We start from the raw sequence: 70733 nt of genomic DNA on the forward strand, positions 1-70733 counted from the left end.
GTGGAGTGTGTAGGGCGTGGCATCACGTTGTGGAGTGTGTAGGGTGTGGCATCACGTTGTGGAGTGTGTAGGGTGTGGCATCACGTTGTGGAGTGTGTAGGGCGTGGCATCTCATTGTGGAGTGTGTGGGGCGTGGCATCTCATTGTGGAGTGTGTGGGGCGTGGCATCACATTGTGGAGTGTGTAGGGTGTGGCATCACGTTGTGGAGTGTGTAGGGTGTGGCATCGCATTGTGGAGTGTGTAGGACGTGGCATCGCATTGTGGAGTGTGTAGGGTGTGGCATCACATTGTGGAGTGTGTAGGGTGTGGCATCACATGGTGGAGTGTGTAGGGTGTGGCATCACATGGTGGAGTGTGTAGGGTGTGGCATCGCATTGTGGAGTGTGTAGGACGTGGCATCACGTTGTGGAGTGTGTAGGGTGTGGCATCACATTGTGGAGTGTGTAGGGTGTGGCATCACATGGTGGAGTGTGTAGGGTGTGGCATCACGTTGTGGAGTGTGTAGGGTGTGGCATCACGTTGTGGAGTCTGTAGGGTGTGGCATCACGTTGTGGAGTCTGTAGGGTGTGGCATCACATGGTGGAGTGTGTAGGGAGTGGCATCACATTGTGGAGTGTGTAGGGCGTGGCATCACGTTGTGGAGTGTGTAGGGAGTGGCATCACGTTGTGGAGTGTGTAATGTATGGCATCACATTGTGGAGTGTGTAGGGTGTGGCATCACGTTGTGGAGTGTGTAGGGTGTGGCATCACGTTGTGGAGTGTGTAGGGTGTGGCATCACGTTGTGGAGTGTGTAGGGCGTGGCATCACATTGTGGAGTGTGTAGGGTGTGGCAGAGCATGGTGGAGTGTGTAGGGTGTGGCATCACGTTGTGGAGTGTGGAGGGTATGGCATCACATTGTGGAGTGTGTAGGGTATGGCATCACGTTGTGGAGTGTGTCGGGTGTGGCATCACATTGTGGAGTGTGTAGGGCGTGGCATCACGTTGTGGAGTGTGTAGGGCGTGGCATCACATTGTGGAGTGTGTAGGGTGTGGCATCACGTTGTGGAGTGTGTAGGGCGTGGCATCACATTGTGGAGTGTGTAGGGCGTGGCAACACATTGTGGAGTGTGTAGGGTGTGGCAGAACATTGTGGAGTGTGTAGGGCGTGGCATCACATTGTGGAGTGTGTAGGGTGTGGCAGAGCATGGTGGAGTGTGTAGGGTGTGGCATCACGTCGTGGAGTGTGTAGGGCGTGGCATCACGTTGTGGAGTGTGTAGGGCGTGGCATCACGTTGTGGAGTGTGTAGGGTGTGGCATCACATTGTGGAGTGTGTAGGGTGTGGCATCACGTTGTGGAGTGTGTAGGGTGTGGCATCACGTTGTGTAGTGTGTAAGGTATGGCATCACATTGTGGAGTGTGTAGGGCGTGGCATCACGTTGTGGAGTGTGTAGGGTGTGGCATCACGTTGTGGAGTGTGTAGGGTGTGGCATCACATTGTGGAGTGTGTAGGGCGTGGCATCACGTTGTGGAGTGTGTAGGGTGTGGCATCACGTTGTGGAGTGTGTAAGGTATGGCATCACATTGTGGAGTGTGTAGGGCGTGGCATCACATGGTGGAGTGTGTAGGGCGTGGCATCACATTATGGAGTGTGTAGGGCGTGGCATCACGTTGTGGAGTGTGTAAGGTATGGCATCACATTGTGGAGTGTGTAGGGTGTGGCATCACATTATGGAGTGTGTAGGGTGTGGCATCACGTTGTGGAGTGTGTAAGGTATGGCATCACATTGTGGAGTGTGTAGGGTGTGGCATCACATTGTGGAGTGTGTAGGGTGTGGCATCACGTTGTGGAGTGTGTAGGGTGTGGCATCACATTGTGGAGTGTGTAGGGTGTGGCATCACATTATGGAGTGTGTAGGGTGTGGCATCACGTTGTGGAGTGTGTAGGGTGTGGCATCACGTTGTGGAGTGTGTAGGGTGTGGCAGAGCATGGTGGAGTGTGTAGGGTGTGGCATCACGTTGTGGAGTGTGTAGGGTATGGCATCACGTTGTGGAGTGTGTCGGGTGTGGCATCACATTGTGGAGTGTGTAGGGCGTGGCATCACGTTGTGGAGTGTGTAGGGCGTGGCATCACATTGTGGAGTGTGTAGGGCGTGGCATCACATTGTGGAGTGTGTAGGGTGTGGCATCACATTGTGGAGTGTGTAGGGCGTGGCATCACATTGTGGAGTGTGTAGGGCGTGGCAACACATTGTGGATTGTGTAGGGCGTGGCATCACATTGTGGAGTGTGTAGGGCGTGGCAACACATTGTGGAGTGTGTAGGGTGTGGCAGAACATTGTGGAGTGTGTAGGGCGTGGCATCACATTGTGGAGTGTGTAGGGTGTGGCAGAGCATGGTGGAGTGTGTAGGGTGTGGCATCACGTTGTGGAGTGTGTAGGGTATGGCATCACATTGTGGAGTGTGTAAGGTATGGCATCACATTGTGGAGTGTGTAGGGCGTGGCATCACGTTGTGGAGTGTGTAGGGTGTGGCATCACATTGTGGAGTGTGTAGGGTGTGGCATCACGTTGTGGAGTGTGTAGGGTGTGGCATCGCATTGTGGAGTGTGTAGGACGTGGCATCACGTTGTGGAGTGTGTAGGGTGTGGCATCACATTGTGGAGTGTGTAGGGTGTGGCATCACATGGTGGAGTGTGTAGGGTGTGGCATCACGTTGTGGAGTGTGTAGGGTGTGGCATCACGTTGTGGAGTGTGTAGGGTGTGGCATCACATGGTGGAGTGTGTAGGGCGTGGCATCACATTGTGGAGTGTGTAGGGTGTGGCATCACGTTGTGGAGTGTGTAGGGCGTGGCATCACGTTGTGGAGTGTGTAGGGTCTGGCATCACATTGTGGAGTGTGTAGGGCGTGGCATCACGTTGTGGAGTGTGTAGGGTGTGGCATCACGTTGTGGAGTGTGTAGGGTGTGGCATCACGTTGTGGAGTGTGTAGGGCGTGGCATCTCATTGTGGAGTGTGTGGGGCGTGGCATCACATTGTGGAGTGTGTAGGGTGTGGCATCACATTGTGGAGTGTGTAGGGTGTGGCATCACGTTGTGGAGTGTGTAGGGTGTGGCATCGCGTTGTGGAGTGTGTAGGACGTGGCATCACGTTGTGGAGTGTGTAGGGTGTGGCATCACATTGTGGAGTGTGTAGGGTGTGGCATCACATGGTGGAGTGTGTAGGGTGTGGCATCACGTTGTGGAGTGTGTAGGGTGTGGCATCGCATTGTGGAGTGTGTAGGACGTGGCATCACGTTGTGGAGTGTGTAGGGTGTGGCATCACATTGTGGAGTGTGTAGGGTGTGGCATCACATGGTGGAGTGTGTAGGGTGTGGCATCACGTTGTGGAGTGTGTAGGGTGTGGCATCACGTTGTGGAGTCTGTAGGGTGTGGCATCACATGGTGGAGTGTGTAGGGCGTGGCATCACATTGTGGAGTGTGTAGGGCGTGGCATCACGTTGTGGAGTGTGTAGGGAGTGGCATCACGTTGTGGAGTGTGTAATGTATGGCATCACATTGTGGAGTGTGTAGGGTGTGGCATCACGTTGTGGAGTGTGTAGGGTGCGGCATCACGTTGTGGAGTGTGTAGGGTGTGGCATCACGTTGTGGAGTGTGTAGGGTGTGGCATCACGTTGTGGAGTGCATAGGGTGTGGCATCACATTGTGGAGTGTGTAGGGCGTGGCATCACATTGTGGAGTGTGTAGGGTGTGGCAGAGCATGGTGGAGTGTGTAGGGTGTGGCATCACGTTGTGGAGTGTGGAGGGTATGGCATCACATTGTGGAGTGTGTAGGGTATGGCATCACGTTGTGGAGTGTGTCGGGTGTGGCATCACATTGTGGAGTGTGTAGGGCGTGGCATCACGTTGTGGAGTGTGTAGGGCGTGGCATCACATTGTGGAGTGTGTAGGGTGTGGCATCACATTGTGGAGTGTGTAGGGCGTGGCATCACATTGTGGAGTGTGTAGGGCGTGGCAACACATTGTGGAGTGTGTAGGGTGTGGCAGAACATTGTGGAGTGTGTAGGGCGTGGCATCACGTTGTGGAGTGTGTAGGGCGTGGCATCACGTTGTGGAGTGTGTAGGGTGTGGCATCACATTGTGGAGTGTGTAGGGTGTGGCATCACATTGTGGAGTGTGTAGGGCGTGGCATCACATTGTGGAGTGTGTAGGGCGTGGCAACACATTGTGGAGTGTGTAGGGCGTGGCAGAACATTGTGGAGTGTGTAGGGCGTGGCATCACGTTGTGGAGTGTGTAGGGTGTGGCATCACATTGTGGAGTGTGTAGGGTGTGGCATCACATTGTGGAGTGTGTAGGGCGTGGCATCACGTTGTGGAGTGTGTAGGGTGTGGCATCACGTTGTGGAGTGTGTAGGGCGTGGCATCACATTGTGGAGTGTGTAGGGCGTGGCATCACATTGTGGAGTGTGTAGGGTGTGGCATCACATTGTGGAGTGTGTAGGGTGTGGCATCACGTTGTGGAGTGTGTAGGGTGTGGCATCACATTGTGGAGTGTGTAGGGTGTGGCATCACATTATGGAGTGTGTAGGGTGTGGCATCACGTTGTGGAGTGTGTAGGGTGTGGCAGAGCATGGTGGAGTGTGTAGGGTGTGGCAGAGCATGGTGGAGTGTGTAGGGTGTGGCATCACATTGTGGAGTGTGGAGGGTATGGCATCACATTGTGGAGTGTGTAGGGTATGGCATCACGTTGTGGAGTGTGTCGGGTGTGGCTTCACATTGTGGAGTGCGTAGGGCGTGGCATCACGTTGTGGAGTGCGTAGGGCGTGGCATCACGTTGTGGAGTGTGTAGGGCGTGGCATCACGTCGTGGAGTGTGTAGGGTGTGGCATCACGTCGTGGAGTGTGTAGGGTGTGGCATCACGTTGTGGAGTGTGTAGGGTGTGGCATCACATTGTGGAGTGTGTAGGGTATGGCATAACATGGTGGAGTGTGTAGGGTATGGCATCACGTTGTGGAGTGTGTAGGGTATGGCATCACATTGTGGAGTGTGTAGGGCGTGGCATCACGTTGTGGAGTGTGTAGGGTATGGCATCACGTTGTGGAGTGTGTCGGGTGTGGCATCACATTGTGGAGTGTGTAGGGCGTGGCATCACGTTGTGGAGTGTGTACGGTGTGGCAGAACATTGTGGAGTGTGTAGGGTGTGGCAGAGCATGGTGGAGTGTGTAGGGTGTGGCATCACGTTGTGGAGTGTGTAAGGTATGGCATCACATTGTGGAGTGTGTAGGGCGTGGCATCACATTGTGGAGTGTGTAGGGTGTGGCATCACATTGTGGAGTGTGTAGGGTGTGGCATCACATTGTGGAGTGTGTAGGGCGCGGCATCACGTTGTGGAGTGTGTAGGGTATGGCATCACGTTGTGGAGTGTGTAGGGCGTGGCATCACGTTGTGGAGTGTGTAGGGTGTGGCATCACATTGTGGAGTGTGTAGGGCGTGGCATCACGTTGTGGAGTGTGTAGGGTGTGGCATCACGTTGTGGAGTGTGTAGGGCGCGGCATCACATTGTGGAGTGTGTAGGGTATGGCATCACATTGTGGAGTGTGTAGGGCGTGACATCACGTTGTGGAGTGTGTAGGGCGTGGCATCACGTTGTGGAGTGTGTAGGGCGTGGCATCACGTTGTGGAGTGTGTAGGGAGTGGCATCACGTTGTGGAGTGTGTAATGTATGGCATCACATTGTGGAGTGTGTAGGGTGTGGCATCACGTTGTGGAGTGTGTAGGGTGCGGCATCACGTTGTGGAGTGTGTAGGGTGCGGCATCACGTTGTGGAGTGTGTAGGGTGTGGCATCACGTTGTGGAGTGTGTAGGGTGTGGCATCACGTTGTGGAGTGCATAGGGTGTGGCATCACATTGTGGAGTGCATAGGGTGTGGCATCACATTGTGGAGTGTGTAGGGCGTGGCATCACATTGTGGATTGTGTAGGGTGTGGCAGAGCATGGTGGAGTGTGTAGGGTGTGGCATCACGTTGTGGAGTGTGTAGGGTATGGCATCACATTGTGGAGTGTGTAGGGTATGGCATCACGTTGTGGAGTGTGTCGGGTGTGGCATCACATTGTGGAGTGTGTAGGGCGTGGCATCACGTTGTGGAGTGTGTAGGGCGTGGCATCACATTGTGGAGTGTGTAGGGCGTGGCATCACATTGTGGAGTGTGTAGGGCGTGGCATCACATTGTGGAGTGTGTAGGGCGTGGCAACACATTGTGGAGTGTGTAGGGTGTGGCAGAACATTGTGGAGTGTGTAGGGCGTGGCATCACATTGTGGAGTGTGTAGGGTGTGGCAGAGCATGGTGGAGTGTGTAGGGTGTGGCATCACGTTGTGGAGTGTGTAGGGTATGGCATCACATTGTGGAGTGTGTAGGGCGTGGCATCACGTTGTGGAGTGTGTAGGGTGTGGCATCACATTGTGGAGTGTGTAGGGTGTGGCATCACGTTGTGGAGTGTGTAGGGTGTGGCATCGCATTGTGGAGTGTGTAGGACGTGGCATCACGTTGTGGAGTGTGTAGGGTGTGGCATCACATTGTGGAGTGTGTAGGGTGTGGCATCACATGGTGGAGTGTGTAGGGTGTGGCATCACGTTGTGGAGTGTGTAGGGTGTGGCATCACGTTGTGGAGTGTGTAGGGCGTGGCATCACATTGTGGTGTGTGTAGGGCGCGGCATCACGTTGTGGAGTGTGTAGGGTGTGGCATCACATTGTGGAGTGTGTAGGGCGCGGCATCACGTTGTGGAGTGTGTAGGGTGTGGCATCACATTGTGGAGTGTGTAGGGCGTGGCATCACGTTGTGGAGTGTGTAGGGTGTGGCATCACATTGTGGAGTGTGTAGGGCGTGGCATCACGTTGTGGAGTGTGTAGGGTGTGGCATCACGTTGTGGAGTGTGTAGGGTGTGGCATCACATTGTGGAGTGTGTAGGGTGTGGCATCACATGGTGGAGTGTGTAGGGTGTGGCATCACGTTGTGGAGTGTGTAGGGTGTGGCATCACGTTGTGGAGTGTGTAGGGTGTGGCATCACATGGTGGAGTGTGTAGGGCGTGGCATCACATTGTGGAGTGTGTAGGGTGTGGCATCACGTTGTGGAGTGTGTAGGGCGTGGCATCACGTTGTGGAGTGTGTAGGGTGTGGCATCACATTGTGGAGTGTGTAGGGCGTGGCATCACGTTGTGGAGTGTGTAGGGTGTGGCATCACGTTGTGGAGTGTGTAGGGTGTGGCATCACGTTGTGGAGTGTGTAGGGCGTGGCATCTCATTGTGGAGTGTGTGGGGCGTGGCATCACATTGTGGAGTGTGTAGGGCGTGGCATCACATTGTGGAGTATGTAGGGTGTGGCATCACGTTGTGTAGTGTGTAGGGTGTGGCATCACGTTGTGGAGTGTGTAGGGTGTGGCATCACGTTGTGTAGTGTGTAGGGTGTGGCATCACATTGTGGAGTGTGTAGGGCGTGGCATCACATTGTGGAGTGTGTAGGGTGTGGCATCACATTGTGGAGTGTGTACGGTGTGGCATCACGTTGTGGAGTGTGTAGGGCGTGGCATCACGTTGTGGAGTGTGTAGGGTGTGGTATCACATTGTGGAGTGTGTAGGGCGTGGCATCACGTTGTGGAGTGTGTAGGGTATGGCATCACGTTGTGGAGTGTGTCGGGTGTGGCATCACATTGTGGAGTGTGTAGGGCGTGGCATCACGTTGTGGAGTGTGTACGGTGTGGCAGAACATTGTGGAGTGTGTAGGGCGTGGCAGAGCATTGTGGAGTGTGTAGGGTGTGGCAGAGCATGGTGGAGTGTGTAGGGTGTGGCATAACATTGTGGAGTGTGTAGGGCGTGGCATCACGTTGTGGAGTGTGTACGGTGTGGCAGAACATTGTTGAGTGTGTAGGGCGCGGCATCACATTGTGGAGTGTGTAGGGCGCGGCATCACATTGTGGAGTGTGTAGGGCGTGGCATCACGTTGTGGAGTGTGTAGGGCGTGGCATCACGTTGTGGAGTGTGTAGGGAGTGGCATCACATTGTGGAGTGTGTAGGGAGTGGCATCACATTGTGGAGTGTGTAGGGCGCGGCATCACATTGTGGAGTGTGTAGGGCGTGGCATCACGTTGTGGAGTGTGTAGGGCGTGGCATCACGTTGTGGAGTGTGTAGGGAGTGGCATCACATTGTGGAGTGTGTAGGGTGTGGCATCACGTTGTGGAGTGTGTAGGGTGTGGCATCACATTGTGGAGTGTGTAGGGCGTGGCATCACATTGTGGAGTGTGTAGGGTGTGGCATCACGTTGTGGAGTGTGTAGGGTGTGGCATCACGTTGTGGAGTGTGTAGGGCGTGGCATCACGTTGTGGAGTGTGTAGGGTGTGGCATCACATTGTGGAGTGTGTAGGGTGTGGCATCACGTTGTGGAGTGTGTAGGGTGTGGCATCACGTTGTGGAGTGCATAGGGAGTGGCATCACACTGTGGAGTGTGTAGGGAGTGGCATCACGTTGTGGAGTGTGTAGGGCGTGGCATCACGTTGTGGAGTGTGTAGGGCGTGGCAGAGCATGGTGGAGTGTGTAGTGCGTGGCAGAGCATTGTGGAGTGTGTAGAGTGTGGCATCACATTGTGGAGTGTGTAGGGCGTGGCATCACATTGTGGAGTGTGTAGGGCGTGGCATCACATTGTGGAGTGTGTAGGGCGTGGCATCACGTTGTGGAGTGTGTACGGTGTGGCAGAAAATTGTGGAGTGTGTAGGGCGTGGCAGAGCATTGTGGAGTGTGTAGGGTGTGGCAGAGCATGGTGGAGTGTGTAGGGTGTGGCATCACATTGTGGAGTGTGTAGGGCGTGGCATCACGTTGTGGAGTGTGTACGGTGTGGCAGAACATTGTTGAGTGTGTAGGGAGTGGCATCACATTGTGGAGTGTTTAGGGCGCGGCATCACATTGTGGAGTGTGTAGGGCGTGGCATCACGTTGTGGAGTGTGTAGGGCGTGGCATCACGTTGTGGAGTGTGTAGGGAGTGGCATCACATTGTGGAGTGTGTAGGGAGTGGCATCACATTGTGGAGTGTGTAGGGCGCGGCATCACATTGTGGAGTGTGTAGGGCGTGGCATCACGTTGTGGAGTGTGTAGGGCGTGGCATCACGTTGTGGAGTGTGTAGGGAGTGGCATCACATTGTGGAGTGTGTAGGGTGTGGCATCACGTTGTGGAGTGTGTAGGGCGTGGCATCACATTGTGGAGTGTGTAGGGTGTGGCATCACGTTGTGGAGTGTGTAGGGTGTGGCATCACATTGTGGAGTGTGTAGGGTGTGGCATCACATTGTGGAGTGTGTAGGGTGTGGCATCACGTTGTGGAGTGTGTAGGGCGTGGCATCACGTTGTGGAGTGTGGAGGGTATGGCATCACATTGTGGAGTGTGTAGGGTATGGCATCACGTTGTGGAGTGTGTCGGGTGTGGCATCACATTGTGGAGTGTGTAGGGCGTGGCATCACGTTGTGGAGTGTGTAGGGCGTGGCATCACATTGTGGAGTGTGTAGGGTGTGGCATCACATTGTGGAGTGTGTAGGGCGTGGCATCACATTGTGGAGTGTGTAGGGCGTGGCAACACATTGTGGAGTGTGTAGGGTGTGGCAGAACATTGTGGAGTGTGTAGGGCGTGGCATCACGTTGTGGAGTGTGTAGGGCGTGGCATCACATTGTGGAGTGTGTAGGGTGTGGCATCACATTGTGGAGTGTGTAGGGCGTGGCATCACATTGTGGAGTGTGTAGGGCGTGGCAACACATTGTGGAGTGTGTAGGGTGTGGCAGAACATTGTGGAGTGTGTAGGGCGTGGCATCACGTTGTGGAGTGTGTAGGGTGTGGCATCACGTTGTGGAGTGTGTAGGGTGTGGCATCACATTGTGGAGTGTGTAGGGCGTGGCATCACGTTGTGGAGTGTGTAGGGTGTGGCATCACGTTGTGGAGTGTGTAGGGTGTGGCATCACATTGTGGAGTGTGTAGGGCGTGGCATCACATTGTGGAGTGTGTAGGGTGTGGCATCACATTGTGGAGTGTGTAGGGTGTGGCATCACGTTGTGGAGTGTGTAGGGTGTGGCATCACATTGTGGAGTGTGTAGGGTGTGGCATCACATTATGGAGTGTGTAGGGTGTGGCATCACGTTGTGGAGTGTGTAGGGTGTGGCAGAGCATGGTGGAGTGTGTAGGGTGTGGCATCACGTTGTGGAGTGTGGAGGGTATGGCATCACATTGTGGAGTGTGTAGGGTATGGCATCACGTTGTGGAGTGTGTCGGGTGTGGCTTCACATTGTGGAGTGTGTAGGGTGTGGCATCACATTGTGGAGTGCGTAGGGCGTGGCATCACGTTGTGGACTGTGTAGGGTGTGGCACCACATCGTGGAGTGTGTAGGGCGTGGCATCACGTCGTGGAGTGTGTAGGGTGTGGCATCACGTTGTGGAGTGTGTAGGGTGTGGCATCACATTGTGGAGTGTGTAGGGTATGGCATAACATGGTGGAGTGTGTAGGGCGTGGCATCACGTTGTGGAGTGTGTAGGGTATGGCATCACGTTGTGGAGTGTGTAGGGTATGGCATCACATTGTGGAGTGTGTAGGGCGTGGCATCACGTTGTGGAGTGTGTAGGGTATGGCATCACGTTGTGGAGTGTGTCGGGTGTGGCATCACATTGTGGAGTGTGTAGGGCGTGGCATCACGTTGTGGAGTGTGTACGGTGTGGCAGAACATTGTGGAGTGTGTAGGGTGTGGCAGAGCATGGTGGAGTGTGTAGGGTGTGGCATCACGTTGTGGAGTGTGTAAGGTATGGCATCACATTGTGGAGTGTGTAGGGCGTGGCATCACATTGTGGAGTGTGTAGGGTGTGGCATCACATTGTGGAGTGTGTAGGGTGTGGCATCACATTGTGGAGTGTGTAGGGCGCGGCATCACGTTGTGGAGTGTGTAGGGTATGGCATCACGTTGTGGAGTGTGTAGGGCGTGGCATCACGTTGTGGAGTGTGTAGGGTGTGGCATCACATTGTGGAGTGTGTAGGGCGTGGCATCACGTTGTGGAGTGTGTAGGGTGTGGCATCACGTTGTGGAGTGTGTAGGGCGCGGCATCACATTGTGGAGTGTGTAGGGTATGGCATCACATTGTGGAGTGTGTAGGGCGTGACATCACGTTGTGGAGTGTGTAGGGCGTGGCATCACGTTGTGGAGTGTGTAGGGCGTGGCATCACGTTGTGGAGTGTGTAGGGAGTGGCATCACGTTGTGGAGTGTGTAATGTATGGCATCACATTGTGGAGTGTGTAGGGTGCGGCATCACGTTGTGGAGTGTGTAGGGTGCGGCATCACGTTGTGGAGTGTGTAGGGTGCGGCATCACGTTGTGGAGTGTGTAGGGTGTGGCATCACGTTGTGGAGTGTGTAGGGTGTGGCATCACGTTGTGGAGTGCATAGGGTGTGGCATCACATTGTGGAGTGTGTAGGGCGTGGCATCACATTGTGGATTGTGTAGGGTGTGGCAGAGCATGGTGGAGTGTGTAGGGTGTGGCATCACGTTGTGGAGTGTGTAGGGTATGGCATCACATTGTGGAGTGTGTAGGGTATGGCATCACGTTGTGGAGTGTGTCGGGTGTGGCATCACATTGTGGAGTGTGTAGGGCGTGGCATCACGTTGTGGAGTGTGTAGGGCGTGGCATCACATTGTGGAGTGTGTAGGGTGTGGCATCACATTGTGGAGTGTGTAGGGCGTGGCATCACATTGTGGAGTGTGTAGGGCGTGGCAACACATTGTGGAGTGTGTAGGGTGTGGCAGAACATTGTGGAGTGTGTAGGGCGTGGCATCACATTGTGGAGTGTGTAGGGTGTGGCAGAGCATGGTGGAGTGTGTAGGGTGTGGCATCACGTTGTGGAGTGTGTAGGGTATGGCATCACATTGTGGAGTGTGTAGGGCGTGGCATCACGTTGTGGAGTGTGTAGGGTGTGGCATCACATTGTGGAGTGTGTAGGGTGTGGCATCACGTTGTGGAGTGTGTAGGGTGTGGCATCGCATTGTGGAGTGTGTAGGACGTGGCATCACGTTGTGGAGTGTGTAGGGTGTGGCATCACATTGTGGAGTGTGTAGGGTGTGGCATCACATGGTGGAGTGTGTAGGGTGTGGCATCACGTTGTGGAGTGTGTAGGGTGTGGCATCACGTTGTGGAGTGTGTAGGGCGTGGCATCACATTGTGGTGTGTGTAGGGCGCGGCATCACGTTGTGGAGTGTGTAGGGTGTGGCATCACATTGTGGAGTGTGTAGGGCGCGGCATCACGTTGTGGAGTGTGTAGGGTGTGGCATCACATTGTGGAGTGTGTAGGGCGTGGCATCACGTTGTGGAGTGTGTAGGGTGTGGCATCACATTGTGGAGTGTGTAGGGCGTGGCATCACGTTGTGGAGTGTGTAGGGTGTGGCATCACGTTGTGGAGTGTGTAGGGTGTGGCATCACATTGTGGAGTGTGTAGGGTGTGGCATCACATGGTGGAGTGTGTAGGGTGTGGCATCACGTTGTGGAGTGTGTAGGGTGTGGCATCACGTTGTGGAGTGTGTAGGGTGTGGCATCACATGGTGGAGTGTGTAGGGCGTGGCATCACATTGTGGAGTGTGTAGGGTGTGGCATCACGTTGTGGAGTGTGTAGGGCGTGGCATCACGTTGTGGAGTGTGTAGGGTGTGGCATCACATTGTGGAGTGTGTAGGGCGTGGCATCACGTTGTGGAGTGTGTAGGGTGTGGCATCACGTTGTGGAGTGTGTAGGGTGTGGCATCACGTTGTGGAGTGTGTAGGGCGTGGCATCTCATTGTGGAGTGTGTGGGGCGTGGCATCACATTGTGGAGTGTGTAGGGCGTGGCATCACATTGTGGAGTATGTAGGGTGTGGCATCACGTTGTGTAGTGTGTAGGGTGTGGCATCACGTTGTGGAGTGTGTAGGGTGTGGCATCACGTTGTGTAGTGTGTAGGGTGTGGCATCACATTGTGGAGTGTGTAGGGCGTGGCATCACATTGTGGAGTGTGTAGGGTGTGGCATCACATTGTGGAGTGTGTACGGTGTGGCATCACGTTGTGGAGTGTGTAGGGCGTGGCATCACGTTGTGGAGTGTGTAGGGTGTGGTATCACGTTGTGGAGTGTGTAGGGCGTGGCATCACGTTGTGGAGTGTGTAGGGTATGGCATCACGTTGTGGAGTGTGTCGGGTGTGGCATCACATTGTGGAGTGTGTAGGGCGTGGCATCACGTTGTGGAGTGTGTACGGTGTGGCAGAACATTGTGGAGTGTGTAGGGCGTGGCAGAGCATTGTGGAGTGTGTAGGGTGTGGCAGAGCATGGTGGAGTGTGTAGGGTGTGGCATAACATTGTGGAGTGTGTAGGGCGTGGCATCACGTTGTGGAGTGTGTACGGTGTGGCAGAACATTGTTGAGTGTGTAGGGCGCGGCATCACATTGTGGAGTGTGTAGGGCGCGGCATCACATTGTGGAGTGTGTAGGGCGTGGCATCACGTTGTGGAGTGTGTAGGGCGTGGCATCACGTTGTGGAGTGTGTAGGGAGTGGCATCACATTGTGGAGTGTGTAGGGAGTGGCATCACATTGTGGAGTGTGTAGGGCGCGGCATCACATTGTGGAGTGTGTAGGGCGTGGCATCACGTTGTGGAGTGTGTAGGGCGTGGCATCACGTTGTGGAGTGTGTAGGGAGTGGCATCACATTGTGGAGTGTGTAGGGTGTGGCATCACGTTGTGGAGTGTGTAGGGTGTGGCATCACATTGTGGAGTGTGTAGGGCGTGGCATCACATTGTGGAGTGTGTAGGGTGTGGCATCACGTTGTGGAGTGTGTAGGGTGTGGCATCACATTGTGGAGTGTGTAGGGTGTGGCATCACGTTGTGGAGTGTGTAGGGCGTGGCATCACGTTGTGGAGTGTGTAGGGTGTGGCATCACATTGTGGAGTGTGTAGGGTGTGGCATCACGTTGTGGAGTGTGTAGGGTGTGGCATCACGTTGTGGAGTGCATAGGGAGTGGCATCACACTGTGGAGTGTGTAGGGAGTGGCATCACGTTGTGGAGTGTGTAGGGCGTGGCATCACGTTGTGGAGTGTGTAGGGCGTGGCAGAGCATGGTGGAGTGTGTAGTGCGTGGCAGAGCATTGTGGAGTGTGTAGAGTGTGGCATCACATTGTGGAGTGTGTAGGGCGTGGCATCACATTGTGGAGTGTGTAGGGCGTGGCATCACATTGTGGAGTGTGTAGGGCGTGGCATCACGTTGTGGAGTGTGTACGGTGTGGCAGAAAATTGTGGAGTGTGTAGGGCGTGGCAGAGCATTGTGGAGTGTGTAGGGTGTGGCAGAGCATGGTGGAGTGTGTAGGGTGTGGCATCACATTGTGGAGTGTGTAGGGCGTGGCATCACGTTGTGGAGTGTGTACGGTGTGGCAGAACATTGTTGAGTGTGTAGGGAGTGGCATCACATTGTGGAGTGTTTAGGGCGCGGCATCACATTGTGGAGTGTGTAGGGCGTGGCATCACGTTGTGGAGTGTGTAGGGCGTGGCATCACGTTGTGGAGTGTGTAGGGAGTGGCATCACATTGTGGAGTGTGTAGGGAGTGGCATCACATTGTGGAGTGTGTAGGGCGCGGCATCACATTGTGGAGTGTGTAGGGCGTGGCATCACGTTGTGGAGTGTGTAGGGCGTGGCATCACGTTGTGGAGTGTGTAGGGAGTGGCATCACATTGTGGAGTGTGTAGGGTGTGGCATCACGTTGTGGAGTGTGTAGGGCGTGGCATCACATTGTGGAGTGTGTAGGGTGTGGCATCACGTTGTGGAGTGTGTAGGGTGTGGCATCACATTGTGGAGTGTGTAGGGTGTGGCATCACATTGTGGAGTGTGTAGGGTGTGGCATCACGTTGTGGAGTGTGTAGGGCGTGGCATCACGTTGTGGAGTGTGTAGGGTGTGGCATCACATTGTGGAGTGTGTAGGGTGTGGCATCACGTTGTGGAGTGTGTAGGGTGTGGCATCACGTTGTGGAGTGCATAGGGAGTGGCATCACATTGTGGAGTGTGTAGGGAGTGGCATCACGTTGTGGAGTGTGTAGGGCGTGGCATCACGTTGTGGAGTGTGTAGGGAGTGGCATCACATTGTGGAGTGTGTAGGGCGTGGCAGAGCATGGTGGAGTGTGTAGTGCGTGGCAGAGCATTGTGGAGTGTGTAGAGTGTGGCATCACATTGTGGAGTGTGTAGGGCGTGGCATCACATTGTGGAGTGTGTAGGGCGTGGCATCACATTGTGGAGTGTGTAGGGCGCGGCATCACGTTGTGGAGTGTGTAAGGTGTGGCATCACATTGTGGAGTGTGTAGGGCGTGGCATCACGTTGTGGAGTGTGTAAGGTATGGCATCACATTGTGGAGTGTGTAGGGTGTGGCATCACATTATGGAGTGTGTAGGGTGTGGCATCACGTTGTGGAGTGTGTAAGGTATGGCATCACATTGTGGAGTGTGTGGGGTGTGGCATCACGTTGTGGAGTGTGTGGGTTGTGGTATCACATTGTGGAGTGTGTAGGGTGTGGCATCACGTTGTGGAGTGTGTAGGGCGTGGCATCACGTTGTGGAGTGCGTAGGGCGTGGCATCAGATTGTGGAGTGTGTAGGGTGTGGCATCACATTGTGGAGTGTGTAGGGTGTGGCATCACATTGTGGAGTGTGTAGGGTGTGGCATCACGTTGTGGAGTGTGTAGGGTGTGGCATCACATTGTGGAGTGTGTAGGGTGTGGCATCACGTTGTGGAGTGTGTAGGGCGTGGCAGAGCATTGTGGAGTGTGTAGGGTGTGGCATCACGTTGTGGAGTGTGTAGGGCGTGGCATCACGTTGTGGAGTGCGTAGGGCGTGGCATCACATTGTGGAGTGTGTAGGGCGTGGCATCACATTGTGGAGTGTGTAGGGCGTGGCATCACATTGTGGAGTGTGTAGGGAGTGGCATCACATTGTGGAGTGTGTAGGGCGTGGCATCACATTGTGGAGTGTGTAGGGTGTGGCATCACGTTGTGGATTGTGTAGGGAGTGGCATCACATTGTGGAGTGTGTAGGGCGTGGCATCACGTTGTGGAGTGTGTAGGGCGTGGCATCACGTTGTGGAGTGTGTGGGGCGTGGCATCACATTGTGGAGTGTGTAGGGTGTGGCATCACATGGTGGAGTGTGTAGGGTGTGGCATCACATTGTGGAGTGTGTAGGGTGTGGCATCACATTGTGGAGAGTGTAGGGTGCGGCATCACATTGTGGAGTGTGTAGGGTGTGGCATCACATTGTGGAGTGTGTAGGGCGTGGCATCACGTTGTGGAGTGTGTAGGATGTGGCATCACGTTGTGGAGTGTGTAGGGTGTGGCATCACGTTGTGGAGTGTGTAGGGTGTGGCATCACGTTGTGGAGTGTGTAGGGCGTGGCATCACATTGTGGAGTGTGTAGGGCGTGGCATCACGTTGTGGAGTGCGTAGGGCGTGGCATCACATTGTGGAGTGCGTAGGGTGTGGCATCACATTGTGGAGTGCGTAGGGTGTGGCATCACGTTGTGGAGTGTGTAGGGCGTGGCATCACGTTGTGGAGTGCGTAGGGCGTGGCATCAGATTGTGGAGTGTGTAGGGTGTGGCATCACATTGTGGAGTGTGTAGGGTGTGGCATCACATTGTGGAGTGTGTAGGGTGTGGCATCACGTTGTGGAGTGTGTAGGGTGTGGCATCACATTGTGGAGTGTGTAGGGTGTGGCATCACGTTGTGGAGTGTGTAGGGCGTGGCATCACGTTGTGGAGTGCGTAGGGCGTGGCATCACATTGTGGAGTGTGTAGGGTGTGGCATCACATTGTGGAGTGTGTAGGGTGTGGCATCACGTTGTGGAGTGTGTAGGGTGTGGCATCACATTGTGGAGTGTGTAGGGTGTGGCATCACGTTGTGGAGTGTGTAGGGTGTGGCATCACATTGTGGAGTGTGTAGGGTGTGGCATCACATTGTGGAGTGTGTAGGGTGTGGCATCACGTTGTGGAGTGCGTAGGGCGTGGCATCTCATTGTGGAGTGTGTAGGGCGTGGCATCACGTTGTGGAGTGTGTAGGGTGTGGCATCACATGATGGAGTGTGTAGGGTGTGGCATCACGTTGTGGAGTGTGTAGGGTGTGGCATCACATGATGGAGTGTGTAGGGTGTGGCATCACGTTGTGGAGTGTGTAGGGTGTGGCATCACGTTGTGGAGTGTGTAGGTTGTGGCATCACATTGTGGAGTGTGTAGGGTGTGGCATCACGTTGTGGAGAGTGTAGGGTGTGGCATCACATTGTGGAGTGCGTAGGGCGTGGCATCACGTTGTGGAGTGTGTACGGTGTGGCAGAGCATGGTGGAGTGTGTAGGGTGTGGCATCACATTGTGGAGTGTGTAGGGCGTGGCATCACGTTGTGGAGTGTGTACGGTGTGGCAGAACATTGTGGAGTGTGTAGGGCGTGGCATCACATTGTGGAGTGTGTAGGGTGTGGCAGAACATTGTGGAGTGTGTAGGGCGTGGCATCACATTGTGGAGTGTGTAGGGTGTGGCAGAGCATGGTGGAGTGTGTAGGGTGTGGCATCACATTGTGGAGTGTGTAGGGCGTGGCATCACATTGTGGAGTGTGTAGGGAGTGGCATCACGTTGTGGAGTGTGTAGGGTGTGGCATCACGTTGTGGAGTGCATAGGGTGTGGCATCACGTTGTGTAGTGTGTAAGGTATGGCATCACATTGTGGAGTGTGTAGGGCGTGGCATCACGTTGTGGAGTGTGTAGGGTGTGGCATCACGTTGTGGAGTGTGTAGGGCGTGGCATCACGTTGTGGAGTGTGTAGGGCGTGGCATCACATTGTGGAGTGTGTAGGGAGTGGCATCTCATTGTGGAGTGTGTAGGGTGTGGCATCACATTGTGGAGTGTGTAGGGCGTGGCATCACGTTGTGGAGTGTGTACGGTGTGGCAGAACATTGTTGAGTGTGTAGGGAGTGGCATCACATTGTGGAGTGTTTAGGGCGCGGCATCACATTGTGGAGTGTGTAGGGCGTGGCATCACGTTGTGGAGTGTGTAGGGCGTGGCATCACGTTGTGGAGTGTGTAGGGAGTGGCATCACATTGTGGAGTGTGTAGGGAGTGGCATCACATTGTGGAGTGTGTAGGGCGCGGCATCACATTGTGGAGTGTGTAGGGCGTGGCATCACGTTGTGGAGTGTGTAGGGCGTGGCATCACGTTGTGGAGTGTGTAGGGAGTGGCATCACATTGTGGAGTGTGTAGGGTGTGGCATCACGTTGTGGAGTGTGTAGGGCGTGGCATCACATTGTGGAGTGTGTAGGGTGTGGCATCACGTTGTGGAGTGTGTAGGGTGTGGCATCACATTGTGGAGTGTGTAGGGTGTGGCATCACATTGTGGAGTGTGTAGGGTGTGGCATCACGTTGTGGAGTGTGTAGGGCGTGGCATCACGTTGTGGAGTGTGTAGGGTGTGGCATCACGTTGTGGAGTGTGTAGGGTGTGGCATCACATTGTGGAGTGTGTAGGGCGTGGCATCACGTTGTGGAGTGTGTACGGTGTGGCAGAACATTGTGGAGTGTGTAGGGTGTGGCAGAGCATGGTGGAGTGTGTAGGGTGTGGCATCACGTTGTGGAGTGTGTAAGGTATGGCATCACATTGTGGAGTGTGTAGGGCGTGGCATCACATTGTGGAGTGTGTAGGGTGTGGCATCACATTGTGGAGTGTGTAGGGTGTGGCATCACATTGTGGAGTGTGTAGGGCGCGGCATCACGTTGTGGAGTGTGTAGGGTATGGCATCACATTGTGGAGTGTGTAGGGCGTGGCATCACGTTGTGGAGTGTGTAGGGTGTGGCATCACATTGTGGAGTGTGTAGGGCGTGGCATCACGTTGTGGAGTGTGTAGGGTGTGGCATCACATTGTGGAGTGTGTAGGGCGCGGCATCACATTGTGGAGTGTGTAGGGTATGGCATCACATTGTGGAGTGTGTAGGGCGTGGCATCACGTTGTGGAGTGTGTAGGGTGTGGCATCACATTGTGGAGTGTGTAGGGCGTGGCATCACGTTGTGGAGTGTGTAGGGAGTGGCATCACGTTGTGGAGTGTGTAATGTATGGCATCACATTGTGGAGTGTGTAGGGTGTGGCATCACGTTGTGGAGTGTGTAGGGTATGGCATCACATTGTGGAGTGTGTAGGGCGTGGCATCACGTTGTGGAGTGTGTAGGGTGTGGCATCACATTGTGGAGTGTGTAGGGCGTGGCATCACGTTGTGGAGTGTGTAGGGAGTGGCATCACGTTGTGGAGTGTGTAATGTATGGCATCACATTGTGGAGTGTGTAGGGTGTGGCATCACGTTGTGGAGTGCGTAGGGTGTGGCATCACGTTGTGGAGTGCATAGGGTGTGGCATCACATTGTGGAGTGTGTAGGGCGTGGCATCACATTGTGGAGTGTGTAGGGTGTGGCAGAGCATGGTGGAGTGTGTAGGGTGTGGCATCACGTTGTGGAGTGTGTAGGGTATGGCATCACATTGTGGAGTGTGTAGGGTATGGCATCACGTTGTGGAGTGTGTCGGGTGTGGCATCACATTGTGGAGTGTGTAGGGCGTGGCATCACGTTGTGGAGTGTGTAGGGCGTGGCATCACATTGTGGAGTGTGTAGGGTGTGGCATCACATTGTGGAGTGTGTAGGGCGTGGCATCACATTGTGGAGTGTGTAGGGTGTGGCATCACATTGTGGAGTGTGTAGGGTGTGGCATCACAGTGTGGAGTGTGTAGGGTGTGGCATCACGTTGTGGAGTGTGTAGGGTGTGGCATCACTTTGTGGAGTGTGTAGTGCGTGGCATCACGTTGTGGAGTGTGTAGGGCGTGGCATCACGTTGTGGAGTGTGTAGGGTTTGGCATCACGTTGTGGAGTGTGTAGGGCGTGGCATCACGTTGTGGAGTGTGTAGGGCGCGGCATCACGTTGTGGAGTGTGTAGGGTATGGCATCACATTGTGTAGTGTGTAGGGCGTGGCATCACGTTGTGGAGTGTGTAGGGTGTGGCATCACATTGTGGAGTGTGTAGGGCGTGGCATCACGTTGTGGAGTGTGTAGGGAGTGGCATCACGTTGTGGAGTGTGTAGGGTGTGGCATCACATTGTGGAGTGTGTAGGGTGTGGCATCACATTGTGGAGTGTGTAGGGCGTGGCATCACATTGTGGAGTGTGTAGGGCGCGGCATCACGTTGTGGAGTGTGTAGGGTGTGGCAGAGCATGGTGGAGTGTGTAGGGTGTGGCATCACGTTGTGGAGTGTGTAGGGTATGGCATCACGTTGTGGAGTGTGTAGGGTATGGCATCACGTTGTGGAGTGTGTCGGGTGTGGCATCACGTTGTGGAGTGTGTAGGGCGTGGCATCACGTTGTGGAGTGTGTAGGGCGTGGCATCACGTTGTGGAGTGTGTAGGGAGTGGCATCACATTGTGGAGTGTGTAGGGTGTGGCAGAACATTGTGGAGTGTGTAGGGCGTGGCATCACATTGTGGAGTGTGTAGGGTGTGGCAGCGCATGGTGGAGTGTATAGGGTGTGGCATCACGTTGTGGAGTGTGTAGGGTGTGGCATCACGTTGTGTAGTGTGTAGGGTATGGCATCACGTTGTGTAGTGTGTAAGGTATGGCATCACATTGTGGAGTGTGTAGGGCGTGGCATCACGTTGTGGAGTGTGTAGGGTGTGGCATCACATTGTGGAGTGTGTAGGGCGTGGCATCACATTGTGGAGTGTGTAGGGCGTGGCATCACGTTGTGGAGTGTGTAGGGTGTGGCATCACGTTGTGGAGTGTGTAGGGAGTGGCATCACGTTGTGGAGTGTGTAGGGTGTGGCATCACGTTGTGGAGTGTGTAGGGTGTGGCATCACGTTGTGTAGTGTGTAGGGTATGGCATCACGTTGTGTAGTGTGTAGGGTATGGCATCACGTTGTGTAGTGTGTAGGGTGTGGCATCACATTGTGGAGTGTGTAGGGTGTGGCATCACATTGTGGAGTGTGTAGGGCGTGGCATCACATTGTGGAGTGTGTAGGGAGTGGCATCACATGGTGGAGTGTGTAGGGTGTGGCATCACATTGTGGAGTGTGTAGGGCGTGGCATCACATTGTGGAGTGTGTAGGGAGTGGCATCACATTGTGGAGTGTGTAGGGTGTGGCATCACATTGTGGAGTGTGTAGGGAGTGGCATCACATTGTGGAGTGTGTAGGGTGTGGCATCACATTGTGGAGTGTGTAGGGCGTGGCATCACATTGTGGAGTGCGTAGGGCGTGGCATCACGTTGTGGAGTGCGTAGGGTGAGGCATCACGTTGTGGATTGTGTAGGGTGTGGCATCACATTGTGGAGTGTGTAGGGCGTGGCATCACGTTGTGGAGTGTGTAGGGTGTGGCAGAGCATGGTGGAGTGTGTAGGGTGTGGCATCACGTTGTGGAGTGTGTAAGGTATGGCATCACATTGTGGAGTGTGTAGGGTGTGGCATCACATTGTGGAGTGTGTAGGGTGTGGCATCACATTGTGGAGTGTGTAGGGCGCGGCATCACGTTGTGGAGTGTGTAGGGTATGGCATCACATTGTGGAGTGTGTAGGGCGTGGCATCACGTTGTGGAGTGTGTAGGGTGTGGCATCACATTGTGGAGTGTGTAGGGCGTGGCATCACGTTGTGGAGTGTGTAGGGTGTGGCATCACATTGTGGAGTGTGTAGGGCGCGGCATCACATTGTGGAGTGTGTAGGGTATGGCATCACATTGTGGAGTGTGTAGGGCGTGGCATCACGTTGTGGAGTGTGTAGGGTGTGGCATCACATTGTGGAGTGTGTAGGGCGTGGCATCACGTTGTGGAGTGTGTAGGGAGTGGCATCACGTTGTGGAGTGTGTAATGTATGGCATCACATTGTGGAGTGTGTAGGGTGTGGCATCACGTTGTGGAGTGTGTAGGGTATGGCATCACATTGTGGAGTGTGTAGGGCGTGGCATCACGTTGTGGAGTGTGTAGGGTGTGGCATCACATTGTGGAGTGTGTAGGGCGTGGCATCACGTTGTGGAGTGTGTAGGGAGTGGCATCACGTTGTGGAGTGTGTAATGTATGGCATCACATTGTGGAGTGTGTAGGGTGTGGCATCACGTTGTGGAGTGCGTAGGGTGTGGCATCACGTTGTGGAGTGCATAGGGTGTGGCATCACATTGTGGAGTGTGTAGGGCGTGGCATCACATTGTGGAGTGTGTAGGGTGTGGCAGAGCATGGTGGAGTGTGTAGGGTGTGGCATCACGTTGTGGAGTGTGTAGGGTATGGCATCACATTGTGGAGTGTGTAGGGTATGGCATCACGTTGTGGAGTGTGTCGGGTGTGGCATCACATTGTGGAGTGTGTAGGGCGTGGCATCACGTTGTGGAGTGTGTAGGGCGTGGCATCACATTGTGGAGTGTGTAGGGTGTGGCATCACATTGTGGAGTGTGTAGGGCGTGGCATCACATTGTGGAGTGTGTAGGGTGTGGCATCACATTGTGGAGTGTGTAGGGTGTGGCATCACAGTGTGGAGTGTGTAGGGTGTGGCATCACGTTGTGGAGTGTGTAGGGTGTGGCATCACTTTGTGGAGTGTGTAGTGCGTGGCATCACGTTGTGGAGTGTGTAGGGCGTGGCATCACGTTGTGGAGTGTGTAGGGTTTGGCATCACGTTGTGGAGTGTGTAGGGCGTGGCATCACGTTGTGGAGTGTGTAGGGCGCGGCATCACGTTGTGGAGTGTGTAGGGTATGGCATCACATTGTGTAGTGTGTAGGGCGTGGCATCACGTTGTGGAGTGTGTAGGGTGTGGCATCACATTGTGGAGTGTGTAGGGCGTGGCATCACGTTGTGGAGTGTGTAGGGAGTGGCATCACGTTGTGGAGTGTGTAGGGTGTGGCATCACATTGTGGAGTGTGTAGGGTGTGGCATCACATTGTGGAGTGTGTAGGGCGTGGCATCACATTGTGGAGTGTGTAGGGCGCGGCATCACGTTGTGGAGTGTGTAGGGTGTGGCAGAGCATGGTGGAGTGTGTAGGGTGTGGCATCACGTTGTGGAGTGTGTAGGGTATGGCATCACGTTGTGGAGTGTGTAGGGTATGGCATCACGTTGTGGAGTGTGTCGGGTGTGGCATCACGTTGTGGAGTTTGTAGGGCGTGGCATCACGTTGTGGAGTGTGTAGGGCGTGGCATCACGTTGTGGAGTGTGTAGGGAGTGGCATCACATTGTGGAGTGTGTAGGGTGTGGCAGAACATTGTGGAGTGTGTAGGGCGTGGCATCACATTGTGGAGTGTGTAGGGTGTGGCAGCGCATGGTGGAGTGTATAGGGTGTGGCATCACGTTGTGGAGTGTGTAGGGTGTGGCATCACGTTGTGTAGTGTGTAGGGTATGGCATCACGTTGTGGAGTGTGTAGGGCGTGGCATCACGTTGTGGAGTGTGTAGGGCGTGGCATCACGTTGTGGAGTGTGTAGGGCGTGGCATCACATTGTGGAGTGTGTAGGGCGTGGCATCACGTTGTGGAGTGTGTAGGGCGTGGCATCACGTTGTGGAGTGTGTAGGGCGTGGCATCACATTGTGGAGTGTGTAGGGCGTGGCATCACATTGTGGAGTGTGTAGGGCGTGGCATCACGTTGTGGAGTGTGTAGGGCGTGGCATCACGTTGTGGAGTGTGTAGGGTGTGGCATCACGTTGTGGAGTGTGTAGGGCGTGGCATCACGTTGTGGAGTGTGTAGGGCGTGGCATCACGTTGTGGAGTGTGTAGGGCGTGGCATCACATTGTGGAGTGTGTAAGGTATGGCATCACATTGTGGAGTGTGTAGGGCGTGGCATCACGTTGTGGAGTGTGTAGGGCGTGGCATCACATTGTGGAGTGTGTAGGGCGTGGCATCACATTGTGGAGTGTGTAGGGCGTGGCATCACGTTGTGGAGTGTGTAGGGTGTGGCATCACGTTGTGGAGTGTGTAGGGAGTGGCATCACGTTGTGGAGTGTGTAGGGTGTGGCATCACGTTGTGGAGTGTGTAGGGTGTGGCATCACGTTGTGTAGTGTGTAGGGTATGGCATCACGTTGTGTAGTGTGTAGGGTGTGGCATCACGTTGTGGAGTGTGTAGGGTGTGGCATCACGTTGTGGAGTGTGTAGGGCGTGGCATCACGTTGTGTAGTGTGTAAGGTATGGCATCACATTGTGGAGTGTGTAGGGTGTGGCATCACATTGTGGAGTGTGTAGGGCGTGGCATCACATTGTGGAGTGTGTAGGGAGTGGCATCACATTGTGGAGTGTGTAGGGTGTGGCATCACATTGTGGAGTGTGTAGGGAGTGGCATCACATTGTGGAGTGTGTAGGGTGTGGCATCACATTGTGGAGTGTGTAGGGCGTGGCATCACATTGTGGAGTGCGTAGGGCGTGGCATCACGTTGTGGAGTGCGTAGGGTGAGGCATCACGTTGTGGATTGTGTAGGGTGTGGCATCACATTGTGGAGTGTGTAGGGCGTGGCATCACGTTGTGGAGTGTGTAGGGTGTGGCATCACGTTGTGGAGTGTGTAGGGTTTGGCATCACGTAGTGTAGTGTGTAAGGTATGGCATCACATTGTGGAGTGTGTAGGGTGTGGCATCACGTTGTGGAGTGTGTAGGGTGTGGCATCACATTGTGGAGTGTGTAGGGCGTGGCATCACGTTGTGGAGTGTGTAGGGTGTGGCATCACGTTGTGGAGTGTGTAGGGTGTGGCATCACATTGTGGAGTGTGTAGGGCGTGGCATCACGTTGTGGAGTGTGTAGGGTGTGGCATCACGTTGTGGAGTGTGTAAGGTATGGCATCACATTGTGGAGTGTGTAGGGCGTGGCATCACATTATGGAGTGTGTAGGGTGTGGCATCACGTTGTGGAGTGTGTAAGGTATGGCATCACATTGTGGAGTGTGTAGGGTGTGGCATCACATTATGGAGTGTGTAGGGTGTGGCATCACGTTGTGGAGTGTGTAAGGTATGGCATCACATTGTGGAGTGTGTGGGGTGTGGCATCACGTTGTGGAGTGTGTGGGTTGTGGTATCACATTGTGGAGTGTGTAGGGTGTGGCATCACGTTGTGGAGTGTGTGGGTTGTGGTATCACATTGTGGAGTGTGTAGGGTGTGGCATCACGTTGTGGAGTGTGTGGGTTGTGGCATCACATTGTGGAGTGTGTGGGGCGTGGCATCACATTGTGGAGTGTGTAGGGCGTGGCATCACATTGTGGAGTGTGTAGGGTGTGGCATCACATTGTGGAGTGTGTAGGGAGTGGCATCACATTGTGGAGTGTGTAGGGTGTGGCATCACATTGTGGATTGTGTAGGGCGTGGCATCACGTTGTGGAGTGTGTAGGGTGTGGCATCACGTTGTGGATTGTGTAGGGTGTGGCATCACATTGTGGAGTGTGTGGTTTGTGGCATCACGTTGTGGAGTGTGTAGGGCGTGGCATCACATTGTGGAGTGTGTGGGGTGTGGCATCACATTGTGGAGTGTGTAGGGTGTGGCATCACATTGTGGATTGTGTAGGGTGTGGCATCACATTGTGGAGTGTGTAGGGCGTGGCATCACATTGTGGAGTGTGTAGGGTGTGGCATCACATTGTGGAGTGTGTAGGGTGTGGCATCACATTGTGGATTGTGTAGGGCGTGGCATCACATTGTGGAGTGTGTAGGGCGTGGCATCACATTGTGGATTGTGTAGGGCGTGGCATCACATTGTGGAGTGTGTAGGGTGTGGCATCACGTTGTGGAGTGTGTAGGGTGTGGCATCACGTTGTGGAGTGTGTAGGGTATGGCATCACATTGTGGAGTGTGTAGGGAGTGGCATCACATTGTGGAGTGTGTAGGGTGTGGCATCACATTGTGGAGTGTGTAGGGAGTGGCATCACGTTGTGGAGTGTGTAGGGCGTGGCATCACATTGTGGAGTGTGTAGGGCGTGGCATCACGTTGTGGAGTGTGTAGGGAGTGGCATCACATTGTGGAGTGTGTAGGGAGTGGCATCACGTTGTGGAGTGTGTAGGGTGTGGCATCACATTGTGGAGTGTGTATGGCGTGGCATCACATTGTGGAGTGCGTAGGGCGTGGCATCTCGTTGTGGAGTGCGTAGGGTGAGGCCTCACGTAGTGGATTGTGTAGGGTGTGGCATCACATTGTGGAGTGTGTAGGGCGTGGCATCACGTTGTGGAGTGTGTAGGGTGTGGCATCACGTTGTGGAGTGTGTAGGGTTTGGCATCACGTTGTGTAGTGTGTAAGGTATGGCATCACATTGTGGAGTGTGTAGGGCGTGGCATCACGTTGTGGAGTGTGTAGGGTGTGGCATCACATTGTGGAGTGTGTAGGCCGTGGCATCACGTTGTGGAGTGTGTAGGGTGTGGCATCACGTTGTGGAGTGTGTAAGGTATGGCATCACATTGTGGAGTGTGTAGGGCGTGGCATCACATTATGGAGTGTGTAGGGTGTGGCATCACGTTGTGGAGTGTGTAAGGTATGGCATCACATTGTGGAGTGTGTAGGGTGTGGCATCACATTATGGAGTGTGTAGGGTGTGGCATCACGTTGTGGAGTGTGTAAGGTATGGCATCACATTGTGGAGTGTGTAGGGTGTGGCATCACGTTGTGGAGTGTGTAGGGTGTGGCATCACATTATGGAGTGTGTAGGGTGTGGCATCACGTTGTGGAGTGTGTAGGGTGTGGCATCACATTGTGGTGTGTGTAGGGTGTGGCATCACATTATGGAGTGTGTAGGGTGTGGCATCACGTTGTGGAGTGTGTAGGGTGTGGCATCACGTTGTGGAGTGTGTGGGGCGTGGTATCACATTGTGGAGTGTGTGGGTTGTGGCATCACATTGTGGAGTGTGTGGGGCGTGGCATCACATTGTGGAGTGTGTAGGGTGTGGCATCACATTGTGGAGTGTGTAGGGCGTGGCATCACATTGTGGAGTGTGTAGGGTGTGGCATCACATTGTGGATTGTGTAGGGCGTGGCATCACGTTGTGGAGTGTGTAGGGTGTGGCATCACGTTGTGGATTGTGTAGGGTGTGGCATCACATTGTGGAGTGTGTAGGGCGTGGCATCACGTTGTGGAGTGTGTGGGGTGTGGCATCACGTTGTGGAGTGTGTAGGGTGTGGCATCACATTGTGGAGTGTGTAGGGTGTGGCATCACATTGTGGATTGTGTAGGGCGTGGCATCACATTGTGGAGTGTGTAGGGTGTGGCATCACGTTGTGGAGTGTGTAGGGTGTGGCATCACATTGTGGATTGTGTAGGGTGTGGCATCACATTGTGGATTGTGTAGGGCGTGGCATCACATTGTGGAGTGTGTAGGGCGTGGCATCACGTTGTGGAGTGTGTAGGGTGTGGCATCACATTGTGGAGTGTGTAGGGTATGGCATCACATTGTGGAGTGTGTAGGGAGTGGCATCACATTGTGGAGTGTGTAGGGCGTGGCATCACATTGTGGAGTGTGTAGGGTGTGGCATCACGTTGTGGATTGTGAAGGGAGTGGCATCACATTGTGGAGTGTGTAGGACGTGGCATCACGTTGTGGAGTGTGTAGGGCGTGGCATCACGTTGTGGAGTGTGTGGGGCGTGGCATCACATTGTGGAGTGTGTAGGGTGTGGCATCACATGGTGGAGTGTGTAGGGTGTGGCATCACATTGTGGAGTGTGTAGGGTGTGGCATCACATTGTGGAGAGTGTAGGGTGTGGCATCACATTGTGGAGTGTGTAGGGTGTGGCATCACATTGTGGAGTGTGTAGGGCGTGGCATCACGTTGTGGAGTGTGTAGGATGTGGCATCACGTTGTGGAGTGTGTAGGGTGTGGCATCACGTTGTGGAGTGTGTAGGGTGTGGCATCACGTTGTGGAGTGTGTAGGGCGTGGCATCACATTGTGGAGTGTGTAGGGCGTGGCATCACGTTGTGGAGTGCGTAGGGCGTGGCATCACATTGTGGAGTGTGTAGGGCGTGGCATCACGTTGTGGAGTGCGTAGGGTGAGGCATCACATTGTGGAGTGTGTAGGGCGTGGCATCACGTTGTGGAGTGTGTAGGGCGTGGCATCACGTTGTGGAGTGTGTAGAGCGTGGCATCACGTTGTGGAGTGTGTAGGGAGTGGCATCACATTGTGGATTGTGTAGGGTGTGGCATCACATTGTGGAGTGTGTAGGGCGTGGCATCACATTGTGGAGTGTGTAGGGCGTGGCATCACGTTGTGGAGTGCGTAGGGTGAGGCATCACATTGTGGAGTGTGTAGGGTGTGGCATCACGTTGTGGAGTGTGTAGGGTGTGGCATCACGTTGTGGAGTGTGTAGGGTGTGGCATCACATTGTGGAGTGTGTAGGGTGTGGCATCACGTTGTGGAGTGTGTAGGGTGTGGCATCACATTGTGGAGTGTTTAGGGCGTGGCATCACGTTGTGGAGTGTGTAGAGCGTGGCATCACGTTGTGGAGTGTGTAGGGAGTGGCATCACATTGTGGAGTGTGTAGGGCGTGGCATCACATTGTGGAGTGTGTAGGGTGTGGCATCACATTGTGGAGTGTGTAGGGCGTGGCATCACGTTGTGGAGTGTGTAGAGAGTGGCATCACGTTGTGGAATGTGTAGGGCGTGGCATCACGTTGTGGAGTGCATAGGGTGAGGCATCACATTGTGGAGTGTGTAGGGCGTGGCATCACGTTGTGGAGTGTGTAGGGTGTGGCATCACGTTGTGGAGTGTGTAGGGTGTGGCATCACGTTGTGTAGTGTGTAAGGTGTGGCATCACATTGTGGAGTGTGTAGGGTGTGGCATCACGTTGTGGAGTGTGTAGGGTGTGGCATCACGTTGTGGAGTGTGTAGGGTGTGGCATCACATTGTGGAGTGTGTAGGGTGTGGCATCACGTTGTGGAATGTGTAGGGTGTGGCATCACATTGTGGAGTGTGTAGGGTGTGGCATCACGTTGTGGAGTGTGTAGGGTGTGGCATCACATTGTGGAGTGTTTAGGGCGTGGCATCACGTTGTGGAGTGTGTAGAGCGTGGCATCACGTTGTGGAGTGTGTAGGGAGTGGCATCACATTGTGGAGTGTGTAGGGCGTGGCATCACATTGTGGAGTGTGTAGGGTGTGGCATCACATTGTGGAGTGTGTAGGGCGTGGCATCACGTTGTGGAGTGTGTAGAGAGTGGCATCACGTTGTGGAGTGTGTAGGGCGTGGCATCACGTTGTGGAGTGCATTGGGTGAGGCATCACATTGTGGAGTGTGTAGGGCGTGGCATCACGTTGTGGAGTGTGTAGGGTGTGGCATCACGTTGTGGAGTGTGTAGGGTGTGGCATCACGTTGTGTAGTGTGTAAGGTGTGGCATCACATTGTGGAGTGTGTAGGGCGTGGCATCACGTTGTGGAGTGTGTAGGGTGTGGCATCACATTGTGTAGTGTGTAAGGTATGGCATCACATTGTGGAGTGTGTAGGGTGTGGCATCACGTTGTGGAGTGTGTAGGGTGTGGCATCACGTTGTGGAGTGTGTAGGGTGTGGCATCACATTGTGGAGTGTGTAGGGTGTGGCATCACGTTGTGGAGTGTGTAGGGTGTGGCATCACGTTGTGTAGTGTGTAAGGTATGGCATCACATTGTGGAGTGTGTAGGGCGTGGCATCACGTTGTGGAGTGTGTAGGGTGTGGCATCACGTTGTGGAGTGTGTAGGGCGTGGCATCACGTTGTGGAGTGTGTAGGGTGTGGCATCACGTTGTGGAGTGTGTAAGGTATGGCATCACATTGTGGAGTGTGTAGGGCGTGGCATCACATGGTGGAGTGTGTAGGGCGTGGCATCACATTATGGAGTGTGTAGGGCGTGGCATCACGTTGTGGAGTGTGTAAGGTATGGCATCACATTGTGGAGTGTGTAGGGTGTGGCATCACATTATGGAGTGTGTAGGGTGTGGCATCACGTTGTGGAGTGTGTAAGGTATGGCATCACATTGTGGAGTGTGTAGGGTGTGGCATCACATTGTGGAGTGTGTAGGGTGTGGCATCACGTTGTGGAGTGTGTAGGGTGTGGCATCACATTGTGGAGTGTGTAGGGTGTGGCATCACATTATGGAGTGTGTAGGGTGTGGCATCACGTTGTGGAGTGTGTAGGGTGTGGCATCACGTTGTGGAGTGTGTAGGGTGTGGCATCACGTTGTGGAGTGTGTAGGGTGTGGCATCACGTTGTGGAGTGCATAGGGTGTGGCATCACATTGTGGAGTGTGTAGGGCGTGGCATCACATTGTGGAGTGTGTAGGGTGCGGCATCACGTTGTGGAGTGTGTAGGGTGTGGCATCACGTTGTGGAGTGTGTAGGGTGTGGCATCACGTTGTGGAGTGCATAGGGTGTGGCATCACATTGTGGAGTGTGTAGGGCGTGGCATCACATTGTGGAGTGTGTAGGGTGTGGCAGAGCATGGTGGAGTGTGTAGGGTGTGGCATCACGTTGTGGAGTGTGGAGGGTATGGCATCACATTGTGGAGTGTGTAGGGTATGGCATCACGTTGTGGAGTGTGTCGGGTGTGGCATCACATTGTGGAGTGTGTAGGGCGTGGCATCACGTTGTGGAGTGTGTAGGGCGTGGCATCACATTGTGGAGTGTGTAGGGTGTGGCATCACATTGTGGTGTGTGTAGGGCGTGGCATCACATTGTGGAGTGTGTAGGGCGTGGCAACACATTGTGGAGTGTGTAGGGTGTGGCAGAACATTGTGGAGTGTGTAGGGCGTGGCATCACATTGTGGAGTGTGTAGGGTGTGGCAGAGCATGGTGGAGTGTGTAGGGTGTGGCATCACGTTGTGGAGTGTGTAGGGTATGGCATCACATTGTGGAGTGTGTAAGGTATGGCATCACATTGTGGAGTGTGTAGGGCGTGGCATCACGTTGTGGAGTGTGTAGGGTGTGGCATCACATTGTGGAGTGTGTAGGGTGTGGCATCACGTTGTGGAGTGTGTAGGGTGTGGCATCGCATTGTGGAGTGTGTAGGACGTGGCATCACGTTGTGGAGTGTGTAGGGTGTGGCATCACATTGTGGAGTGTGTAGGGTGTGGCATCGCATTGTGGAGTGTGTAGGACGTGGCATCACGTTGTGGAGTGTGTAGGGTGTGGCATCACGTTGTGGAGTGTGTAGGGTGTGGCATCACGTTGTGGAGTGTGTAGGGTGTGGCATCACATGGTGGAGTGTGTAGGGCGTGGCATCACATTCTGGAGTGTGTAGGGTGTGGCATCACGTTGTGGAGTGTGTAGGGCGTGGCATCACGTTGTGGAGTGTGTAGGGTGTGGCATCACATTGTGGAGTGTGTAGGGCGTGGCATCACGTTGTGGAGTGTGTAGGGTGTGGCATCACGTTGTGGAGTGTGTAGGGCGTGGCATCTCATTGTGGAGTGTGTGGGGCGTGGCATCACATTGTGGAGTGTGTAGGGTGTGGCATCACTTTGTGGAGTGTGTAGGGTGTGGCATCACGTCGTGGAGTGTGTAGGGTGTGGCATCGCATTGTGGAGTGTGTAGGACGTGGCATCACGTTGTGGAGTGTGTAGGGTGTGGCATCACATTGTGGAGTGTGTAGGGTGTGGCATCACATGGTGGAGTGTGTAGGGTGTGGCATCACGTTGTGGAGTGTGTAGGGTGTGGCATCGCATTGTGGAGTGTGTAGGACGTGGCATCACGTTGTGGAGTGTGTAGGGTGTGGCATCACATTGTGGAGTGTGTAGGGTGTGGCATCACATGGTGGAGTGTGTAGGGTGTGGCATCACGTTGTGGAGTGTGTAGGGTGTGGCATCACATGGTGGAGTGTGTAGGGCGTGGCATCACATTGTGGAGTGTGTAGGGCGTGGCATCACGTTGTGGAGTGTGTAGGGAGTGGCATCACGTTGTGGAGTGTGTAATGTATGGCATCACATTGTGGAGTGTGTAGGGTGTGGCATCACGTTCTGGAGTGTGTAGGGTGCGGCATCACGTTGTGGAGTGTGTAGGGTGTGGCATCACGTTGTGGAGTGTGTAGGGTGTGGCATCACGTTGTGGAGTGCATAGGGTGTGGCATCACATTGTGGAGTGTGTAGGGCGTGGCATCACATTGTGGAGTGTGTAGGGTGTGGCAGAGCATGGTGGAGTGTGTAGGGTGTGGCATCACGTTGTGGAGTGTGGAGGGTATGGCATCACATTGTGGAGTGTGTAGGGTATGGCATCACGTTGTGGAGTGTGTAAGGTATGGCATCACATTGTGGAGTGTGTAGGGCGTGGCATCACGTTGTGGAGTGTGTAGGGTGTGGCATCACGTTGTGGAGTGTGTAGGGTGTGGCATCACGTTGTGGAGTGTGTAGGGTATGGCATCACATTGTGGAGTGTGTAAGGTATGGCATCACATTGTGGAGTGTGTAGGGCGTGGCATCACGTTGTGGAGTGTGTAGGGTGTGGCATCACGTTGTGGAGTGTGTAGGGTGTGGCATCACGTTGTGGAGTGTGTAGGGTGTGGCATCGCATTGTGGAGTGTGTAGGACGTGGCATCACGTTGTGGAGTGTGTAGGGTGTGGCATCACATTGTGGAGTGTGTAGGGTGTGGCATCACATGGTGGAGTGTGTAGGGTGTGGCATCACGTTGTGGAGTGTGTAGGGTGTGGCATCACGTTGTGGAGTGTGTAGGGTGTGGCATCACATGGTGGAGTGTGTAGGGCGTGGCATCACATTGTGGAGTGTGTAGGGTGTGGCATCACGTTGTGGAGTGTGTAGGGCGTGGCATCACGTTGTGGAGTGTGTAGGGTGTGGCATCACATTGTGGAGTGTGTAGGGCGTGGCATCACGTTGTGGAGTGTGTAGGGTGTGGCATCACGTTGTGGAGTGTGTAGGGTGTGGCATCACGTTGTGGAGTGTGTAGGGCGTGGCATCTCATTGTGGAGTGTGTGGGGCGTGGCATCACATTGTGGAGTGTGTAGGGTGTGGCATCACATTGTGGAGTGTGTAGGGTGTGGCATCACGTTGTGGAGTGTGTAGGGTGTGGCATCGCATTGTGCAGTGTGTAGGACGTGGCATCACGTTGTGGAGTGTGTAGGGTGTGGCATCACATTGTGGAGTGTGTAGGGTGTGGCATCACATGGTGGTGTGTGTAGGGTGTGGCATCACGTTGTGGAGTGTGTAGGGTGTGGCATCGCATTGTGGAGTGTGTAGGACGTGGCATCACGTTGTGGAGTGTGTAGGGTGTGGCATCACATTGTGGAGTGTGTAGGGTGTGGCATCACATGGTGGAGTGTGTAGGGTGTTGCATCACGTTGTGGAGTGTGTAGGGTGTGGCATCACGTTGTGGAGTGTGTAGGGTGTGGCATCACATGGTGGAGTGTGTAGGGCGTGGCATGACATTGTGGAGTGTGTAGGGCGTGGCATCACGTTGTGGAGTGTGTAGGGAGTGGCATCACGTTGTGGAGTGTGTAATGTACGGCATCACATTGTGGAGTGTGTAGGGTGTGGCATCACGTTGTGGAGTGTGTAGGGTGCGGCATCACGTTGTGGAGTGTGTAGGGTGTGGCATCACGTTGTGGAGTGTGTAGGGTGTGGCATCACGTTGTGGAGTGCATAGGGTGTGGCATCACATTGTGGAGTGTGTAGGGCGTGGCATCACATTGTGGAGTGTGTAGGGTGTGGCAGAGCATGGTGGAGTGTGTAGGGTGTGGCATCACGTTGTGGAGTGTGGAGGGTATGGCATCACATTGTGGAGTGTGTAGGGTGTGGCATCACGTTGTGGATTGTGAAGGGAGTGGCATCACATTGTGGAGTGTGTAGGACGTGGCATCACGTTGTGGAGTGTGTAGGGCGTGGCATCACGTTGTGGAGTGTGTGGGGCGTGGCATCACATTGTGGAGTGTGTAGGGTGTGGCATCACATGGTGGAGTGTGTAGGGTGTGGCATCACATTGTGGAGTGTGTAGGGTGTGGCATCACATTGTGGAGAGTGTAGGGTGTGGCATCACATTGTGGAGTGTGTAGGGTGTGGCATCACATTGTGGAGTGTGTAGGGCGTGGCATCACGTTGTGGAGTGTGTAGGATGTGGCATCACGTTGTGGAGTGTGTAGGGTGTGGCATCACGTTGTGGAGTGTGTAGGGTGTGGCATCACGTTGTGGAGTGTGTAGGGCGTGGCATCACATTGTGGAGTGTGTAGGGCGTGGCATCACGTTGTGGAGTGCGTAGGGCGTGGCATCACATTGTGGAGTGTGTAGGGCGTGGCATCACGTTGTGGAGTGCGTAGGGTGAGGCATCACATTGTGGAGTGTGTAGGGCGTGGCATCACGTTGTGGAGTGTGTAGGGCGTGGCATCACGTTGTGGAGTGTGTAGAGCGTGGCATCACGTTGTGGAGTGTGTAGGGAGTGGCATCACATTGTGGATTGTGTAGGGTGTGGCATCACATTGTGGAGTGTGTAGGGCGTGGCATCACATTGTGGAGTGTGTAGGGCGTGGCATCACGTTGTGGAGTGCGTAGGGTGAGGCATCACATTGTGGAGTGTGTAGGGTGTGGCATCACGTTGTGGAGTGTGTAGGGTGTGGCATCACGTTGTGGAGTGTGTAGGGTGTGGCATCACATTGTGGAGTGTGTAGGGTGTGGCATCACGTTGTGGAGTGTGTAGGGTGTGGCATCACATTGTGGAGTGTTTAGGGCGTGGCATCACGTTGTGGAGTGTGTAGAGCGTGGCATCACGTTGTGGAGTGTGTAGGGAGTGGCATCACATTGTGGAGTGTGTAGGGCGTGGCATCACATTGTGGAGTGTGTAGGGTGTGGCATCACATTGTGGAGTGTGTAGGGCGTGGCATCACGTTGTGGAGTGTGTAGAGAGTGGCATCACGTTGTGGAATGTGTAGGGCGTGGCATCACGTTGTGGAGTGCATAGGGTGAGGCATCACATTGTGGAGTGTGTAGGGCGTGGCATCACGTTGTGGAGTGTGTAGGGTGTGGCATCACGTTGTGGAGTGTGTAGGGTGTGGCATCACGTTGTGTAGTGTGTAAGGTGTGGCATCACATTGTGGAGTGTGTAGGGTGTGGCATCACGTTGTGGAGTGTGTAGGGTGTGGCATCACGTTGTGGAGTGTGTAGGGTGTGGCATCACATTGTGGAGTGTGTAGGGTGTGGCATCACGTTGTGGAATGTGTAGGGTGTGGCATCACATTGTGGAGTGTGTAGGGTGTGGCATCACGTTGTGGAGTGTGTAGGGTGTGGCATCACATTGTGGAGTGTTTAGGGCGTGGCATCACGTTGTGGAGTGTGTAGAGCGTGGCATCACGTTGTGGAGTGTGTAGGGAGTGGCATCACATTGTGGAGTGTGTAGGGCGTGGCATCACATTGTGGAGTGTGTAGGGTGTGGCATCACATTGTGGAGTGTGTAGGGCGTGGCATCACGTTGTGGAGTGTGTAGAGAGTGGCATCACGTTGTGGAGTGTGTAGGGCGTGGCATCACGTTGTGGAGTGCATTGGGTGAGGCATCACATTGTGGAGTGTGTAGGGCGTGGCATCACGTTGTGGAGTGTGTAGGGTGTGGCATCACGTTGTGGAGTGTGTAGGGTGTGGCATCACGTTGTGTAGTGTGTAAGGTGTGGCATCACATTGTGGAGTGTGTAGGGCGTGGCATCACGTTGTGGAGTGTGTAGGGTGTGGCATCACATTGTGTAGTGTGTAAGGTATGGCATCACATTGTGGAGTGTGTAGGGTGTGGCATCACGTTGTGGAGTGTGTAGGGTGTGGCATCACGTTGTGGAGTGTGTAGGGTGTGGCATCACATTGTGGAGTGTGTAGGGTGTGGCATCACGTTGTGGAGTGTGTAGGGTGTGGCATCACGTTGTGTAGTGTGTAAGGTATGGCATCACATTGTGGAGTGTGTAGGGCGTGGCATCACGTTGTGGAGTGTGTAGGGTGTGGCATCACGTTGTGGAGTGTGTAGGGCGTGGCATCACGTTGTGGAGTGTGTAGGGTGTGGCATCACGTTGTGGAGTGTGTAAGGTATGGCATCACATTGTGGAGTGTGTAGGGCGTGGCATCACATGGTGGAGTGTGTAGGGCGTGGCATCACATTATGGAGTGTGTAGGGCGTGGCATCACGTTGTGGAGTGTGTAAGGTATGGCATCACATTGTGGAGTGTGTAGGGTGTGGCATCACATTATGGAGTGTGTAGGGTGTGGCATCACGTTGTGGAGTGTGTAAGGTATGGCATCACATTGTGGAGTGTGTAGGGTGTGGCATCACATTGTGGAGTGTGTAGGGTGTGGCATCACGTTGTGGAGTGTGTAGGGTGTGGCATCACATTGTGGAGTGTGTAGGGTGTGGCATCACATTATGGAGTGTGTAGGGTGTGGCATCACGTTGTGGAGTGTGTAGGGTGTGGCATCACGTTGTGGAGTGTGTAGGGTGTGGCATCACGTTGTGGAGTGTGTAGGGTGTGGCATCACGTTGTGGAGTGCATAGGGTGTGGCATCACATTGTGGAGTGTGTAGGGCGTGGCATCACATTGTGGAGTGTGTAGGGTGCGGCATCACGTTGTGGAGTGTGTAGGGTGTGGCATCACGTTGTGGAGTGTGTAGGGTGTGGCATCACGTTGTGGAGTGCATAGGGTGTGGCATCACATTGTGGAGTGTGTAGGGCGTGGCATCACATTGTGGAGTGTGTAGGGTGTGGCAGAGCATGGTGGAGTGTGTAGGGTGTGGCATCACGTTGTGGAGTGTGGAGGGTATGGCATCACATTGTGGAGTGTGTAGGGTATGGCATCACGTTGTGGAGTGTGTCGGGTGTGGCATCACATTGTGGAGTGTGTAGGGCGTGGCATCACGTTGTGGAGTGTGTAGGGCGTGGCATCACATTGTGGAGTGTGTAGGGTGTGGCATCACATTGTGGTGTGTGTAGGGCGTGGCATCACATTGTGGAGTGTGTAGGGCGTGGCAACACATTGTGGAGTGTGTAGGGTGTGGCAGAACATTGTGGAGTGTGTAGGGCGTGGCATCACATTGTGGAGTGTGTAGGGTGTGGCAGAGCATGGTGGAGTGTGTAGGGTGTGGCATCACGTTGTGGAGTGTGTAGGGTATGGCATCACATTGTGGAGTGTGTAAGGTATGGCATCACATTGTGGAGTGTGTAGGGCGTGGCATCACGTTGTGGAGTGTGTAGGGTGTGGCATCACATTGTGGAGTGTGTAGGGTGTGGCATCACGTTGTGGAGTGTGTAGGGTGTGGCATCGCATTGTGGAGTGTGTAGGACGTGGCATCACGTTGTGGAGTGTGTAGGGTGTGGCATCACATTGTGGAGTGTGTAGGGTGTGGCATCGCATTGTGGAGTGTGTAGGACGTGGCATCACGTTGTGGAGTGTGTAGGGTGTGGCATCACGTTGTGGAGTGTGTAGGGTGTGGCATCACGTTGTGGAGTGTGTAGGGTGTGGCATCACATGGTGGAGTGTGTAGGGCGTGGCATCACATTCTGGAGTGTGTAGGGTGTGGCATCACGTTGTGGAGTGTGTAGGGCGTGGCATCACGTTGTGGAGTGTGTAGGGTGTGGCATCACATTGTGGAGTGTGTAGGGCGTGGCATCACGTTGTGGAGTGTGTAGGGTGTGGCATCACGTTGTGGAGTGTGTAGGGCGTGGCATCTCATTGTGGAGTGTGTGGGGCGTGGCATCACATTGTGGAGTGTGTAGGGTGTGGCATCACTTTGTGGAGTGTGTAGGGTGTGGCATCACGTCGTGGAGTGTGTAGGGTGTGGCATCGCATTGTGGAGTGTGTAGGACGTGGCATCACGTTGTGGAGTGTGTAGGGTGTGGCATCACATTGTGGAGTGTGTAGGGTGTGGCATCACATGGTGGAGTGTGTAGGGTGTGGCATCACGTTGTGGAGTGTGTAGGGTGTGGCATCGCATTGTGGAGTGTGTAGGACGTGGCATCACGTTGTGGAGTGTGTAGGGTGTGGCATCACATTGTGGAGTGTGTAGGGTGTGGCATCACATGGTGGAGTGTGTAGGGTGTGGCATCACGTTGTGGAGTGTGTAGGGTGTGGCATCACATGGTGGAGTGTGTAGGGCGTGGCATCACATTGTGGAGTGTGTAGGGCGTGGCATCACGTTGTGGAGTGTGTAGGGAGTGGCATCACGTTGTGGAGTGTGTAATGTATGGCATCACATTGTGGAGTGTGTAGGGTGTGGCATCACGTTCTGGAGTGTGTAGGGTGCGGCATCACGTTGTGGAGTGTGTAGGGTGTGGCATCACGTTGTGGAGTGTGTAGGGTGTGGCATCACGTTGTGGAGTGCATAGGGTGTGGCATCACATTGTGGAGTGTGTAGGGCGTGGCATCACATTGTGGAGTGTGTAGGGTGTGGCAGAGCATGGTGGAGTGTGTAGGGTGTGGCATCACGTTGTGGAGTGTGGAGGGTATGGCATCACATTGTGGAGTGTGTAGGGTATGGCATCACGTTGTGGAGTGTGTAAGGTATGGCATCACATTGTGGAGTGTGTAGGGCGTGGCATCACGTTGTGGAGTGTGTAGGGTGTGGCATCACGTTGTGGAGTGTGTAGGGTGTGGCATCACGTTGTGGAGTGTGTAGGGTATGGCATCACATTGTGGAGTGTGTAAGGTATGGCATCACATTGTGGAGTGTGTAGGGCGTGGCATCACGTTGTGGAGTGTGTAGGGTGTGGCATCACGTTGTGGAGTGTGTAGGGTGTGGCATCACGTTGTGGAGTGTGTAGGGTGTGGCATCGCATTGTGGAGTGTGTAGGACGTGGCATCACGTTGTGGAGTGTGTAGGGTGTGGCATCACATTGTGGAGTGTGTAGGGTGTGGCATCACATGGTGGAGTGTGTAGGGTGTGGCATCACGTTGTGGAGTGTGTAGGGTGTGGCATCACGTTGTGGAGTGTGTAGGGTGTGGCATCACATGGTGGAGTGTGTAGGGCGTGGCATCACATTGTGGAGTGTGTAGGGTGTGGCATCACGTTGTGGAGTGTGTAGGGCGTGGCATCACGTTGTGGAGTGTGTAGGGTGTGGCATCACATTGTGGAGTGTGTAGGGCGTGGCATCACGTTGTGGAGTGTGTAGGGTGTGGCATCACGTTGTGGAGTGTGTAGGGTGTGGCATCACGTTGTGGAGTGTGTAGGGCGTGGCATCTCATTGTGGAGTGTGTGGGGCGTGGCATCACATTGTGGAGTGTGTAGGGTGTGGCATCACATTGTGGAGTGTGTAGGGTGTGGCATCACGTTGTGGAGTGTGTAGGGTGTGGCATCGCATTGTGCAGTGTGTAGGACGTGGCATCACGTTGTGGAGTGTGTAGGGTGTGGCATCACATTGTGGAGTGTGTAGGGTGTGGCATCACATGGTGGTGTGTGTAGGGTGTGGCATCACGTTGTGGAGTGTGTAGGGTGTGGCATCGCATTGTGGAGTGTGTAGGACGTGGCATCACGTTGTGGAGTGTGTAGGGTGTGGCATCACATTGTGGAGTGTGTAGGGTGTGGCATCACATGGTGGAGTGTGTAGGGTGTTGCATCACGTTGTGGAGTGTGTAGGGTGTGGCATCACGTTGTGGAGTGTGTAGGGTGTGGCATCACATGGTGGAGTGTGTAGGGCGTGGCATGACATTGTGGAGTGTGTAGGGCGTGGCATCACGTTGTGGAGTGTGTAGGGAGTGGCATCACGTTGTGGAGTGTGTAATGTACGGCATCACATTGTGGAGTGTGTAGGGTGTGGCATCACGTTGTGGAGTGTGTAGGGTGCGGCATCACGTTGTGGAGTGTGTAGGGTGTGGCATCACGTTGTGGAGTGTGTAGGGTGTGGCATCACGTTGTGGAGTGCATAGGGTGTGGCATCACATTGTGGAGTGTGTAGGGCGTGGCATCACATTGTGGAGTGTGTAGGGTGTGGCAGAGCATGGTGGAGTGTGTAGGGTGTGGCATCACGTTGTGGAGTGTGGAGGGTATGGCATCACATTGTGGAGTGTGTAGGGCGTGGCATCACATTGTGGAGTGTGTAGGGCGTGGCAACACATTGTGGAGTGTGTAGGGTGTGGCAGAACATTGTGGAGTGTGTAGGGCGTGGCATCACATTGTGGAGTGTGTAGGGCGTGGCATCACATTGTGGAGTGTGTAGGGCGTGGCAACACATTGTGGAGTGTGTAGGGTGTGGCAGAACATTGTGGAGTGTGTAGGGCGTGGCATCACATTGTGGAGTGTGTAGGGTGTGGCAGAGCATGGTGGAGTGTGTAGGGTGTGGCATCACGTCGTGGAGTGTGTAGGGCGTGGCATCACGTTGTGGAGTGTGTAGGGTGTGGCATCACGTTGTGGAGTGTGTAGGGCGTGGCATCTCATTGTGGAGTGTGTGGGGCGTGGCATCACATTGTGGAGTGTGTAGGGTGTGGCATCACTTTGTGGAGTGTGTAGGGTGTGGCATCACGTCGTGGAGTGTGTAGGGTGTGGCATCGCATTGTGGAGTGTGTAGGACGTGGCATCACGTTGTGGAGTGTGTAGGGTGTGGCATCACATTGTGGAGTGTGTAGGGTGTGGCATCACATGGTGGAGTGTGTAGGGTGTGGCATCACGTTGTGGAGTGTGTAGGGTGTGGCATCGCATTGTGGAGTGTGTAGGACGTGGCATCACGTTGTGGAGTGTGTAGGGTGTGGCATCACATTGTGGAGTGTGTAGGGTGTGGCATCACATGGTGGAGTGTGTAGGGTGTGGCATCACGTTGTGGAGTGTGTAGGGTGTGGCATCACATGGTGGAGTGTGTAGGGCGTGGCATCACATTGTGGAGTGTGTAGGGCGTGGCATCACGTTGTGGAGTGTGTAGGGAGTGGCATCACGTTGTGGAGTGTGTAATGTATGGCATCACATTGTGGAGTGTGTAGGGTGTGGCATCACGTTCTGGAGTGTGTAGGGTGCGGCATCACGTTGTGGAGTGTGTAGGGTGTGGCATCACGTTGTGGAGTGTGTAGGGTGTGGCATCACGTTGTGGAGTGCATAGGGTGTGGCATCACATTGTGGAGTGTGTAGGGCGTGGCATCACATTGTGGAGTGTGTAGGGTGTGGCAGAGCATGGTGGAGTGTGTAGGGTGTGGCATCACGTTGTGGAGTGTGTAGGGTGTGGCATCACGTTGTGGAGTGTGTAGGGTGTGGCATCACGTTGTGGAGTGTGTAGGGTGTGGCATCACATGGTGGAGTGTGTAGGGCGTGGCATCACATTGTGGAGTGTGTAGGGTGTGGCATCACGTTGTGGAGTGTGTAGGGCGTGGCATCACGTTGTGGAGTGTGTAGGGTGTGGCATCACATTGTGGAGTGTGTAGGGCGTGGCATCACGTTGTGGAGTGTGTAGGGTGTGGCATCACGTTGTGGAGTGTGTAGGGTGTGGCATCACGTTGTGGAGTGTGTAGGGTGTGGCATCACGTTGTGGAGTGTGTAGGGTGTGGCATCACATGGTGGAGTGTGTAGGGCGTGGCATCACATTGTGGAGTGTGTAGGGCGTGGCATCACGTTGTGGAGTGTGTAGGGAGTGGCATCACGTTGTGGAGTGTGTAATGTATGGCATCACGTTGTGGAGTGTGTAGGGTGTGGCATCACGTTGTGGAGTGTGTAGGGTGTGGCATCACATGGTGGAGTGTGTAGGGCGTGGCATCACATTCTGGAGTGTGTAGGGTGTGGCATCACGTTGTGGAGTGTGTAGGGCGTGGCATCACGTTGTGGAGTGTGTAGGGTGTGGCATCACATTGTGGAGTGTGTAGGGCGTGGCATCACGTTGTGGAGTGTGTAGGGTGTGGCATCACGTTGTGGAGTGTGTAGGGCGTGGCATCTCATTGTGGAGTGTGTGGGGCGTGGCATCACATTGTGGAGTGTGTAGGGTGTGGCATCACTTTGTGGAGTGTGTAGGGTGTGGCATCACGTCGTGGAGTGTGTAGGGTGTGGCATCGCATTGTGGAGTGTGTAGGACGTGGCATCACGTTGTGGAGTGTGTAGGGTGTGGCATCACATTGTGGAGTGTGTAGGGTGTGGCATCACATGGTGGAGTGTGTAGGGTGTGGCATCACGTTGTGGAGTGTGTAGGGTGTGGCATCGCATTGTGGAGTGTGTAGGACGTGGCATCACGTTGTGGAGTGTGTAGGGTGTGGCATCACATTGTGGAGTGTGTAGGGTGTGGCATCACATGGTGGAGTGTGTAGGGTGTGGCATCACGTTGTGGAGTGTGTAGGGTGTGGCATCACATGGTGGAGTGTGTAGGGCGTGGCATCACATTGTGGAGTGTGTAGGGCGTGGCATCACGTTGTGGAGTGTGTAGGGAGTGGCATCACGTTGTGGAGTGTGTAATGTATGGCATCACATTGTGGAGTGTGTAGGGTGTGGCATCACGTTCTGGAGTGTGTAGGGTGCGGCATCACGTTGTGGAGTGTGTAGGGTGTGGCATCACGTTGTGGAGTGTGTAGGGTGTGGCATCACGTTGTGGAGTGCATAGGGTGTGGCATCACATTGTGGAGTGTGTAGGGCGTGGCATCACATTGTGGAGTGTGTAGGGTGTGGCAGAGCATGGTGGAGTGTGTAGGGTGTGGCATCACGTTGTGGAGTGTGGAGGGTATGGCATCACATTGTGGAGTGTGTAGGGTATGGCATCACGTTGTGGAGTGTGTAAGGTATGGCATCACATTGTGGAGTGTGTAGGGCGTGGCATCACGTTGTGGAGTGTGTAGGGTGTGGCATCACGTTGTGGAGTGTGTAGGGTGTGGCATCACGTTGTGGAGTGTGTAGGGTATGGCATCACATTGTGGAGTGTGTAAGGTATGGCATCACATTGTGGAGTGTGTAGGGCGTGGCATCACGTTGTGGAGTGTGTAGGGTGTGGCATCACGTTGTGGAGTGTGTAGGGTGTGGCATCACGTTGTGGAGTGTGTAGGGTGTGGCATCGCATTGTGGAGTGTGTAGGACGTGGCATCACGTTGTGGAGTGTGTAGGGTGTGGCATCACATTGTGGAGTGTGTAGGGTGTGGCATCACATGGTGGAGTGTGTAGGGTGTGGCATCACGTTGTGGAGTGTGTAGGGTGTGGCATCACGTTGTGGAGTGTGTAGGGTGTGGCATCACATGGTGGAGTGTGTAGGGCGTGGCATCACATTGTGGAGTGTGTAGGGTGTGGCATCACGTTGTGGAGTGTGTAGGGCGTGGCATCACGTTGTGGAGTGTGTAGGGTGTGGCATCACATTGTGGAGTGTGTAGGGCGTGGCATCACGTTGTGGAGTGTGTAGGGTGTGGCATCACGTTGTGGAGTGTGTAGGGTGTGGCATCACGTTGTGGAGTGTGTAGGGCGTGGCATCTCATTGTGGAGTGTGTGGGGCGTGGCATCACATTGTGGAGTGTGTAGGGTGTGGCATCACATTGTGGAGTGTGTAGGGTGTGGCATCACGTTGTGGAGTGTGTAGGGTGTGGCATCGCATTGTGCAGTGTGTAGGACGTGGCATCACGTTGTGGAGTGTGTAGGGTGTGGCATCACATTGTGGAGTGTGTAGGGTGTGGCATCACATGGTGGTGTGTGTAGGGTGTGGCATCACGTTGTGGAGTGTGTAGGGTGTGGCATCGCATTGTGGAGTGTGTAGGACGTGGCATCACGTTGTGGAGTGTGTAGGGTGTGGCATCACATTGTGGAGTGTGTAGGGTGTGGCATCACATGGTGGAGTGTGTAGGGTGTTGCATCACGTTGTGGAGTGTGTAGGGTGTGGCATCACGTTGTGGAGTGTGTAGGGTGTGGCATCACATGGTGGAGTGTGTAGGGCGTGGCATGACATTGTGGAGTGTGTAGGGCGTGGCATCACGTTGTGGAGTGTGTAGGGAGTGGCATCACGTTGTGGAGTGTGTAATGTACGGCATCACATTGTGGAGTGTGTAGGGTGTGGCATCACGTTGTGGAGTGTGTAGGGTGCGGCATCACGTTGTGGAGTGTGTAGGGTGTGGCATCACGTTGTGGAGTGTGTAGGGTGTGGCATCACGTTGTGGAGTGCATAGGGTGTGGCATCACATTGTGGAGTGTGTAGGGCGTGGCATCACATTGTGGAGTGTGTAGGGTGTGGCAGAGCATGGTGGAGTGTGTAGGGTGTGGCATCACGTTGTGGAGTGTGGAGGGTATGGCATCACATTGTGGAGTGTGTAGGGCGTGGCATCACATTGTGGAGTGTGTAGGGCGTGGCAACACATTGTGGAGTGTGTAGGGTGTGGCAGAACATTGTGGAGTGTGTAGGGCGTGGCATCACATTGTGGAGTGTGTAGGGCGTGGCATCACATTGTGGAGTGTGTAGGGCGTGGCAACACATTGTGGAGTGTGTAGGGTGTGGCAGAACATTGTGGAGTGTGTAGGGCGTGGCATCACATTGTGGAGTGTGTAGGGTGTGGCAGAGCATGGTGGAGTGTGTAGGGTGTGGCATCACGTCGTGGAGTGTGTAGGGCGTGGCATCACGTTGTGGAGTGTGTAGGGTGTGGCATCACGTTGTGGAGTGTGTAGGGCGTGGCATCTCATTGTGGAGTGTGTGGGGCGTGGCATCACATTGTGGAGTGTGTAGGGTGTGGCATCACTTTGTGGAGTGTGTAGGGTGTGGCATCACGTCGTGGAGTGTGTAGGGTGTGGCATCGCATTGTGGAGTGTGTAGGACGTGGCATCACGTTGTGGAGTGTGTAGGGTGTGGCATCACATTGTGGAGTGTGTAGGGTGTGGCATCACATGGTGGAGTGTGTAGGGTGTGGCATCACGTTGTGGAGTGTGTAGGGTGTGGCATCGCATTGTGGAGTGTGTAGGACGTGGCATCACGTTGTGGAGTGTGTAGGGTGTGGCATCACATTGTGGAGTGTGTAGGGTGTGGCATCACATGGTGGAGTGTGTAGGGTGTGGCATCACGTTGTGGAGTGTGTAGGGTGTGGCATCACATGGTGGAGTGTGTAGGGCGTGGCATCACATTGTGGAGTGTGTAGGGCGTGGCATCACGTTGTGGAGTGTGTAGGGAGTGGCATCACGTTGTGGAGTGTGTAATGTATGGCATCACATTGTGGAGTGTGTAGGGTGTGGCATCACGTTCTGGAGTGTGTAGGGTGCGGCATCACGTTGTGGAGTGTGTAGGGTGTGGCATCACGTTGTGGAGTGTGTAGGGTGTGGCATCACGTTGTGGAGTGCATAGGGTGTGGCATCACATTGTGGAGTGTGTAGGGCGTGGCATCACATTGTGGAGTGTGTAGGGTGTGGCAGAGCATGGTGGAGTGTGTAGGGTGTGGCATCACGTTGTGGAGTGTGTAGGGTGTGGCATCACGTTGTGGAGTGTGTAGGGTGTGGCATCACGTTGTGGAGTGTGTAGGGTGTGGCATCACATGGTGGAGTGTGTAGGGCGTGGCATCACATTGTGGAGTGTGTAGGGTGTGGCATCACGTTGTGGAGTGTGTAGGGCGTGGCATCACGTTGTGGAGTGTGTAGGGTGTGGCATCACATTGTGGAGTGTGTAGGGCGTGGCATCACGTTGTGGAGTGTGTAGGGTGTGGCATCACGTTGTGGAGTGTGTAGGGTGTGGCATCACGTTGTGGAGTGTGTAGGGCGTGGCATCTCATTGTGGAGTGTGTGGGGCGTGGCATCACATTGTGGAGTGTGTAGGGTGTGGCATCACATTGTGGAGTGTGTAGGGTGTGGCATCACGTTGTGGAGTGTGTAGGGTGTGGCATCGCATTGTGGAGTGTGTAGGACGTGGCATCACGTTGTGGAGTGTGTAGGGTGTGGCATCACATTGTGGAGTGTGTAGGGTGTGGCATCACATGGTGGAGTGTGTAGGGTGTGGCATCACGTTGTGGAGTGTGTAGGGTGTGGCATCGCATTGTGGAGTGTGTAGGACGTGGCATCACGTTGTGGAGTGTGTAGGGTGTGGCATCACATTGTGGAGTGTGTAGGGTGTGGCATCACATGGTGGAGTGTGTAGGGTGTTGCATCACGTTGTGGAGTGTGTAGGGTGTGGCATCACGTTGTGGAGTGTGTAGGGTGTGGCATCACATGGTGGAGTGTGTAGGGCGTGGCATGACATTGTGGAGTGTGTAGGGCGTGGCATCACGTTGTGGAGTGTGTAGGGAGTGGCATCACGTTGTGGAGTGTGTAATGTACGGCATCACATTGTGGAGTGTGTAGGGTGTGGCATCACGTTGTGGAGTGTGTAGGGTGCGGCATCACGTTGTGGAGTGTGTAGGGTGTGGCATCACGTTGTGGAGTGTGTAGGGTGTGGCATCACGTTGTGGAGTGCATAGGGTGTGGCATCACATTGTGGAGTGTGTAGGGCGTGGCATCACATTGTGGAGTGTGTAGGGTGTGGCAGAGCATGGTGGAGTGTGTAGGGTGTGGCATCACGTTGTGGAGTGTGGAGGGTATGGCATCACATTGTGGAGTGTGTAGGGTATGGCATCACGTTGTGGAGTGTGTCGGGTGTGGCATCACATTGTGGAGTGTGTAGGGCGTGGCATCACGTTGTGGAGTGTGTAGGGCGTGGCATCACATTGTGGAGTGTGTAGGGTGTGGCATCACATTGTGGAGTGTGTAGGGCGTGGCATCACATTGTGGAGTGTGTAGGGCGTGGCAACACATTGTGGAGTGTGTAGGGTGTGGCAGAACATTGTGGAGTGTGTAGGGCGTGGCATCACATTGTGGAGTGTGTAGGGTGTGGCAGAGCATGGTGGAGTGTGTAGGGTGTGGCATCACGTCGTGGAGTGTGTAGGGCGTGGCATCACGTTGTGGAGTGTGTAGGGTGTGGCATCACATTGTGGAGTGTGTAGGGTGTGGCATCACGTTGTGGAGTGTGTAGGGTGTGGCATCACGTTGTGTAGTGTGTAAGGTATGGCATCACATTGTGGAGTGTGTAGGGCGTGGCATCACGTTGTGGAGTGTGTAGGGTGTGGCATCACGTTGTGGAGTGTGTAGGGTGTGGCATCACATTGTGGAGTGTGTAGGGCGTGGCATCACGTTGTGGAGTGTGTACGGTGTGGCATCACGTTGTGGAGTGTGTAAGGTATGGCATCACATTGTGGAGTGTGTAGGGCGTGGCATCACATGGTGGAGTGTGTAGGGCGTGGCATCACATTATGGAGTGTGTAGGGCGTGGCATCACGTTGTGGAGTGTGTAAGGTATGGCATCACATTGTGGAGTGTGTAGGGAGTGGCATCACATTATGGAGTGTGTAGGGTGTGGCATCACGTTGTGGAGTGTGTAAGGTATGGCATCACATTGTGGAGTGTGTAGGGTGTGGCATCACGTTGTGGAGTGTGTAGGGTGTGGCATCACGTTGTGGAGTGTGTAGGGTGTGGCATCACATTGTGGAGTGTGTAGGGTGTGGCATCACGTTGTGGAGTGCATAGGGTGTGGCATCACGTTGTGGAGTGTGTAGGGTGTGGCATCACGTTGTGGAGTGCGTAGGGCGTGGCATCACGTTGTGGACTGTGTAGGGTGTGGCATCACATCGTGGAGTGTTTAGGGCGTGGCATCACGTTGTGGAGTGTGTAGGGTGTGGCATCACATTGTGGAGTGTGTAGGGTGTGGCATCACATTGTGGAGTGCGTAGGGCGTGGCATCACGTTGTGGAGTGCGTAGGGCGTGGCATCACGTTGTGGACTGTGTAGGGTGTGGCATCACATCGTGGAGTGTGTAGGGTGTGGCATCACGTTGTGGAGTGTGTAGGGTGTGGCATCACATTGTGGAGTGTGTAGGGTGTGGCATCACATTGTGGAGTGTGTAGGGCGTGGCATCACGTTGTGGAGTGTGTAGGGCGTGGCATCACGTTGTGGAGTGTGTAGGGTATGGCATCACGTTGTGGAGTGTGTAGGGTATGGCATCACATTGTGGAGTGTGTAGGGCGTGGCATCACGTTGTGGAGTGTGTAGGGTATGGCATCACGTTGTGGAGTGTGTCGGGTGTGGCATCACATTGTGGAGTGTGTAGGGCGTGGCATCACGTTGTGGAGTGTGTACGGTGTGGCAGAACATTGTGGAGTGTGTAGGGTGTGGCAGAGCATGGTGGAGTGTGTAGGGTGTGGCATCACGTTGTGGAGTGTGTAAGGTATGGCATCACATTGTGGAGTGTGTAGGGCGTGGCATCACATTGTGGAGTGTGTAGGGTGTGGCATCACATTGTGGAGTGTGTAGGGTGTGGCATCACATTGTGGAGTGTGTAGGGCGCGGCATCACGTTGTGGAGTGTGTAGGGTATGGCATCACATTGTGGAGTGTGTAGGGCGTGGCATCACGTTGTGGAGTGTGTAGGGTGTGGCATCACATTGTGGAGTGTGTAGGGCGTGGCATCACGTTGTGGAGTGTGTAGGGTGTGGCATCACATTGTGGAGTGTGTAGGGCGCGGCATCACATTGTGGAGTGTGTAGGGTATGGCATCACATTGTGGAGTGTGTAGGGCGTGGCATCACGTTGTGGAGTGTGTAGGGTGTGGCATCACATTGTGGAGTGTGTAGGGCGTGGCATCACGTTGTGGAGTGTGTAGGGAGTGGCATCACGTTGTGGAGTGTGTAATGTATGGCATCACATTGTGGAGTGTGTAGGGTGTGGCATCACGTTGTGGAGTGTGTAGGGTGCGGCATCACGTTGTGGAGTGTGTAGGGTGTGGCATCACGTTGTGGAGTGTGTAGGGTGTGGCATCACGTTGTGGAGTGCATAGGGTGTGGCATCACATTGTGGAGTGTGTAGGGCGTGGCATCACATTGTGGATTGTGTAGGGTGTGGCAGAGCATGGTGGAGTGTGTAGGGTGTGGCATCACGTTGTGGAGTGTGTAGGGTATGGCATCACATTGTGGAGTGTGTAGGGTATGGCATCACGTTGTGGAGTGTGTCGGGTGTGGCATCACATTGTGGAGTGTTTAGGGCGTTACATCACGTTGTGGAGTGTGTAGGGCGTGGCATCACATTGTGGAGTGTGTAGGGTGTGGCATCACATTGTGGAGTGTGTAGGCCGTGGCATCACATTGTGGAGTGTGTAGGGCGTGGCAACACATTGTGGAGTGTGTAGGGTGTGGCAGAACATTGTGGAGTGTGTAGGGCGTGGCATCACATTGTGGAGTGTGTAGGGTGTGGCAGAGCATGGTGGAGTGTGTAGGGTGTGGCATCACGTTGTGGAGTGTGTAGGGTATGGCATCACATTGTGGAGTGTGTAAGGTATGGCATCACATTGTGGAGTGTGTAGGGCGTGGCATCACGTTGTGGAGTGTGTAGGGTGTGGCATCACATTGTGGAGTGTGTAGGGTGTGGCATCACGTTGTGGAGTGTGTAGGGTGCGGCATCACGTTGTGGAGTGTGTAGGGTGTGGCATCACGTTGTGGAGTGTGTAGGGTGTGGCATCACGTTGTGGAGTGCATAGGGTGTGGCATCACATTGTGGAGTGTGTAGGGCGTGGCATCACATTGTGGAGTGTGTAGGGTGTGGCAGAGCATGGTGGAGTGTGTAGGGTGTGGCATCACGTTGTGGAGTGTGGAGGGTATGGCATCACATTGTGGAGTGTGTAGGGTATGGCATCACGTTGTGGAGTGTGTCGGGTGTGGCATCACATTGTGGAGTGTGTAGGGCGTGGCATCACGTTGTGGAGTGTGTAGGGCGTGGCATCACATTGTGGAGTGTGTAGGGTGTGGCATCACATTGTGGTGTGTGTAGGGCGTGGCATCACATTGTGGAGTGTGTAGGGCGTGGCAACACATTGTGGAGTGTGTAGGGTGTGGCAGAACATTGTGGAGTGTGTAGGGCGTGGCATCACATTGTGGAGTGTGTAGGGTGTGGCAGAGCATGGTGGAGTGTGTAGGGTGTGGCATCACGTTGTGGAGTGTGTAGGGTATGGCATCACATTGTGGAGTGTGTAAGGTATGGCATCACATTGTGGAGTGTGTAGGGCGTGGCATCACGTTGTGGAGTGTGTAGGGTGTGGCATCACATTGTGGAGTGTGTAGGGTGTGGCATCACGTTGTGGAGTGTGTAGGGTGTGGCATCGCATTGTGGAGTGTGTAGGACGTGGCATCACGTTGTGGAGTGTGTAGGGTGTGGCATCACATTGTGGAGTGTGTAGGGTGTGGCATCACATGGTGGAGTGTGTAGGGTGTGGCATCACGTTGTGGAGTGTGTAGGGTGTGGCATCACGTTGTGGAGTGTGTAGGGTGTGGCATCACATGGTGGAGTGTGTAGGGCGTGGCATCACATTGTGGAGTGTGTAGGGTGTGGCATCACGTTGTGGAGTGTGTAGGGCGTGGCATCACGTTGTGGAGTGTGTAGGGTGTGGCATCACATTGTGGAGTGTGTAGGGCGTGGCATCACGTTGTGGAGTGTGTAGGGTGTGGCATCACGTTGTGGAGTGTGTAGGGTGTGGCATCACGTTGTGGAGTGTGTAGGGCGTGGCATCTCATTGTGGAGTGTGTGGGGCGTGGCATCACATTGTGGAGTGTGTAGGGTGTGGCATCACTTTGTGGAGTGTGTAGGGTGTGGCATCACGTCGTGGAGTGTGTAGGGTGTGGCATCGCATTGTGGAGTGTGTAGGACGTGGCATCACGTTGTGGAGTGTGTAGGGTGTGGCATCACATTGTGGAGTGTGTAGGGTGTGGCATCACATGGTGGAGTGTGTAGGGTGTGGCATCACGTTGTGGAGTGTGTAGGGTGTGGCATCGCATTGTGGAGTGTGTAGGACGTGGCATCACGTTGTGGAGTGTGTAGGGTGTGGCATCACATTGTGGAGTGTGTAGGGTGTGGCATCACATGGTGGAGTGTGTAGGGTGTGGCATCACGTTGTGGAGTGTGTAGGGTGTGGCATCACGTTGTGGAGTGTGTAGGGTGTGGCATCACATGGTGGAGTGTGTAGGGCGTGGCATCACATTGTGGAGTGTGTAGGGCGTGGCATCACGTTGTGGAGTGTGTAGGGAGTGGCATCACGTTGTGGAGTGTGTAATGTATGGCATCACATTGTGGAGTGTGTAGGGTGTGGCATCACGTTCTGGAGTGTGTAGGGTGCGGCATCACGTTGTGGAGTGTGTAGGGTGTGGCATCACGTTGTGGAGTGTGTAGGGTGTGGCATCACGTTGTGGAGTGCATAGGGTGTGGCATCACATTGTGGAGTGTGTAGGGCGTGGCATCACATTGTGGAGTGTGTAGGGTGTGGCAGAGCATGGTGGAGTGTGTAGGGTGTGGCATCACGTTGTGGAGTGTGGAGGGTATGGCATCACATTGTGGAGTGTGTAGGGTATGGCATCACGTTGTGGAGTGTGTAAGGTATGGCATCACATTGTGGAGTGTGTAGGGCGTGGCATCACGTTGTGGAGTGTGTAGGGTGTGGCATCACGTTGTGGAGTGTGTAGGGTGTGGCATCACGTTGTGGAGTGTGTAGGGTATGGCATCACATTGTGGAGTGTGTAAGGTATGGCATCACATTGTGGAGTGTGTAGGGCGTGGCATCACGTTGTGGAGTGTGTAGGGTGTGGCATCACGTTGTGGAGTGTGTAGGGTGTGGCATCACGTTGTGGAGTGTGTAGGGTGTGGCATCGCATTGTGGAGTGTGTAGGACGTGGCATCACGTTGTGGAGTGTGTAGGGTGTGGCATCACATTGTGGAGTGTGTAGGGTGTGGCATCACATGGTGGAGTGTGTAGGGTGTGGCATCACGTTGTGGAGTGTGTAGGGTGTGGCATCACGTTGTGGAGTGTGTAGGGTGTGGCATCACATGGTGGAGTGTGTAGGGCGTGGCATCACATTGTGGAGTGTGTAGGGTGTGGCATCACGTTGTGGAGTGTGTAGGGCGTGGCATCACGTTGTGGAGTGTGTAGGGTGTGGCATCACATTGTGGAGTGTGTAGGGCGTGGCATCACGTTGTGGAGTGTGTAGGGTGTGGCATCACGTTGTGGAGTGTGTAGGGCGTGGCATCTCATTGTGGAGTGTGTGGGGCGTGGCATCACATTGTGGAGTGTGTAGGGTGTGGCATCACATTGTGGAGTGTGTAGGGTGTGGCATCACGTTGTGGAGTGTGTAGGGTGTGGCATCGCATTGTGGAGTGTGTAGGACGTGGCATCACGTTGTGGAGTGTGTAGGGTGTGGCATCACATTGTGGAGTGTGTAGGGTGTGGCATCACATGGTGGAGTGTGTAGGACGTGGCATCACGTTGTGGAGTGTGTAGGGTGTGGCATCACATTGTGGAGTGTGTAGGGTGTGGCATCACATGGTGGAGTGTGTAGGACGTGGCATCACGTTGTGGAGTGTGTAGGGTGTGGCATCACATTGTGGAGTGTGTAGGGTGTGGCATCACATGGTGGAGTGTGTAGGGTGTTGCATCACGTTGTGGAGTGTGTAGGGTGTGGCATCACGTTGTGGAGTGTGTAGGGTGTGGCAACACATGGTGGAGTGTGTAGGGCGTGGCATCACATTGTGGAGTGTGTAGGGCGTGGCATCACGTTGTGGAGTGTGTAGGGAGTGGCATCACGTTGTGGAGTGTGTAATGTACGGCATCACATTGTGGAGTGTGTAGGGTGTGGCATCACGTTGTGGAGTGTGTAGGGTGCGGCATCACGTTGTGGAGTGTGTAGGGTGTGGCATCACGTTGTGGAGTGTGTAGGGTGTGGCATCACGTTGTGGAGTGCATAGGGTGTGGCATCACATTGTGGAGTGTGTAGGGCGTGGCATCACATTGTGGAGTGTGTAGGGTGTGGCAGAGCATGGTGGAGTGTGTAGGGTGTGGCATCACGTTGTGGAGTGTGGAGGGTATGGCATCACATTGTGGAGTGTGTAGGGTATGGCATCACGTTGTGGAGTGTGTCGGGTGTGGCATCACATTGTGGAGTGTGTAGGGCGTGGCATCACGTTGTGGAGTGTGTAGGGCGTGGCATCACATTGTGGAGTGTGTAGGGTGTGGCATCACATTGTGGAGTGTGTAGGGCGTGGCATCACATTGTGGAGTGTGTAGGGCGTGGCAACACATTGTGGAGTGTGTAGGGTGTGGCAGAGCATGGTGGAGTGTGTAGGGTGTGGCATCACGTTGTGGAGTGTGTAGGGTATGGCATCACATTGTGGAGTGTGTAAGGTATGGCATCACATTGTGGAGTGTGTAGGGCGTGGCATCACGTTGTGGAGTGTGTAGGGTGTGGCATCACATTGTGGAGTGTGTAGGGTGTGGCATCACGTTGTGGAGTGTGTAGGGTGTGGCATCGCATTGTGGAGTGTGTAGGACGTGGCATCACGTTGTGGAGTGTGTAGGGTGTGGCATCACATTGTGGAGTGTGTAGGGTGTGGCATCACATGGTGGAGTGTGTAGGGTGTGGCATCACGTTGTGGAGTGTGTAGGGTGTGGCATCACGTTGTGGAGTGTGTAGGGTGTGGCATCACATGGTGGAGTGTGTAGGGCGTGGCATCACATTGTGGAGTGTGTAGGGTGTGGCATCACGTTGTGGAGTGTGTAGGGCGTGGCATCACGTTGTGGAGTGTGTAGGGTGTGGCATCACATTGTGGAGTGTGTAGGGCGTGGCATCACGTTGTGGAGTGTGTAGGGTGTGGCATCACGTTGTGGAGTGTGTAGGGTGTGGCATCACGTTGTGGAGTGTGTAGGGCGTGGCATCTCATTGTGGAGTGTGTGGGGCGTGGCATCACATTGTGGAGTGTGTAGGGTGTGGCATCACTTTGTGGAGTGTGTAGGGTGTGGCATCACGTCGTGGAGTGTGTAGGGTGTGGCATCGCATTGTGGAGTGTGTAGGACGTGGCATCACGTTGTGGAGTGTGTAGGGTGTGGCATCACATTGTGGAGTGTGTAGGGTGTGGCATCACATGGTGGAGTGTGTAGGGTGTGGCATCACGTTGTGGAGTGTGTAGGGTGTGGCATCGCATTGTGGAGTGTGTAGGACGTGGCATCACGTTGTGGAGTGTGTAGGGTGTGGCATCACATTGTGGAGTGTGTAGGGTGTGGCATCACATGGTGGAGTGTGTAGGGTGTGGCATCACGTTGTGGAGTGTGTAGGGTGTGGCATCACGTTGTGGAGTGTGTAGGGTGTGGCATCACATGGTGGAGTGTGTAGGGCGTGGCATCACATTGTGGAGTGTGTAGGGCGTGGCATCACGTTGTGGAGTGTGTAGGGAGTGGCATCACGTTGTGGAGTGTGTAATGTATGGCATCACATTGTGGAGTGTGTAGGGTGTGGCATCACGTTCTGGAGTGTGTAGGGTGCGGCATCACGTTGTGGAGTGTGTAGGGTGTGGCATCACGTTGTGGAGTGTGTAGGGTGTGGCATCACGTTGTGGAGTGCATAGGGTGTGGCATCACATTGTGGAGTGTGTAGGGCGTGGCATCACATTGTGGAGTGTGTAGGGTGTGGCAGAGCATGGTGGAGTGTGTAGGGTGTGGCATCACGTTGTGGAGTGTGGAGGGTATGGCATCACATTGTGGAGTGTGTAGGGTATGGCATCACGTTGTGGAGTGTGTAAGGTATGGCATCACATTGTGGAGTGTGTAGGGCGTGGCATCACGTTGTGGAGTGTGTAGGGTGTGGCATCACGTTGTGGAGTGTGTAGGGTGTGGCATCACGTTGTGGAGTGTGTAGGGTATGGCATCACATTGTGGAGTGTGTAAGGTATGGCATCACATTGTGGAGTGTGTAGGGCGTGGCATCACGTTGTGGAGTGTGTAGGGTGTGGCATCACGTTGTGGAGTGTGTAGGGTGTGGCATCGCATTGTGGAGTGTGTAGGACGTGGCATCACGTTGTGGAGTGTGTAGGGTGTGGCATCACATTGTGGAGTGTGTAGGGTGTGGCATCACATGGTGGAGTGTGTAGGGTGTGGCATCACGTTGTGGAGTGTGTAGGGTGTGGCATCACGTTGTGGAGTGTGTAGGGTGTGGCATCACATGGTGGAGTGTGTAGGGCGTGGCATCACATTGTGGAGTGTGTAGGGCGTGGCATCACGTTGTGGAGTGTGTAGGGCGTGGCATCACGTTGTGGAGTGTGTAGGGTGTGGCATCACATTGTGGAGTGTGTAGGGCGTGGCATCACGTTGTGGAGTGTGTAGGGTGTGGCATCACGTTGTGGAGTGTGTAGGGCGTGGCATCTCATTGTGGAGTGTGTGGGGCGTGGCATCACATTGTGGAGTGTGTAGGGTGTGGCATCACATTGTGGAGTGTGTAGGGTGTGGCATCACGTTGTGGAGTGTGTAGGGTGTGGCATCGCATTGTGGAGTGTGTAGGACGTGGCATCACGTTGTGGAGTGTGTAGGGTGTGGCATCACATTGTGGAGTGTGTAGGGTGTGGCATCACATGGTGGAGTGTGTAGGACGTGGCATCACGTTGTGGAGTGTGTAGGGTGTGGCATCACATTGTGGAGTGTGTAGGGTGTGGCATCACATGGTGGAGTGTGTAGGACGTGGCATCACGTTGTGGAGTGTGTAGGGTGTGGCATCACATTGTGGAGTGTGTAGGGTGTGGCATCACATGGTGGAGTGTGTAGGGTGTTGCATCACGTTGTGGAGTGTGTAGGGTGTGGCATCACGTTGTGGAGTGTGTAGGGTGTGGCAACACATGGTGGAGTGTGTAGGGCGTGGCATCACATTGTGGAGTGTGTAGGGCGTGGCATCACGTTGTGGAGTGTGTAGGGAGTGGCATCACGTTGTGGAGTGTGTAATGTACGGCATCACATTGTGGAGTGTGTAGGGTGTGGCATCACGTTGTGGAGTGTGTAGGGTGCGGCATCACGTTGTGGAGTGTGTAGGGTGTGGCATCACGTTGTGGAGTGTGTAGGGTGTGGCATCACGTTGTGGAGTGCATAGGGTGTGGCATCACATTGTGGAGTGTGTAGGGCGTGGCATCACATTGTGGAGTGTGTAGGGTGTGGCAGAGCATGGTGGAGTGTGTAGGGTGTGGCATCACGTTGTGGAGTGTGGAGGGTATGGCATCACATTGTGGAGTGTGTAGGGTATGGCATCACGTTGTGGAGTGTGTCGGGTGTGGCATCACATTGTGGAGTGTGTAGGGCGTGGCATCACGTTGTGGAGTGTGTAGGGCGTGGCATCACATTGTGGAGTGTGTAGGGTGTGGCATCACATTGTGGAGTGTGTAGGGCGTGGCATCACATTGTGGAGTGTGTAGGGCGTGGCAACACATTGTGGAGTGTGTAGGGTGTGGCAGAACATTGTGGAGTGTGTAGGGCGTGGCATCACATTGTGGAGTGTGTAGGGTGTGGCAGAGCATGGTGGAGTGTGTAGGGTGTGGCATCACGTCGTGGAGTGTGTAGGGCGTGGCATCACGTTGTGGAGTGTGTAGGGTGTGGCATCACATTGTGGAGTGTGTAGGGTGTGGCATCACGTTGTGGAGTGTGTAGGGTGTGGCATCACGTTGTGTAGTGTGTAAGGTATGGCATCACATTGTGGAGTGTGTAGGGCGTGGCATCACGTTGTGGAGTGTGTAGGGTGTGGCATCACGTTGTGGAGTGTGTAGGGTGTGGCATCACATTGTGGAGTGTGTAGGGCGTGGCATCACGTTGTGGAGTGTGTAGGGTGTGGCATCACGTTGTGGAGTGTGTAAGGTATGGCATCACATTGTGGAGTGTGTAGGGCGTGGCATCACATGGTGGAGTGTGTAGGGCGTGGCATCACATTATGGAGTGTGTAGGGCGTGGCATCACGTTGTGGAGTGTGTAAGGTATGGCATCACATTGTGGAGTGTGTAGGGAGTGGCATCACATTATGGAGTGTGTAGGGTGTGGCATCACGTTGTGGAGTGTGTAAGGTATGGCATCACATTGTGGAGTGTGTAGGGTGTGGCATCACGTTGTGGAGTGTGTAGGGTGTGGCATCACGTTGTGGAGTGTGTAGGGTGTGGCATCACATTGTGGAGTGTGTAGGGTGTGGCATCACATTATGGAGTGTGTAGGGTGTGGCATCACGTTGTGGAGTGTGTAGGGTGTGGCATCACGTTGTGGAGTGCGTAGGGCGTGGCATCACGTTGTGGACTGTGTAGGGTGTGGCATCACATCGTGGAGTGTGTAGGGCGTGGCATCACGTTGTGGAGTGTGTAGGGTGTGGCATCACATTGTGGAGTGTGTAGGGTGTGGCATCACATTGTGGAGTGCGTAGGGCGTGGCATCACGTTGTGGAGTGCGTAGGGCGTGGCATCACGTTGTGGACTGTGTAGGGTGTGGCATCACATCGTGGAGTGTGTAGGGTGTGGCATCACGTTGTGGAGTGTGTAGGGTGTGGCATCACATTGTGGAGTGTGTAGGGTGTGGCATCACATTGTGGAGTGTGTAGGGCGTGGCATCACGTTGTGGAGTGTGTAGGGCGTGGCATCACGTTGTGGAGTGTGTAGGGTATGGCATCACGTTGTGGAGTGTGTAGGGTATGGCATCACATTGTGGAGTGTGTAGGGCGTGGCATCACGTTGTGGAGTGTGTAGGGTATGGCATCACGTTGTGGAGTGTGTCGGGTGTGGCATCACATTGTGGAGTGTGTAAGGTATGGCATCACGTTGTGGAGTGTGTAGGGTGTGGCATCACGTTGTGGAGTGTGTAGGGTATGGCATCACGTTGTGGAGTGTGTCGGGTGTGGCATCACATTGTGGAGTGTGTAGGGCGTGGCATCACGTTGTGGAGTGTGTACGGTGTGGCAGAACATTGTGGAGTGTGTAGGGTGTGGCAGAGCATGGTGGAGTGTGTAGGGTGTGGCATCACGTTGTGGAGTGTGTAAGGTATGGCATCACATTGTGGAGTGTGTAGGGCGTGGCATCACATTGTGGAGTGTGTAGGGTGTGGCATCACATTGTGGAGTGTGTAGGGTGTGGCATCACATTGTGGAGTGTGTAGGGCGCGGCATCACGTTGTGGAGTGTGTAGGGTATGGCATCACATTGTGGAGTGTGTAGGGCGTGGCATCACGTTGTGGAGTGTGTAGGGTGTGGCATCACATTGTGGAGTGTGTAGGGCGTGGCATCACGTTGTGGAGTGTGTAGGGTGTGGCATCACATTGTGGAGTGTGTAGGGCGCGGCATCACATTGTGGAGTGTGTAGGGTATGGCATCACATTGTGGAGTGTGTAGGGCGTGGCATCACGTTGTGGAGTGTGTAGGGTGTGGCATCACATTGTGGAGTGTGTAGGGCGTGGCATCACGTTGTGGAGTGTGTAGGGAGTGGCATCACGTTGTGGAGTGTGTAATGTATGGCATCACATTGTGGAGTGTGTAGGGTGTGGCATCACGTTGTGGAGTGTGTAGGGTGCGGCATCACGTTGTGGAGTGTGTAGGGTGTGGCATCACGTTGTGGAGTGTGTAGGGTGTGGCATCACGTTGTGGAGTGCATAGGGTGTGGCATCACATTGTGGAGTGTGTAGGGCGTGGCATCACATTGTGGATTGTGTAGGGTGTGGCAGAGCATGGTGGAGTGTGTAGGGTGTGGCATCACGTTGTGGAGTGTGTAGGGTATGGCATCACATTGTGGAGTGTGTAGGGTATGGCATCACGTTGTGGAGTGTGTCGGGTGTGGCATCACATTGTGGAGTGTTTAGGGCGTTACATCACGTTGTGGAGTGTGTAGGGCGTGGCATCACATTGTGGAGTGTGTAGGGTGTGGCATCACATTGTGGAGTGTGTAGGCCGTGGCATCACATTGTGGAGTGTGTAGGGCGTGGCAACACATTGTGGAGTGTGTAGGGTGTGGCAGAACATTGTGGAGTGTGTAGGGCGTGGCATCACATTGTGGAGTGTGTAGGGTGTGGCAGAGCATGGTGGAGTGTGTAGGGTGTGGCATCACGTTGTGGAGTGTGTAGGGTATGGCATCACATTGTGGAGTGTGTAAGGTATGGCATCACATTGTGGAGTGTGTAGGGCGTGGCATCACGTTGTGGAGTGTGTAGGGTGTGGCATCACATTGTGGAGTGTGTAGGGTGTGGCATCACGTTGTGGAGTGTGTAGGGTGTGGCATCGCATTGTGGAGTGTGTAGGACGTGGCATCACGTTGTGGAGTGTGTAGGGTGTGGCATCACATTGTGGAGTGTGTAGGGTGTGGCATCACATGGTGGAGTGTGTAGGGTGTGGCATCACGTTGTGGAGTGTGTAGGGTGTGGCATCACGTTGTGGAGTGTGTAGGGTGTGGCATCACATGGTGGAGTGTGTAGGGCGTGGCATCACATTGTGGAGTGTGTAGGGCGCGGCATCACGTTGTGGAGTGTGTAGGGTGTGGCATCACATTGTGGAGTGTGTAGGGCGTGGCATCACGTTGTGGAGTGTGTAGGGTGTGGCATCACATTGTGGAGTGTGTAGGGCGTGGCATCACGTTGTGGAGTGTGTAGGGTGTGGCATCACATTGTGGAGTGTGTAGGGCGCGGCATCACATTGTGGAGTGTGTAGGGTATGGCATCACATTGTGGAGTGTGTAGGGCGTGGCATCACGTTGTGGAGTGTGTAGGGTGAGGCATCACATTGTGGAGTGTGTAGGGCGTGGCATCACGTTGTGGAGTGTGTAGGGAGTGGCATCACGTTGTGGAGTGTGTAATGTATGGCATCACATTGTGGAGTGTGTAGGGTGTGGCATCACGTTGTGGAGTGTGTAGGGTGCGGCATCACGTTGTGGAGTGTGTAGGGTGTGGCATCACGTTGTGGAGTGTGTAGGGTGTGGCATCACGTTGTGGAGTGCATAGGGTGTGGCATCACATTGTGGAGTGTGTAGGGCGTGGCATCACATTGTTGATTGTGTAGGGTGTGGCAGAGCATGGTGGAGTGTGTAGGGTGTGGCATCACGTTGTGGAGTGTGTAGGGTATGGCATCACATTGTGGAGTGTGTAGGGTATGGCATCACGTTGTGGAGTGTGTCGGGTGTGGCATCACATTGTGGAGTGTGTAGGGCGTGGCATCACGTTGTGGAGTGTGTAGGGCGTGGCATCACATTGTGGAGTGTGTAGGGTGTGGCATCACATTGTGGAGTGTGTAGGGCGTGGCATCACATTGTGGAGTGTGTAGGGCGTAGCAACACATTGTGGAGTGTGTAGGGTGTGGCAGAACATTGTGGAGTGTGTAGGGCGTGGCATCACATTGTGGAGTGTGTAGGGTGTGGCAGAGCATGGTGGAGTGTGTAGGGTGTGGCATCACTTTGTGGAGTGTGTAGGGTATGGCATCACATTGTGGAGTGTGTAAGGTATGGCATCACATTGTGGAGTGTGTAGGGCGTGGCATCACGTTGTGGAGTGTGTAGGGTGTGGCATCACATTGTGGAGTGTGTAGGGTGTGGCATCACGTTGTGGAGTGTGTAGGGTGTGGCATCGCATTGTGGAGTGTGTAGGACGTGGCATCACGTTGTGGAGTGTGTAGGGTGTGGCATCACATTGTGGAGTGTGTAGGGTGTGGCATCACATGGTGGAGTGTGTAGGGTGTGGCATCACGTTGTGGAGTGTGTAGGGTGTGGCATCACGTTGTGGAGTGTGTAGGGTGTGGCATCACATGGTGGAGTGTGTAGGGCGTGGCATCACATTGTGGAGTGTGTAGGGTGTGGCATCACGTTGTGGAGTGTGTAGGGCGTGGCATCACGTTGTGGAGTGTGTAGGGTGTGGCATCACATTGTGGAGTGTGTAGGGCGTGGCATCACGTTGTGGAGTGTGTAGGGTGTGGCATCACGTTGTGGAGTGTGTAGGGTGTGGCATCACGTTGTGGAGTGTGTAGGGCGTGGCATCTCATTGTGGAGTGTGTGGGGCGTGGCATCACATTATGGAGTGTGTAGGGCGTGGCATCACATTGTGGAGTATGTAGGGTGTGGCATCACGTTGTGTAGTGTGTAGGGTGTGGCATCACGTTGTGGAGTGTGTAGGGTGTGGCATCACGTTGTGTAGTGTGTAGGGTGTGGCATCACATTGTGCAGTGTGTAGGGCGTGGCATCACATTGTGGAGTGTGTAGGGTGTGGCATCACATTGTGGAGTGTGTAGGGTGTGGCATCACGTTGTGGAGTGTGTAGGGCGTGGCATCACGTTGTGGAGTGTGTAGGGTGTGGCATCACATTGTGGAGTGTGTAGGGCGTGGCATCACGTTGTGGAGTGTGTAGGGTATGGCATCACGTTGTGGAGTGTGTCGCGTGTGGCATCACATTGTGGAGTGTGTAGGGCGTGGCATCACGTTGTGGAGTGTGTACGGTGTGGCAGAACATTGTGGAGTGTGTAGGGCGTGGCAGAGCATTGTGGAGTGTGTAGGGTGTGGCAGAGCATGGTGGAGTGTGTAGGGTGTGGCATCACATTGTGGAGTGTGTAGGGCGTGGCATCACATTGTGGAGTGTGTAGGGCGCGGCATCACATTGTGGAGTGTGTAGGGCGTGGCATCACGTTGTGGAGTGTGTAGGGCGTGGCATCACGTTGTGGAGTGTGTAGGGAGTGGCATCACATTGTGGAGTGTGTAGGGAGTGGCATCACATTGTGGAGTGTGTAGGGCGCGGCATCACATTGTGGAGTGTGTAGGGCGTGGCATCACGTTGTGGAGTGTGTAGGGCGTGGCATCACGTTGTGGAGTGTGTAGGGAGTGGCATCACATTGTGGAGTGTGTAGGGTGTGGCATCACCTTGTGGAGTGTGTAGGGTGTGGCATCACGTTGTGGAGTGTGTAGGGCGTGGCATCACGTTGTGGAGTGTGTAGGGTGTGGCATCACGTTGTGGAGTGTGTAGGGTGTGGCATCACATTGTGGAGTGTGTAGGGTGTGGCATCACGTTGTGGAGTGTGTAGGGCGTGGCATCACGTTGTGGAGTGTGTAGGGTGTGGCATCACATTGTGGAGTGTGTAGGGTGTGGCATCACGTTGTGGAGTGTGTAGGGTGTGGCATCACGTTGTGGAGTGCATAGGGAGTGGCATCACATTGTGGAGTGTGTAGGGAGTGGCATCACGTTGTGGAGTGTGTAGGGAGTGGCATCACGTTGTGGAGTGTGTAGGGCGTGGCAGAGCATGGTGGAGTGTGTAGTGCGTGGCAGAGCATTGTGGAGTGTGTAGAGTGTGGCATCACATTGTGGAGTGTGTAGGGCGTGGCATCACATTGTGGAGTGTGTAGGGCGTGGCATCACATTGTGGAGTGTGTAGGGCGTGGCATCACGTTGTGGAGTGTGTACGGTGTGGCAGAAAATTGTGGAGTGTGTAGGGCGTGGCAGAGCATTGTGGAGTGTGTAGGGTGTGGCAGAGCATGGTGGAGTGTGTAGGGTGTGGCATCACATTGTGGAGTGTGTAGGGCGTGGCATCACGTTGTGGAGTGTGTACGGTGTGGCAGAACATTGTTGAGTGTGTAGGGAGTGGCATCACATTGTGGAGTGTGTAGGGCGTGGCATCACGTTGTGGAGTGTGTAGGGCGTGGCATCACGTTGTGGAGTGTGTAGGGAGTGGCATCACATTGTGGAGTGTGTAGGGAGTGGCATCACATTGTGGAGTGTGTAGGGCGCGGCATCACATTGTGGAGTGTGTAGGGCGTGGCATCACGTTGTGGAGTGTGTAGGGCGTGGCATCACGTTGTGGAGTGTGTAGGGAGTGGCATCACATTGTGGAGTGTGTAGGGTGTGGCATCACGTTGTGGAGTGTGTAGGGCGTGGCATCACGTTGTGGAGTGTGTAGGGCGTGGCATCACATTGTGGAGTGTGTAGGGTGTGGCATCACGTTGTGGAGTGTGTAGGGTGTGGCATCACATTGTGGAGTGTGTAGGGTGTGGCATCACGTTGTGGAGTGTGTAGGGCGTGGCATCACGTTGTGGAGTGTGTAGGGTGTGGCATCACATTGTGGAGTGTGTAGGGTGTGGCATCACGTTGTGGAGTGTGTAGGGTGTGGCATCACGTTGTGGAGTGCATAGGGAGTGGCATCACATTGTGGAGTGTGTAGGGAGTGGCATCACGTTGTGGAGTGTGTAGGGCGTGGCATCACGTTGTGGAGTGTGTAGGGAGTGGCATTACATTGTGGAGTGTGTAGGGCGTGGCAGAGCATGGTGGAGTGTGTAGTGCGTGGCAGAGCATTGTGGAGTGTGTAGAGTGTGGCATCACATTGTGGAGTGTGTAGGGCGTGGCATCACGTTGTGTAGTGTGTAGGGTGTGGCATCACGTTGTGGAGTGTGTAGGGTGTGGCATCACGTTGTGTAGTGTGTAGAGTGTGGCATCACATTGTGGAGTGTGTAGGGCGTGGCATCACATTGTGGAGTGTGTAGGGTGTGGCATCACATTGTGGAGTGTGTAGGGTGTGGCATCACGTTGTGGAGTGTGTAGGGCGTGGCATCACGTTGTGGAGTGTGTAGGGTGTGGCATCACATTGTGGAGTGTGTAGGGCGTGGCATCACGTTGTGGAGTGTGTACGGTGTGGCAGAACATTGTGGAGTGTGTAGGGCGTGGCAGAGCATTGTGGAGTGTGTAGGGTGTGGCAGAGCATGGTGGAGTGTCTAGGGTGTGGCATCACATTGTGGAGTGTGTAGGGCGTGGCATCACGTTGTGGAGTGTGTACGGTGTGGCAGAACATTGTTGAGTGTGTAGGGAGTGGCATCACATTGTGGAGTGTGTAGGGCGCGGCAGCACATTGTGGAGTGTGTAGGGCGTGGCATCACGTTGTGGAGTGTGTAGGGCGTGGCATCACGTTGTGGAGTGTGTAGGGAGTGGCATCACGTTGTGGAGTGTGTAGGGAGTGGCATCACATTGTGGAGTGTGTAGGGCGCGGCATCACATTGTGGAGTGTGTAGGGCGCGGCATCACATTGTGGAGTGTGTAGGGCGTGGCATCACGTTGTGGAGTGTGTAGGGCGTGGCATCACTTTGTGGAGTGTGTAGGGAGTGGCATCACATTGTGGAGTGTGTAGGGTGTGGCATCACGTTGTGGAGTGTGTAGGGGGTGGCATCACGTTGTGTAGGGCGTGGCATCACATTGTGGAGTGTGTAGGGTGTGGCATCACGTTGTGGAGTGTGTAGGGTGTGGCATCACATTGTGGAGTGTGTAGGGTGTGGCATCACGTTGTGGAGTGTGTAGGGCGTGGCATCACGTTGTGGAGTGTGTAGGGTGTGGCATCACATTGTGGAGTGTGTAGGGTGTGGCATCACGTTGTGGAGTGTGTAGGGTGTGGCATCACGTTGTGGAGTGCATAGGGAGTGGCATCACATTGTGGAGTGTGTAGGGAGTGGCATCACGTTGTGGAGTGTGTAGGGCGTGGCAGAGCATGGTGGAGTGTGTAGTGCGTGGCAGAGCATTGTGGAGTGTGTAGAGTGTGGCATCACATTGTGGAGTGTGTAGGGCGTGGCATCACATTGTGGAGTGTGTAGGGCGTGGCAACACGTTGTGGAGTATGTACGGTGTGGCAGAAAATTGTGGAGTGTGTAGGGCGTGGCAGAGCATTGTGGAGTGTGTAGGGTGTGGCAGAGCATGGTGGAGTGTGTAGGGTGTGGCATCACATTGTGGAGTGTGTAGGGCGTGGCATCACGTTGTGGAGTGTGTACGGTGTGGCAGAACATTGTTGAGTGTGTAGGGAGTGGCATCACATTGTGGAGTGTGTAGGGCGCGGCATCACATTGTGGAGTGTGTAGGGCGTGGCATCACGTTGTGGAGTGTGTAGGGCGTGGCATCACGTTGTGGAGTGTGTAGGGAGTGGCATCACGTTGTGGAGTGTGTAGGGTGTGGCATCACGTTGTGGAGTGCATAGGGAGTGGCATCACATTGTGGAGTGTGTAGGGAGTGGCATCACGTTGTGGAGTGTGTAGGGCGTGGCATCACGTTGTGGAGTGTGTAGGGAGTGGCATTACATTGTGGAGTGTGTAGGGCGTGGCAGAGCATGGTGGAGTGTGTAGTGCGTGGCAGAGCATTGTGGAGTGTGTAGAGTGTGGCATCACATTGTGGAGTGTGTAGGGCGTGGCATCACGTTGTGTAGTGTGTAGGGTGTGGCATCACGTTGTGGAGTGTGTAGGGTGTGGCATCACGTTGTGTAGTGTGTAGAGTGTGGCATCACATTGTGGAGTGTGTAGGGCGTGGCATCACATTGTGGAGTGTGTAGGGTGTGGCATCACATTGTGGAGTGTGTAGGGTGTGGCATCACGTTGTGGAGTGTGTAGGGCGTGGCATCACGTTGTGGAGTGTGTAGGGTGTGGCATCACATTGTGGAGTGTGTAGGGCGTGGCATCACGTTGTGGAGTGTGTACGGTGTGGCAGAACATTGTGGAGTGTGTAGGGCGTGGCAGAGCATTGTGGAGTGTGTAGGGTGTGGCAGAGCATGGTGGAGTGTCTAGGGTGTGGCATCACATTGTGGAGTGTGTAGGGCGTGGCATCACGTTGTGGAGTGTGTACGGTGTGGCAGAACATTGTTGAGTGTGTAGGGAGTGGCATCACATTGTGGAGTGTGTAGGGCGCGGCAGCACATTGTGGAGTGTGTAGGGCGTGGCATCACGTTGTGGAGTGTGTAGGGCGTGGCATCACGTTGTGGAGTGTGTAGGGAGTGGCATCACGTTGTGGAGTGTGTAGGGAGTGGCATCACATTGTGGAGTGTGTAGGGCGCGGCATCACATTGTGGAGTGTGTAGGGTGTGGCATCACATTGTGGAGTGTGTAGGGTGTGGCATCACATGGTGGAGTGTGTAGGGTGTGGCATCACGTTGTGGAGTGTGTAGGGTGTGGCATCACGTTGTGGAGTGTGTAGGGTGTGGCATCACATGGTGGAGTGTGTAGGGCGTGGCATCACATTGTGGAGTGTGTAGGGTGTGGCATCACATTGTGGAGTGTGTAGGGCGTGGCATCACATTGTGGAGTGTGTAGGGCGTGGCAGAGCATTGTGGAGTGTGTAGGGCGTGGCAGAGCATTGTGGAGTGTGTAGGGTGTGGCATCACGTTGTGGAGTGTGTAGGGTGTGGCATCGCATTGTGGAGTGTGTAGGACGTGGCATCACGTTGTGGAGTGTGTAGGGTGTGGCATCACATTGTGGAGTGTGTAGGGTGTGGCATCACATGGTGGAGTGTGTAGGGTGTGGCATCACGTTGTGGAGTGTGTAGGGTGTGGCATCACGTTGTGGAGTGTGTAGGGCGTGGCATCACGTTGTGGAGTGTGTAGGGTGTGGCATCACATTGTGGAGTGTGTAGGGCGTGGCATCACGTTGTGGAGTGTGTAGGGTGTGGCATCACGTTGTGGAGTGTGTAGGGTGTGGCATCACGTTGTGGAGTGTGTAGGGCGTGGCATCTCATTGTGGAGTGTGTGGGGCGTGGCATCACATTGTGGAGTGTGTAGGGTGTGGCATCACATTGTGGAGTGTGTAGGGTGTGGCATCACGTTGTGGAGTGTGTAGGGTGTGGCATCGCATTGTGGAGTGTGTAGGACGTGGCATCACGTTGTGGAGTGTGTAGGGTGTGGCATCACATTGTGGAGTGTGTAGGGTGTGGCATCACATGGTGGAGTGTGTAGGGTGTGGCATCACGTTGTGGAGTGTGTAGGGTGTGGCATCGCATTGTGGAGTGTGTAGGACGTGGCATCACGTTGTGGAGTGTGTAGGGTGTGGCATCACATTGTGGAGTGTGTAGGGTGTGGCATCACATGTTGGAGTGTGTAGGGTGTGGCATCACGTTGTGGAGTGTGTAGGGTGTGGCATCACGTTGTGGAGTCTGTAGGGTGTGGCATCACATGGTGGAGTGTGTAGGGCGTGGCATCACATTGTGGAGTGTGTAGGGCGTGGCATCACGTTGTGGAGTGTGTAGGGAGTGGCATCACGTTGTGGAGTGTGTAATGTATGGCATCACATTGTGGAGTGTGTAGGGTGTGGCATCACGTTGTGGAGTGTGTAGGGTGCGGCATCACGTTGTGGAGTGTGTAGGGAGTGGCATCACATTGTGGAGTGTGTAGGGTGTGGCATCACGTTGTGGAGTGTGTAGGGCGTGGCATCACGTTGTGGAGTGTGTAGGGTGTGGCATCACATTGTGGAGTGTGTAGGGCGTGGCATCACGTTGTGGAGTGTGTAGGGTATGGCATCACGTTGTGGAGTGTGTCGGGTGTGGCATCACATTGTGGAGTGTGTAGGGCGTGGCATCACGTTGTGGAGTGTGTACGGTGTGGCAGAACATTGTGGAGTGTGTAGGGCGTGGCAGAGCATTGTGGAGTGTGTAGGGTGTGGCAGAGCATGGTGGAGTGTGTAGGGTGTGGCATCACATTGTGGAGTGTGTAGGGCGTGGCATCACATTGTGGAGTGTGTAGGGCGCGGCATCACATTGTGGAGTGTGTAGGGCGTGGCATCACGTTGTGGAGTGTGTAGGGCGTGGCATCACGTTGTGGAGTGTGTAGGGAGTGGCATCACATTGTGGAGTGTGTAGGGAGTGGCATCACATTGTGGAGTGTGTAGGGCGCGGCATCACATTGTGGAGTGTGTAGGGCGTGGCATCACGTTGTGGAGTGTGTAGGGCGTGGCATCACGTTGTGGAGTGTGTAGGGAGTGGCATCACATTGTGGAGTGTGTAGGGTGTGGCATCACGTTGTGGAGTGTGTAGGGTGTGGCATCACGTTGTGGAGTGTGTAGGGCGTGGCATCACATTGTGGAGTGTGTAGGGTGTGGCATCACGTTGTGGAGTGTGTAGGGTGTGGCATCACATTGTGGAGTGTGTAGGGTGTGGCATCACGTTGTGGAGTGTGTAGGGCGTGGCATCACGTTGTGGAGTGTGTAGGGTGTGGCATCACATTGTGGAGTGTGTAGGGTGTGGCATCACGTTGTGGAGTGTGTAGGGTGTGGCATCACGTTGTGGAGTGCATAGGGAGTGGCATCACATGGTGGAGTGTGTAGTGCGTGGCAGAGCATTGTGGAGTGTGTAGAGTGTGGCATCACATTGTGGAGTGTGTAGGGCGTGGCATCACATTGTGGAGTGTGTAGTGCGTGGCAGAGCATTGTGGAGTGTGTAGAGTGTGGCATCACATTGTGGAGTGTGTAGGGCGTGGCATCACATTGTGGAGTGTGTAGGGCGTGGCATCACGTTGTGGAGTGTGTACGGTGTGGCAGAAAATTGTGGAGTGTGTAGGGTGTGGCAGAGCATGGTGGAGTGTGTAGGGTGTGGCATCACATTGTGGAGTGTGTAGGGCGTGGCATCACGTTGTGGAGTGTGTACGGTGTGGCAGAACATTGTTGAGTGTGTAGGGAGTGGCATCACATTGTGGAGTGTGTAGGGCGCGGCATCACATTGTGGAGTGTGTAGGGCGTGGCATCACGTTGTGGAGTGTGTAGGGCGTGGCATCACGTTGTGGAGTGTGTAGGGAGTGGCATCACATTGTGGAGTGTGTAGGGAGTGGCATCACATTGTGGAGTGTGTAGGGCGCGGCATCACATTGTGGAGTGTGTAGGGCGTGGCATCACGTTGTGGAGTGTGTAGGGCGTGGCATCACGTTGTGGAGTGTGTAGGGAGTGGCATCACATTGTGGAGTGTGTAGGGTGTGGCATCACGTTGTGGAGTGTGTAGGGTGTGGCATCACGTTGTGGAGTGTGTAGGGCGTGGCATCACATTGTGGAGTGTGTAGGGTGTGGCATCACGTTGTGGAGTGTGTAGGGTGTGGCATCACATTGTGGAGTGTGTAGGGTGTGGCATCACGTTGTGGAGTGTGTAGGGCGTGGCATCACGTTGTGGAGTGTGTAGGGTGTGGCATCACATTGTGGAGTGTGTAGGGTGTGGCATCACGTTGTGGAGTGTGTAGGGTGTGGCATCACGTTGTGGAGTGCATAGGGAGTGGCATCACATTGTGGAGTGTGTAGGGAGTGGCATCACGTTGTGGAGTGTGTAGGGCGTGGCATCACGTTGTGGAGTGTGTAGGGAGTGGCATTACATTGTGGAGTGTGTAGGGCGTGGCAGAGCATGGTGGAGTGTGTAGTGCGTGGCAGAGCATTGTGGAGTGTGTAGAGTGTGGCATCACATTGTGGAGTGTGTAGGGCGTGGCATCACGTTGTGTAGTGTGTAGGGTGTGGCATCACGTTTTGGAGTGTGTAGGGTGTGGCATCACGTTGTGTAGTGTGTAGGGTGTGGCATCACATTGTGGAGTGTGTAGGGCGTGGCATCACATTGTGGAGTGTGTAGGGTGTGGCATCACATTGTGGAGTGTGTAGGGTGTGGCATCACGTTGTGGAGTGTGTAGGGCGTGGCATCACGTTGTGGAGTGTGTAGGGTGTGGCATCACATTGTGGAGTGTGTAGGGCGTGGCATCACGTTGTGGAGTGTGTAGGGTATGGCATCACGTTGTGGAGTGTGTCGGGTGTGGCATCACATTGTGGAGTGTGTAGGGCGTGGCATCACGTTGTGGAGTGTGTACGGTGTGGCAGAACATTGTGGAGTGTGTAGGGCGTGGCAGAGCATTGTGGAGTGTGTAGGGTGTGGCAGAGCATGGTGGAGTGTGTAGGGTGTGGCATCACATTGTGGAGTGTGTAGGGCGTGGCATCACGTTGTGGAGTGTGTACGGTGTGGCAGAACATTGTTGAGTGTGTAGGGAGTGGCATCACATTGTGGAGTGTGTAGGGCGCGGCAGCACATTGTGGAGTGTGTAGGGCGTGGCATCACGTTGTGGAGTGTGTAGGGCGTGGCATCACGTTGTGGAGTGTGTAGGGAGTGGCATCACATTGTGGAGTGTGTAGGGAGTGGCATCACATTGTGGAGTGTGTAGGGCGCGGCATCACATTGTGGAGTGTGTAGGGCGTGGCATCACGTTGTGGAGTGTGTAGGGCGTGGCATCACGTTGTGGAGTGTGTAGGGAGTGGCATCACATTGTGGAGTGTGTAGGGTGTGGCATCACGTTGTGGAGTGTGTAGGGTGTGGCATCACGTTGTGGAGTGTGTATGGCGTGGCATCACATTGTGGAGTGTGTAGGGTGTGGCATCACTTTGTGGAGTGTGTAGGGTGTGGCATCACATTGTGGAGTGTGTAGGGTGTGGCATCACGTTGTGGAGTGTGTAGGGCGTGGCATCACGTTGTGGAGTGTGTAGGGTGTGGCATCACATTGTGGAGTGTGTAGGGTGGGGCATCACGTTGTGGAGTGTGTAGGGTGTGGCATCACGTTGTGGAGTGCATAGGGAGTGGCATCACATTGTGGAGTGTGTAGGGAGTGGCATCACGTTGTGGAGTGTGTAGGGCGTGGCAGAGCATGGTGGAGTGTGTAGTGCGTGGCAGAGCATTGTGGAGTGTGTAGAGTGTGGCATCACATTGTGGAGTGTGTAGGGCGTGGCATCACATTGTGGAGTGTGTAGGGCGTGGCATCACGTTGTGGAGTGTGTACGGTGTGGCAGAAAATTGTGGAGTGTGTAGGGCGTGGCATCACGTTGTGGAGTGTGTACGGTGTGGCAGAGCATTGTGGAGTGTGTAGGGTGTGGCAGAGCATGGTGGAGTGTGTAGGGTGTGGCATCACATTGTGGAGTGTGTAGGGCGTGGCATCACGTTGTGGAGTGTGTACGGTGTGGCAGAACATTGTTGAGTGTGTAGGGAGTGGCATCACATTGTGGAGTGTGTAGGGCGTGGCATCACGTTGTGGAGTGTGTACGGTGTGGCAGAGCATTGTGGAGTGTGTAGGGTGTGGCAGAGCATGGTGGAGTGTGTAGGGTGTGGCATCACATTGTGGAGTGTGTAGGGCGTGGCATCACGTTGTGGAGTGTGTACGGTGTGGCAGAACATTGTTGAGTGTGTAGGGAGTGGCATCACATTGTGGAGTGTGTAGGGCGCGGCATCACATTGTGGAGTGTGTAGGGCGTGGCATCACGTTGTGGAGTGTGTAGGGCGTGGCATCACGTTGTGGAGTGTGTAGGGCGTGGCATCACGTTGTGGAGTGT

The sequence above is a fragment of the Hemitrygon akajei genome, chromosome 9 (genome assembly GCF_048418815.1).
Source record: "Hemitrygon akajei chromosome 9, sHemAka1.3, whole genome shotgun sequence".
Taxonomy (NCBI): Eukaryota; Metazoa; Chordata; class Chondrichthyes; order Myliobatiformes; family Dasyatidae; genus Hemitrygon; species Hemitrygon akajei.